Source organism: Peromyscus leucopus, chromosome 2 (assembly GCF_004664715.2).
Source record: "Peromyscus leucopus breed LL Stock chromosome 2, UCI_PerLeu_2.1, whole genome shotgun sequence".
In the NCBI taxonomy this organism is placed as follows: domain Eukaryota; kingdom Metazoa; phylum Chordata; class Mammalia; order Rodentia; family Cricetidae; genus Peromyscus; species Peromyscus leucopus.
This window is the reverse complement of record NC_051064.1, coordinates 134,282,468-134,351,801: the sequence shown is the minus strand read 5'-3', so window position 1 is coordinate 134,351,801 and position 69,334 is coordinate 134,282,468. Positions and strand designations below refer to the sequence as shown.

The following is a 69,334-nucleotide window of genomic DNA, read 5'->3' as shown; positions in this document are numbered from 1 at the left end:
TGTGCTGACCTTTGGATGCTCAGCTGTCACCAATTCCCACTGCACATATCTTGTGTTCCAGGCATATCAATGATTTTTTAAAATTATGATTTGCTTGCTTAGTGTGTGTAAGTGTGTGTGTGTGTGTGTGAGTGTGAGTATGTCTGTGTGTACACAGTGTACCTACGGGGGCCAGAAGATAACTTGCTGGAGTTGGTTCTCTCCTTCCACCATGTGGGTCCTGGAGATCCAACTCAGGTCTTCAGATCTGGCCATATTGGTGGCCCAGGATTGTTTTGAGAATTCAATAAGGAAACGATGGACTGGTTAGGTATGGTGGTACACACAATCCCAGCACTTGAGAAGCAGGGACAGGAGGGTCAGGAGCTCAAGGTTATTTCTTTTCTTTCTTTATTTTTGAGACAGGCCCTGTCTGGCCTGAAGCTCGCTATGTAGACCAGAGTGGCCTTGAACTCTTGAGAGCTGCTTGCCTTTCCTGGGATTAAAGCATGCACTACCATGTGTCCTTCTAACACATAGAGTTTGAGGTCAGCATAGACTACATGAGACAGGGACACACAGAGAAGCAACTCATTGCTCCCATGAAGTACACCTTGATAAGACATTGCTCCTAAAGACTTTGTCAAAACCGTAATACACACACACACACACACACACACACACACACACACACACACCCTCTGAAGACATTTGCTCAGCAACTGTTTGTTCACCCTTGAACTGACACCGTTTTGTTTGTTTGTTTGTTTTGTTTTGTTTTGTTGAGATAGGGTCTGAGCTACATAATCTTGGCTGGCCTGGAACTCACTTTCTAGACCAAGCTGACCTCGAACTTATGAAGTTACAGAGATCCACTTACCTCTGCTTCCCAAGTGCTAGGACTAAAGGTGTTCGACACCGAATTTGTGAATGATTCTTGTAGTCAAGGCTAAACTGTTTCAAAATCGTTTGTATAAACTTCTCCATCTGGCATTTTAAAACCCTTGGCTTCCTTTTCCCTGATGGACACACTTGTGCCCCGCCCCCTTCTGCAGCCCAACAGCGAGCTCCCGTGCTCTCTAGAGTGAATTCTTTCCTCTGCAGAGCCGTTCTTCAGTCGCTTATGTTAGGTTAGAAGAAACCAAATTTCCTGTTTGTTTGGAGACAGGTTTCTCTGCGGAGCCCGGGCTGTTGTGGGACTCGCTTTGTAGCCCAGGCTGGCCTCATACTCAAAGATTCACCTGCCTCTGCCTCTTTAGTGCTGGGATTAAAGGCGTGTGCCACCACTGCCTGGCTCCAAATTTCTTTCCGAAAATTCCTATCGGTAGAACAAAATCAACTCTTCAGAGAAATGGTCCTAATTAGGGATAAACTGGAAACTCATCTACATAGGTCTCTGTTTTGGTTTTTTGTCTTTTAAGTCCCTGAATGAAACTAACGTGCAAGTTGAGGCTGAAAACGCGCATTGTCCAGAACTGACTTAGAACTCCTAAACGGAGGTAAGCAGAGGTCTGACCTATCTCCACTACCCAGGAAATGGGCCTCCGTTCCAAGGCCTGGAAGTCCAGTGCATTCTCTCTCCCTCTTACCTGAAGCCTCAGTGGGCAGCCTAAGCCTGCGGATGAGACAACGACCGGGGAGCCAGGTCCCCTGAGAGTCCAGCCACCGGCGGCCCGAGTACATGCGAAGCAGCCGCTGAGCTTGGGCCACTCCCCGCACCGAGACGATGCAGCAGCAGGTGCGGGTCGGCACGGGAGCCGAGTCCCGGGAGGGGACAGCGCGGGCTTCGGGGTCTGTGTTCTGGGCGAGAAGCGGATGCTCAGCAGCAGGGTCGGGGGCAGCTCGGGCCGCGTCGGGAGCCGCCGCCGCCGCCGCCTGCGGAGGGCCCCTCTCCGGCCGATGTCGGTAGTGGAAACACAGGAAGCCGCCGCCGCGCTGCTCCCGGAACTGGCTAAAGTAGCTCCGTAGCTGGGCCGAGCGTAACTCAGGGGGGATACCACTCACCACCAGGTACACGGGCGACTCTTCGTCCGCCTCCCTGGGCATCGCCATCTTGGACTGTCACATGATTGCTTGGTGTCAACTCTCGCGGGAACACCGCGTCTAGGACTCCGGCGTCCGTTTCTGGAGTGCGAACTCTGGGACCGACCGGTCGGTCCCTCCAGCTATGGTCAGCCGCTCTTGGGCCGAAACCATTTGTTCAGATCCACCGATGGCGGGACACTCTTCTGATGGGCTGGGCTGTGGCTCAGTGACAGCTGACCCGGCACGGGGGACACCCAGTGTGGAGCACCCCGGAGGCTGAGCCAGGAGAGCTGGCGGGAGTTTGACGTAGGAGTGGACGATATAATACCAACCCAACCAGCGCTACCTAGCAAGATTGACTCTAAAGTAAACGCTGAAAAAGCCGGGCGTGGTGGCGCACGCCTTTAATCCCAGCACTTGAGAGGTAGGAGGATCTCCATGAGTTCAAGACCAGCCAGGGCTACATCGAGGTAGCCCTGTCTAGGGGGTGGGGGTGTAGAGATGGCTCAGCAATTAAGAGCGTTTGCTGCTCGTACAGAGTGCCTGGGGTGGATTCCCAGCACCTACATGCTACACGGAGGCTCATACATCCGTAACTCCGGTTTCGGGGCACACACGTGGTGGGCCTACATACATGTAGGCAAAACCCTCACACATAAAGCTTTAACAGAAATTTAAAAAATTAAAGAACAAAATAAAAACAAGTAAATGTAGGAAACGATTCCCAGAAGCCATGGGTTATTAAATGAAAATCCTAGTGCCATCAGTGGGCTACCTCCCTACAAGGTGGTGTCCCTTATACACGAACAGCATGGATACTCCATAGAGCAACTCCTGTGTGCAGTGCTCCGGAAAGCCAGAAGAGGGCGACGGATCCTCCGGAACTGGAGCAGACAGTTGTGAGCCGCCAGGTGGGTTCTGGAACCCCAACCCAGATCCTCTTCAAAAGCAGAGAATGCGGTTATCCCTGACCCATCCCCCTAGCCTCCTGGTTGCATTCTTGAACTCATAAAAACTGCAGATCTGGCCCAAATTAGGCCCTGCAACTCCTACAATGGAGGATGATGGAAAGGCTTCACGAGTCTGGACCCCTCCCTAAGAATTTATATGCTGTTGAAAGTTGATGGTAATGTTGTGGCCGAGAAACGAGACACCCGAGCAAGACTATCACAGAGCTGATATCCATGCAAAACACAAAGGAGTTTATTGATAACAAGCAAGCCTGGGCTTGGTCTGTGTCCAACACTTGTCACTGCGGGTGGAGGAGAATGGCCCTGAGCTCTCAGGGTGAGGTTTTTTTAAGGGAAAAATCGCAAGCAGGGTGGTACAAGCCTTTGCATCATAAGATTGGGTGAGGGTGTGTAACCTTTGAATTTACTGGTTGGGGGTTACAGTTATTATTTTGGGGCAGGCCTGGACAAGTCCCAGGCTTTGTCCTTGAGCTGCCCTGGAGGCTGGCTGGCCTTTCACGTTCACAACGTTCTCATTGACCCATGCACATAGCTCTAACTTGGTAAGGAGTCCCAGACAATAAACAACTGGCAGAACCTTGAGCGGTCAGAGTACGTGCAGAAAGGGAGCTACTGCAAGGACTATGTCTTTTGTTCACGGCCCTCCCAGAGACTGCTTGCTCAAGTCTCAGGAAACTGAAATTGGGGCCTGATCTCTGAGAGAAGACTGAGCAGCCTGTTATGGGGTCTGTCTGGTCCTTTCAGTAGGAAGGGTTATTCTGTAGCAATTTTCTCTGAATTGAAACATTCTATCCTGGGTGGAAAGTCCTTTAAGACTCTCCAAGTAAACAATGGGAGCTAGAGAGATAACAGTGGTTAAGAGCTTTGGCTCAGGTTCAATTTCTACCACCCACTTGGCAGTTTACAACTGTCTGTGACTCCAGTTCCAAGGGATATTATGCCTTTTTCTGTCCTCTGAGGGCACCAGGCATGCACATGATACACAGATATACTTGCAAGCAAAACAATCATACATATAAAATACAATTTAGAAAAGTATACAACTCCCAAGTCTCAGTTCCTAAAGCGTACAAGATTCAAGCAGCTATAAGCAGTAAGGACGGCCGGAGAAGAGACTTTCTAACCTGTCTGACTGCCTGCAAGTGTAAGAATTATGTCCTTAATTACGTCACCAGCCTGTGACTGCATCCCATCCTGAAAAATGGGTGTGTCCTCTCTGTGTGCTCTCTTTCCTCACTCTCTCCTTCCGTATTCTCTCCCTTCTGAGTGCTCTCTCCCCCCCCTCCCAATAACGCTCTAGAAAGGTAACCATGGCTCATGACTCTTCCGCCACCGCAACATCCAGTGCTCTCTTTTGTTGGCATGGCTGCCGTGAGCGCAGCTGCTTAACCAATATTGGTGCCATTCAGACTCGGATAGATCAAAGAGGACCTGCTACTGCTTGCCACCTCCTGCCCCATCCAGCGAGACGGCAAGCGCGCGTCCCTCGCCTCCGCTGGACCCACACACAGCTACTGCCATGATTCTTCCCCACAGTGAGTCCACTGTTCTTGCGGCTGTAGTCTGGGCTATGTTCTTTGCGACAGACACCCTGGGGGTTGTCCTTGGGCTGTGCTGGCAATGGCAGGTGCATTTTTGATCCTGATGAGGGGGTTAATGCCGTCTCGGGTCCACCGTGGACCAACTGCAGCACAACCTCAGCCCTTCCCATCCCTTGACGAAGAGGATGGGTAACTTGAGCTGATTCTTAGATCTCTCTCTACTCTTTGGGGACACCTGAGATTGGAGTCTGATCCTGGTTTGTTATTTTAATTTTTTATTTTTCTCTTGACTACAGCCATGGGACAAAGGGGCAGATACATTTACCACTTACATTGGCTGATAGGGGCGGATACTGGTAAATCTGGCCGCATAACAGCTTCTTGGAAACTTCTGTCAGCGGACGGGCAAATAAAAGAGTTACTTTATGAGGTTGAGGATTTAGCATAGTGGTAGAGCACTTGCCTGGCAAGCACAAGGACCTGGGTTCGGTCCTCAGCTCCAGAAAAAAAAAAAAAAAAAAAACAAAGAAAGAAACCGCTGTGCAGTGGTGGCGCACACCTTTAATCCCAGCACTCGGGAGGCAGAGCCAGGCGGATCTCTGTGAGTTCGAGGCCAGCCTGGGCTACCAAGTGAGTTCCAGGAAAGGCAGAAAGCTACACAGAGAAACCCTGTCTCAAAAACAAACAAACAAAAAAGTTACTTTACCCCCAAGCTTTCTGCTAAAGCTCTAAACCCTTCTCCCTCCCCATTTCTGCGTCTGCCACCTGCAACCTTTTCTGTCTGACTTCTGCTGGCAGTGGGCGGGCTTGGGCGGCTTCTACTGACTCTAGCCCTAACTCACCTTAACTCCACCCACTCATTCTCTAACTGCCTTGGGAGACACAGATGGATCTGGAAGCAGCTAAGATCCATACAAATAAGTTTACATAGTCAAGATGCTCTTAAGCCAAAAATCAGCTTATAGCCTCAGACAATTCTTCCAAAAGGATCGGTTTATAGTCTGCCTACCGACAGATCTTCCAAAAGCTGTCCGTAAGCCATCAATCATCAGGAAAAAAAAAATTCAGGACACAGAGTAAAATCCGTCTCTTGTTCCCCAGAACTCCCCGACTAAAACTTAGACATCTAGAGAGCAAGGCTTCTAACCCCACAGGCAAAAGAGTCATCTGTGGCATTTAAGGTGTGCCAGGGAGGAGATAAAAGCCCGAAAACAAAATTGCCAAGTGCTGGCACTCGCTGACTCCCAAAAGCTGTTGGGTCCCTGTTTTAAGTGAGGAAAAAGGCCACAGGCTAGTGAATGCCCTGCCAGGCCATCAACAGACTTGTTAAAAGTGCCACCTATAAAAACAACCAGTGAGCTGACTGCCCCCAGGCGCCAAGATGCATGAGTACACCAAGCTAAGACCTCCAGCAGGCCTAGACTTGGCTACAGACATGGCAGGGAACCCAGAACGCAGCAGGGAAGCGATCCATTTCTTTCCTTCTGGACACCAAAACTACTGACTCAGTCCTGGGAGTTTTGGGATGTCACCTCTCCTTTCTCTATCGTAGGGTACAGAGGACAGCCTTACCAGATTTTTTTTTTAAATCTATTTATTTATTATGTATACAGTGTTCTGTCTTGCACATATCCCTGCAAGCCAGAAGAGGGCACCAGATCTCATTACAGATGGTTGTGAGCCACCATGTGGTTGCTGGGAATTGATCTCAGGACCTTTGGAAGAACAAGCAGTGCTCTTAACCTCTGAGCCATCTCTCCAACCCCAAGCCTTACCAGATTTAATTGCACTTTCAGAGTTACTTAATGGAAAAAGATTTCCACCTAAGATAAGAGCTCATTGTCTCACTCCAGATCTACTGCCTGTGTTTCTCAAGTGCATACAGACAAGGCCCTGATCTTTGCCTTGTCCCTAATTCCAAAAAAATAAATTCTCATACACCACAAGCTTTTTTCTTCCCAGTTCCCTGTTCTAACTCACTGTTCAGCTAATGATACAGGACCACCACAGAACCAGAGTCCAGAGATCATCAAGTAAGAAACTGTAACAGGAAGTAGGGTGGTGGTGGTGTATGCCTTTAATCCCAGCACTCAGGAGGCAAAGCCAGGTAGATCTCTGTAAGTTGGAGGCCAGCCTGAGAAAAACCATCTCAAAAAAAAAAAAAAGAAAGAAAGAAAAGAAAAGAAACTGTAACAGCTAAAAGGTATTTACACCCCCAGACCCAAAAGCATCTGGGCACTACAAAAAGACTTTAATGTAAACATCTATTACTGTGAGATGCTTTTAACAATGATCACCTGTCTCCTGGATGCGGAACTAGTAAAGGAAGCAGGTGCTTTAAAATAATCTGTCTCTGATAAAGCTTAACATGTTTCAAAATCCATCTGGACAGGCCTGATCTACCAACATAAAATAATAATGATTCTTTTCTCTCTAAGCTTTTTTCTATGTCATCAGCATCTTGTCAGATAGAAGGTTCCCAGCCACAGCCAAGAGGGATACATGTCTCCAGAACAATGGATGGCAGACAGCATCCCACAACGCCTGTCTACCTCGGAAGACTCCCCTTCCCCATTCCCCCAAGAGCCAACCGACGTCCAAGAGTCAGCTGGAAGCAGCTTTTGAGAGAAACGATGCCTCTATTCCCATCTACCTGCTTTTTTTTTTATAATAAGCGAAAGTCTGGGATGTAAGGATTAGGTCCTTAATTATGTCACCAGCCTGCAATAGCGTCCCAGCCTAAAAAGCGGGCGGGCGGGCCCTCTCTGTGTTCTTTCCGCACTCTCTCCTTCCGTATTCTCTCCCCTCCATGTTGTGGTGGTATTGTGTTCCCCAAAATATTGTGCACCCTAGTAAACTTATCTGGGGTCAGAGACAGAACAGCCACTAGACACAGAGGCTAGAAAATGGTGGCACTCACACCTTTAAGCCTAGCATTCCAGAGGTAGAAATCCCTCTGGATCTCTGTGAGTTCAAGACCACATTGGAAACGGCCAGGCATGGTGACTCAGGCCTTTAATCCCAGAAGCAAGCCTTTAATCCCAGGGAGTGGTGGTAGAAAGGAAAGGTATATAAGGCGTGAAGACCAGGAACAAGCAGCATTTGGCTGGTTAAGCTTTCAGGCTTTCGAGCAGCAGTTCAGATGAGGGCCATTGGGATGAGGACACAAATCTTCCAGTCTGAGGAATCAAGATCAGCTGAGGATCCGGCGAGGTGAGGTAGCTGTGGCTTGTTCTGCTTCTCTGATCTTCCAGTTCACCCTAATACCTGCCTCCAGGTTTGATTTTATTAATAAGAACTTTTAAGATTCCTGCTACACCGTGCGCTCTCTCTCTCTCTCTCTCTCTCTCTCTCTCTCTCTCTCTCTCGCTCTCGCTCTCGCTCTCGCTCTCGCTCTCGCTCTCGCTCTCGCTCTCTCGCTCTCTCGCTCTCTCGCTCTCTCTCTCTCTCTCTCCCCTCTCCCTATCCTATAAAGCTCAGCTCTGGAAAGGTAACCATGGCCTGTGATTCTTCCACTACCGCAACATCCAGTGCTCTCTTTCGTCCACATGGAACAGGTGGGTCTCTGTGAGTTCAAGGCCAGCCTGATCTACAGCCAGAGCTACACAGAGAAATCCTGTCTCAAAAAACAAACAAGCAAACAAACAGAAAGAAAGGAGAGAGAGAGTAGAAAGGACAGTAACAGGAAAAGAAGTCAATGGGCGACAGAAGGAGCAAGAATGATAAAAATACATTATGTACATGTGTAACAATTTCAGACCAAGGCCATTAACGTATGATAATAAGACACAGCAGCAAACAGACGAGGCTGGGACATGGCTGCGTTGACAGAGTGCTTGCCTAGCATGCACGAAGCCCTGAGGTGTAGGTCTGATCACAGCAGGAGGTAGAGGCAGGAGGATCAAAAGTTCAGTGTGCCCCTTGGCTGTTTAACAAGTTTAAGGCCAGCCTGTGCTACATGAGAGCCTGCCTCAAAAAATAAAAAGAGGTCTTGTATGCATTTGTCAGGAGCTGGGTTTCTTGTTGTTTTGTTTTGTTTTTTTGGTTTTTCCAGACAGGGTTTCTCTGTGTAGTTTTGGTGCCTGTCCTGGATCTCACTCTGTAGACCAAGCTAGCCTCGAACTCACAGAGATCCGCCTACCTCTGCCTCCCAAGTGCTGGGACTAAAGGCAGATGCCACCACCTCCCGGCTCGTCATGAGCTGTTTTGACAGTGTGAATCTTGAGACCACAGCCCAGCAATGAGGGTTAAGGACCTCAGACCATTCTTGTGTATCCTGAACACAGTTCACTGCAGAGAAGCAGCTTTACTCATCTGACTTACGTAAGTCAGGAGTGAGCCTTGTTTACCTTCCGTGAGACCAGACAGATTCCAAATTCCAGTTCTTTGCCTCATAAAAGCTTAGTCGACCTTCTTGTCCCTGCCAATCAAGCTTTGGATTAACTTCATTCTCCCTGGATCTCTGAACTTTGGCCCCTTCTCAGCTTAAACCAGTTCTCCGCCCCCCCCCTTCCTCAAAAGTCCTTCACAGATTGGGCCGGGCTTTCGAGCCAATTATTTCCCATTTACTGCCGTGTGTCTGTGGCTCATCCCACTTCCTCCCCCACAGCTCTTGTTTACTCCCACCTGAGAAAGAAAAGCCCTATTGGCCCTTGAGACCCTTGAAGATCTCATAGTCGGGTCAGGGCGCTCCTCAGTGCGATGGTTCCTGCCCTCATAATTGCGATAGATAGTTCCTTTTTACTAATCCTTACAAGCCCGCTGCTGAGTCTAGTGTTGTTGGTATCTTGTTCTCCGCTTGACAGTCTATGCCAATATTCATGTGTTCATGAGATTTAGTAAAACATTAGCATTTTGTACCAATAATCTCAGGTCTAGGCGGAGAAAGGAAGTCAGAAGCCAGAATCGTCTCACTTATATAAAGGTCAAACTTGCAAACTAAAAACAAAATTTAGGAATGTATTTAAATCAGAAAAAGTCCTGGGTACTCAAGTAGTCTCAGCACCTTAGACGGAGAGGCAGGAGGTTTACTACAAGTCCAGGAGCAGGCTCTGTTACAGAGCATAAACCTGTCTCGAACATGGAGATGGGGGAAGGAGAGAAAGAAAGCAAAAGTCAAAGAAGTCGTTAACTGAAAACCAGGGTCGTCGTTAGCGCTGGGGGATGACGGATTGAGAAGGAGCCTTCAGTGTTGGTGGAGATGACTGATGCAGTGATGGTGAGGTCCACCATGCTGTTACTCTTTGTGTTTCGTAGATACAGTTTACAAACTGTTTGTTTTCATGATTTCTTTGTGTATTTTATTCTATTTATTTATTTTATATATTGGGGGGTTTGTTGAGACAGGGTTTCTCGTGTGGTCCTGGCTGTCCTGGAATTCACTCTATAGACCAGGCTGGTCTAGAACTCACAGAGATCCTCCTGCCTCTGCATCTCGAGTTATTATGGGCTGGAGAGATGGCTCAGCAGTTAAGAGCACTGACTGCTCTTCCACGGGACCTGGGTTCAATTCCCAGCACCCACATGGCAGCTGACAACTGTCTGTAAGTCCAGTTCCAGGGCGTCTAACATCTTCACACAAGACACATGTATAGGCCAAACACCAGTGCACATTAAAAAAAAAAAAAAAAAGACACGTCATTACACCTGGCTCCCAATATCATTCTTATTTTAACTCAAAATTCATCTTAAAAGTCTTGCCAGTAAGCCAGGTGTGGTGGCGCACGCCTTTAATCCTGGCACTGGAGAGGCAGAGGCAGGTGGATCTCTGAGTTTGAGGCCAGCTTGGTCTACAAGTCAATTCTAGGACTATATAGAGAAACCCTGTCTCAGAAAAATGAAGTAAACAAACAAACAAAAAACCCCAAAACTATCTTGCCAGTAAAATTCATTTAAAGTTAAAAAACAAAAATAAGTATGGGGACCCATGCTAATCGCATGGAATTACATAGTGGGTGAAAAATAATTCCTTTTTTTTTTTTTTTTTTTTTTTTTTGAGATAGGGTTGAGCTGTGTAGCCCCAGCTGTCCTGGAACTCACTCTGAGACCAGGCTGACCTCAAACTCAGAGATCCACTTACTTCTGGAGTGCTGGGATTAGGAACTCACTTTGTAGACCAAGCTGGCCTCAAACTCGGAGATCCACCTGCCTCTGCCTCCCAAATGCTGGGATTACAGGCATGTGCTACCACAGCCCTGCTTTAAAAAAAAAAAAATTCTTAAGACAAAGTTTTGCTATGTAGTACAGGCTGGTGGGAACTTATGGCAATCCTCCTGCCTCAGCTTCCTAAGTGCTGGGATTATAGATGTGTACCATCATTTCCAACCTTAAAAAAAAAAAAAAAGCTGTAAACCGGGCGATGGTGGCACACACCTCTAATCCCAGCATTTGAGAGGCTGAGGGAGGCAGATCTCTGTGAGTCCAAGGCCAATTTAAGTGAGTTCCAGGACATGCTCCAAAGCTACACAGAAAAATCCTGTCTCAAAAAACCAATAATAATAATAATAATGCCGGGCAGTGGTGACACACGCCTTTAATCCCAGCACTCGGGAGGCAGAGCCAGGTGGATCTCTGTGAGTTCGAGGCCAGCCTGGGCTACCAAGTGAGTCCCAGGAAAGTCGCAAAGCTACACAGAGAAACCCTGTCTCGAAAAACCAAAATAAATAAATAAATAAATAAATAAATAATAATGCATAGTCAGGCGGTGGTGATACATGCTCTTTTGTTTTGTCTTATTTTTTTGAGACAGGGTTTCTCTGTGAAACAGTCCTGGCTGTCCTGGAACTCTCTCTGTAGACCAGTCTGGCCTTGAACTCACAGAGATCTTGCCTACCTCTTCATCCTGAGTGCCAGGTGTGTGCTACCACTGCCCAGCTGTGATGCATACTTTTAATCCCAAAATTTGGGAGGCAGAGGTAAGTGGATCTCTTTGAGTTTGAGGCCAGCTTGTTCTACAGAGAGAGTTCCAGGACAGCCAGGGCTACACAGAGAAACTCTGAGACTCTGAGGCAAAAAAAAAAAAAAAAAAGTTGAAGACGGGCCTGGAGAGATGGCTCAGCACTCAGCAGTTAGGAGCACTGGCTGCTCTTCCAGAGGTCCTGAGTTCAATTCCCAGCTCCCACATGACAGCTCATTACTGCCTGTAAACTCCAGCTCCAGGGGCTATGACACCCTCCCATAGACATACATGCAGGCAAAATACCAATGCACATAAAATAAAAATAAACAAATTCATTAATAGTTCATCTAATAATGTAGAAGAGTCAGAGGAGAAAGTCTGATCTCTGGCCTCCACACCCCTGCACTGTTCAGTGCACCCGCATACACGTGTAGACATTACACAACACACACACACACAAATAAATAAGTAAGCAACAGTCACTCAAGCAAGGTCATTTGTAATATTCATAAAATGTGGAGCAAACCATATGTTCATCAACATAATAGGTAAATGAATTGCGGCATAACGAGACACATTACAACAATGACAGTTAATTGTTCCTGCCACACAGAACAGCTGGATGACATGGAAGACAGTACTAAGTGAAAAAAGATAAACAGAGCGCTGGAGAGATGGCTCAGAGGTTAAGAGCACTGGCGCTCTTCCAGAGGACCTGGGTGCAGTTCCAAGCACCCACATCACAGGTCACAGTCCTCTGTAAGGAATCTGAAGTCCGTCTGGCCTCACAGGGTACCATGGACTCAAGTAGTACAAACGCAGAATACCCGCACACACATAAATAATGAAATAAAGTAAAGTGATAAACAGGAAATATCTCATAGAATCACACAGGAACATATAAGATAAGCAATTCCTTTTTCTTTTTCTTTCTTTTTTTCTTTCTTTCTTTTTTTTTTTTTTGCTTTCTTTTTCTTCTGTTTCTTGAGACGGTCTCACCTGACTCAGGCTGGTGTCAAACTCATTCTGTAACTGGGGAGGATCTTGGACTTTACTATTTTGGGGGTTGGAGAGATGGCTCAGTTGTTAAGAGCACTAGCTGCACTGGCGGTGGTGGCGCACGCCTTTAATCCCAGTACTCGGGAGGCAGAGGCAGGAGGATCTCTGTGAGTTCGAGGCCAGCCTGGTCTAAATAGTGAGTTCCAGGACAGGCATCAAAACTACACAGAGAAACCCTGTCTCGAACAAAACAAAACAAAACAAAAGAGCACTAGCTGCTTTTGTACTGGGCCTGGGTTTGAGTCCCTACATGGCAGCTCAAGACCTGTAACTCTAGTCCAGGGGATCTGACACCCTCTCCTGGCCTCCATGGATGCTGCACAAATTTACAGACAGAAAAGATCCATACAATAAAAATAAATAAAATCTGGCCGGGTATGGTAGCACACACCTAAAAAACAACAAGTAAACCTTTGGGTCTGTGTGTGTGGATGTGTCTGTGTGTGTGGATGCCAGTGAAGGCCAGAAGAGGGTGCCAGAATCCTTGGAGAAGGAATTATAGGCAGTTGTGAACTACCAGACCTAAGTGTTAGGGGTTGAACTCGGGTCCTCAGGAAGAGCAGGATACTCTCTTAACTTTGGAGCCATTTTGTTGTTTTTGTTTTTCGAGACAGAGTTTTTCTGTGTCACTTTGAGCCTTTCCTGGAACTTGCTTTGGAGATCAGGCTGGCCTCGAACTCACAGAGATTCGCCTGCCTCTGCCTCGAGAGTGCTGGGATTAAAGAAGTGCGCCACCACCGCCCGACTGGAGCCATTTTTCAAGCCCTGTATTTTTTTTTTGTTTGTTTGTTTGTTTGTTTTTTCTCGAGACGGGATTTCTCTGTTTAACAGCCCTGGCTGTCCTGCAACTCACTTCATAGACCAGGCTGGCTTCGAACTCACAGAGATCCACCAGTCTCTGCCTCCTGAGTGCTGGGATTAAAGGTGTGTACCACCACCGCCTGGCTCTTTTTTTTTTCCCTAAAATTTTTCTTTTCTTTTTCTTTCATTTTTTTTTTTTAAAAGATTTATTTATTTATGTATACAGTGTTCTGCCTGCATGTATGCCTGCATGCCAGGAGAGGGCACCAGACACCATATAGATGGCTGTGAGCCACCCTGTGGTTGCTGGGAATTGAACTCAGGACCTCTGGAAGAACAGCCAGTGCTCTTAACCGCTGAGCCTTCTCTTCAGTCCCAAAATTCTTTATTTTCTTTTATGATTTCCTATATGCATAGTGTTCCTTGAGCAAAATCCACCTTTTTGTTGTTGTTTTCTGAGTCCATTTTCCTACTATCCTTACCCCTCCCACCAAATGCCTTCTCCTGTCCAAGCCTCTCTGTGAGTTTTCATGTATGTATGTATACATGTACGTATGTATGAATTTGTGACCCATTGCATTTATTAAGGTTGTCTGCATGAGCACCGATATGTGGGTGGGAGAGTAAACTTAAATTTTAATTTATTGTCATTATGTGTGTGGGGAAGTGTGGGAACGCACGTGCTACAGTGAGGGTACGGAGGTCAAAAACCTTGTGACTTGATTTTGTCCTTCCACCCCGAGGTTCCAGAGACTGAACCTCGGTTATCAAGTCTGCACAGTCAGCACTTTTACCCAGTGAAGCATCTTGAACTTCTGATGCTCCTGCCTCCACACCTCCTGAGTGCTAGGTCTAAAGGCATGCACCATCACACCGGCTAAGCGCTGGGGTTATTGATGTGTACCACCTCCTAGTTCCTTTGTGTTCTAGAAATCAGTATGGTAGAAAACTCTGAGGAAAACTCTGAAGTTTTCTGGGGTATTGTATTTTTGTTAGGTTTGTTGTTGTTTGTTTGAGACAGGGTCTCTCTATTATGTGTCCCTGGCTTTCCTAGAACTCACTATGCAGACCAGGCTGGCCTTGAACTCACAAAGATCCACCTGCCTCTGCCTCTGCCTCCCTGGTGCTGGAATTACAGATGTGTGCCACCAAGTCCTGGGATGTTATTAGATTTTTTTTCTCCTGTGCTGAGGATTTGCCTCAGGGCCTCATGTACAGTGAGCTGCCACTCTACTTCTGACTACACCCCTAGCCTGACTGTGTGTGTCCCATTGCACAGGCATTTGGAGGGGCTATTTTAGACAGGGCCTCCTCATGCATCCCTGTCTGTCCTGAACTTTGTCATGATTGCAGAGACTAACTTCAGATTCCTGGTCCTCCTGCCTCCACTCCCCAGTTCTGGGACTCCACAACACCTGGTTTGCCCTGACTCAAAGATGGCGCAAGGTTGGCTTTCCTCTAGCCATGCCCTGCCATGAACAAATGTCAATTCCCCTGTGTTGACCGTGACTCCCTTCAGACTGTCATGGGTATCTTCCACCAGATTCTTTGGAATTTCCTTTCTCTATTGTTCCATTTTGTGATACAAACCCCGTTCACATCCCCAGGTCCATCTTCTGCTGCTCCCAGACCCACAGGTCCCAGGTCACATTCAGGAAACACCCCTTGCTCTCTGGCACCTCTGTGCCTTCGCATATTCCCTTCCCTCTGGAATGCCTCACCTCTGCAAACTCTCAAACATTTCTGAGTAATCAGCACTCCAGCGAAGCCCTTTCCCTGCCTCTGGGCACAATCAATCACCTCTGTAACTGCTGCTCCCAAGCGATTCAGATCACTGTAGCCTAATTACTTAGGTATCTTCATCTGCCAGGGGAAGAGTGTGGGTCTGATTCATTCTCTGTCCTTTCCCGACATCTACCCCAGAGTCTGGCCTGAGTAATTGTCAGGAGACACTGCGTGATACAATAGGTGAATGAATGGGTGGACAGATCATGGATGAGCACCTCATTTTTTGCAGCAGCGTCAAAGGTTCTAGGGTGCTCCAAGGCCCCGAGGGCAGGGTGGCTGCGGCTGCCTGACGCACAGCCAGTGATTTGGCTAATGAAGATAGAGCTAATGATGGCCATAAACCAGTACCCTAAGCTGCCCTGAAGCCACAGTCCTGCTCCAGCTCTCCAGTGAGTCATCCCTGGCTGAGCCTGAGGACAGAGATCCTGCCTTAGAAGTAGATGGTCAGTAAGCAGTGGCTGACTGCCTGATTCCACTCACTGCAGCCGGAGTTCCTCCTCTAGCATCAGAGGGGCCCGGGCTCAAGTCTCCACACAGACAGTGATTAGCTTTAGACAGCCAGGAAGCTCCATACCCCAGCTGGGCCTGCTTCTTCCTCCTCCCCCAGAAGAGAGGCCCGAACCCAAGACACAGGCCCAATCCGAGATGCTGATAACAGAGACAGTCTCCCAGCTCTGGAAAACCCACATGGAAGGAGTGTCACTCTCCTGGTTCAGAGAGAACCAGCTCCTGAAAGTTGTCCTTGGATGGCTCTCCACAGGGGTGAGCGAGCAGACATGAACACATTTGCACTCACACACATAGAATAAATAAAAAGGAAGTGGGGGGGGGGAGAGAGAGCTAGAGCTAATGATTAGAAAGAGTAATTTTTTGAAAAGGACCAAGACAGAGTTAATAAGAAAAGCTATATGGATGATGGAAAGATTAAGTAAGTTGAGGGGGAAACTGGTGTGGGGTGTTGAGGAGAATGACCCTAATACTTGGTGGCCTTGGAAGAGGAAAGGGAGAGACAGGAAGACTTGAGGATTTGAGGTGGTGTTAGTAACTAACAGAGGCCTTGATGAAAAGGCATTAAAGAGGATGGCCCCAAGTGCCTGAATCCCTTTGGTCAGGTCACCTGGAGGAAAGACCTGCTTTGTCAGCACGGTGGGAGGGGCTGGGATGTGCCAGGAGGAGGCCAGGCAGGCAGAGGTCAGCGGCTCAGGCCAGGTCTGAAGGTCTGGTGGGAGGTGGGGGGGTGTAGAATGAGGGGCTTTTTCAGCTCTAAAGGATTTCTCTAGGGAATGGCTGAGAAAGTGAATGCTCGGGTCACCTTAAAGATCACTATAAGTGATTATCTAGTTAAAGTCCTGAGTGCTGGCTGGGTAGAGCAATTTGGCCTGGGTTGTAGATTCTGAGAACTACCTGAAAATGTATAGACATAGGTCTATCACTTCACTCACTCATTCATCTCTTGAGACGTGGTCTCCATTAGCCCAGGATGGACTTGAACTCTTTATGTAGCCTAGGATGATCTTGACCTTCTGGTTATCTTGTGTCCACTGTCAGGTGCTAGGATTAGAGATGAGCCTCACTCACAGGGTTGGAGGTCAACTCAGGACTTTGCATATGCTGGGCAAATATTCTACCAATTGAGCTACATTCTCCAGCCCTAATTTAACTTATTTTTTTGTTATGTTTTGGTTTTTTGAGACAGGGTTTCTCTGTGTAGCTCTGGCTGTCCTGGAACTTGCTTTGTAGACCAGGCTGGACTCGAATTCAGGATTCAACCTGTTTCTGCCTCCCAAGTTCTGGGAGTAAAGGTGTGTGCTGCCACACCTGGCTCCCTAAATTCTTTTTTTTTTTTTTTCCCAGACATGATCTCACTATATAAAGCAAGTTGTCCTTGAACTCACCAAGTAGCTCCAAATTCATAGCAATCCTTCTGCCTCTGCCTCCTTGAGTGCTGGGGTGATTGGCATGAGCCTCCGTGTTTAGTGAGGTCTGCCTACATCTCTCTTTACTGTGACATAGGAAGGATGAGCAACACATCCCACAGCCAGGTGTAACAGTGCAGACCTGTGATCCCAGCACATGGCAGGCTGGAGGATCACAAAGCCAGCCTGGACTAAGTAATAAGATTCTGTCTCATTTTTTAAAAAAAGGGAGGGGGCATAGGCAGGGGGCTGGTGGGGGGCACTGGAGAGATAGCTCAGAGGTTAAGAGCACTGCCTGCTCTTCCAGAAGTCCTGAGTTCAATTCCCAGCAACCACACAGTGGTTCACAATCATTTATAATGAGATCTGGTGCCCTCTTCTGGTGTGTAAGTATTCATGCAGGCAGAACACTGTATACATAATAGATAAATCTATAAAAATAAAAAGGGCGGTAGTGGTGCACGCCTTTAATCCCAGCACTCGGGGAGGCAGAACCAGGCGGATCTCTGTGAGTTTGAGGCCAGCCTGGACTACAGAGGGAGATCCAGGACAGGCACCAAAACTACACAGAGAAACCCTGTCTCGGAAAAAAAGAAGAAGAAGAAGAAGAAGAAGAAGAAGAAGAAGAAGAAGAAGAAGAAGAAGAAGAAGAAGAAGAAGGGCATAGGGCTGGAGAAATGGTGTCTTAGCTACTTTTCTACTGTGATAAAACACTGTGACCAAGACAACATATAATAGAAGGAATTTAATTGTTCTATGGCTCCAGAAGTTTGACATTTATGACCGAGACAGAGGTTGGCAGCTGGAGCAGCAACGGAGAGTTCACATCTTGATCTGCAAGCAGCAGGCACAGAGCTATCTGGGAATGGGGTGCGTCTTTTGAAACCTCAAATCCCACTCTCAGTGACACACCTCCTCCACCAAGGCCACACTTCCTAATCCTCCCCAAACAGCCCCACCAACCGGGGACCATATAATCAAACAGGAGCTTATGGAGGCCAGTCTCATTCAAACCATCACAGATGGTCCAGCAGTTAAAAGCACTGGCTGCTCTTCCAGAAGACTCAGGTTCAATTCCAAGAACCTATATGGTGGATCGCAGTCATCTGTAACTCCAGTACCAGGGGGATCCTATGCCCTCTTCTGGCTTCTGAGGGCATTGGGCATGGACATATACACAGACACATATGCAGGCAAAATATCCACACACATTAAAAAGATAAAGTAAAATAAACAGAAGAACATATGCAGATTGAAGGTGTCTCCAAGCAGTATGTCCATTCTTGGGTGCATGGGTGCACGGTATTGTGACTGTGTGGCTTGGGTACATAGGTATGGTTTTGGGGGAATCTGCTGCAACGTGCTTTACAGTACTATGTGGGGGTCAGTTGAGGGTCTGTTGTGTGTGTGTGTGTGTGTGTGTGTGTGTGTGTGTGTGTGATAGAGGGAGAGAGTTTCTGTGAGGGTGACCCTGAGCTATACATCTGAGTTCTGTGAATCCTTGTTGTGGCATCTGAGCTGTGTGGTTCTATAATAAGGGGCTGGGGGGAAGGCACAGGGGTGTTCTTGGTGCTGGCACTCGGTGTCTATAATGGGGAGGAGGCGTGGTCCTGAGCTAGGAGCTTTAGAGCCAGGCCTGAGTGGTGACTCCTCGGCTGTTGCCCCTGAAAGAATGACCTCTCTCTGAGCAATGATTAACTCGGCCCCGTGAGAAGGATCCAGACTGTGGAGGTGAAAGGGGTGGAGCCTGATCAGCACAGGAGGAGGGCTGAAAGCCCTATGGGCAACTGTGTTGTTATCATTTCCTCCTGCCCACCCTTCAGGTCAGTCACCCTGACCCAGGGTAACCGGGTCAAAATATTTAACAAACGCGGAGGCACAGACATTAGCCAATCAAAACAGACGCTAGCCAGGCTCTGAATGGAGCCGGGCTGGAGGCTGTGGCCCAACCAAGCACAGCTTAGGTGGCCAGGACGATGGGAATGACCCCCTGAGGGGGCTGTGGCAAGGCAGAGGGAAGACAGAAGTGAGCTCAGGGACTCAGGCCACAGTGGTTTCAGACTTTAATAACTAGGGTAACCATGCCATAGTCAACCCTCTGCCTGGCTCTGCCTCTAAGCCGCTTCCAGGCCAGCTCTGGATGCTGCTTTGTCCCGGTGCTGGGAAAGCATTGGACCAGTGTCTTCTGTCAATTGCAGGAGGCGGGGAAACGCCGAGGGTCAAAAATCCTTGAAAGTGAAGTGGCCTTGTCTATTTTGAGAATGGGGCATTTCTGTGATTAGCTGCAATCCCAATTCCTCTGAGGGAGAGGCAGCCTCTAGAGGACAGTAACCTGAGAGCGGATAATAAAGGCTCTGGAGGCAAGGACAGAAAGTCCCTCTGCTCAGGGAGAAGGGTATAAAGGTGGCAGGAAGTGAGATGATGCTTTCTGGTGGCTTCTCATTCACTTGTAAAATAAATCTTATCCTCAGCATTGATGTTGCCATTCCTCTCTAGAACATCAAGGAGCTGGTCTCGGGTTCTCTTCCAGGAGTCTCCTCTGGCAAGAGTAGGGTGTACCCTGGAGATTGGCGGGTCCCTTCCACAGGCAACTATGGTATCAGCAAGTCATACCTTTTATTACAAAAACCAATAACTTAATTTAGTTTTATACAAAGTCAGGAGGAATTCTGGTCTGATATACAGCCTCATTCATGCTCCCTCCCTGGCCCTGGCCCAGAGGCTTTGGGGGCCACCAAGGGCCTATTAGGCAGTTAGTAGCACACTGTGTTCAAACCAAGGAAGTCCAAGCTGGGGGTGTGGCTGAGGTGAGGGCTGCTCCTGGGGCGTTGAGTGGGGCCTTTCAGGCTCCCCTTTGGAAGCACTGGACCTCATTCTGCAGGTCACCTCAGCAAAAGCATGTCTTCGAGCAGTTCAGCGATGTCAACATCTCCGATGATAGGGCGGAAGAAGAGGTCTACCAGAAGGCTACATGGAATGTTCTTGAGGGTGGAGGCCATGAGGAGGATTCGGGCCAGGCGGCCTTGGCTAGCCGGGTACCAGGGCTCCAGGACCTCACACAAGGCCCAGTGAGCCTCCTGCTGCAGATGTGCGATGTGGCAGGTGGCATGGAGGCCCGGCACATCTGTGGCAGAGAGAGTGCAGAGGGCTGGTGAGCGGCTACTCCGTGGAGGCTAGCCCAGGATGTGGGGATGTTAGCAGTTCCCGCCCCTCGCATGCTGGGGTGTAACTGCAGGGCCTTGTACATGCTAGAGCCTGCTTGGCAGGATTTCTACAACTGGACTATATATTGATGGCTCCGTTAACATGCTAGGTAAGAATGGTACCACTGAACGACATTCCCAGCCTTTAAAGATAGAGAAGAGCCTAATTGGTGGTGCTGGGAATCAAACCCAGGACCTGTAGCTCGGGAGGCAGCACTTTACTAATGAGTTACAGGCCTTGGGCTACTCTGCTACCTTGGAGGTTTCAACCACCATCTCCTTCATTTTATTGATCCATCTACTTATAGACAGGAAGTACATAATGTGGATTAAAAAGACATACGGGCTAGAGAGATGGCTCAGTGGTTAAGAGCACTCGCTGCTGCTGCAGAGGACCTGGATCCTGTTCCCACCTACACTGTGGCTCACAACTGCTTATAACTCCAATGCCTGACACCCTCTTCTGGCTTCTGTGAGCTCCCACCCAGATGACACACATACATACAGGTAGAAACTCATACACATAAAATAATATACATACATACATACATACATATATATATATATATACACGCCCATATATACATATATATGTATATATATACATATACTTTTTTTTTTTGAGATAGGGTTTCTCTGTGCAGCCCTTCATGTCCTGAAGCAGTGTTGGGATTAAAGGCATGGGCCACCAGTGCCTGACTAAATGAATTTTTTAAAAAATACAAAACAAAGCCGGGCGGTGGTGGCGCACGCCTTTAATCCCAGCACTTGGGAGGCAGAGGCAGGCGGATCTCTGTGAGTTGGAGGCCAGCCTGGTCTACAGAAAGAGTTCTAGGACAACCAAGGCTACATAGAGAAACCCTGTCTTGAAAAAAAAAAAAAATACAAAACCAGAAGCAGGTTGTTCTCTGGATGTGAACCCCAGCACTGCCACTGACTAGCTGAGTGACCTTGGACAAGTAGTTTAATCTTTCTGAGTGACTGTAGATGAGTAGTTTAATTTCGTGCCTCAGTTTCTTCATCTGTCAAGTGGGAATGACAGTACCTGTCGTCCATGATTGTTATGAGGTTTAACCAAAGCAGCATTTGTAAAACCCTTAGACTAAGTCCTGACATATGGTGAATGCATGTGGCTGTTTGGTACTGTTACTGCTGTTTGGCATTATACTTTAACTTTCAAGGCTTGTTGTCTCTTCCTCAAAGCTACAAAGAATATTTTCCCATGCCAGGCATGGTCTTAGTTTGAAGTCAACTTGCTCTACACAATGAGTTCTAGGCCAGCCAGAGTTACATGGTGAAACTCTGCCTCAATTCTCTGCATGGCCTCCCGCACCCCCACGCTCCATCACTGTTCTCCGGGCTAGATTTCCCAAGGAGTGCCCACGCTCACGCTTTCATTCTTTTTCTTCGTGTGGCCTCTCTGAACCCACGGAGGACTTTAACCTTCAGAACCTCACTGTACTGCCTGCCCTTGAAGATGTGGCTGCCACACGGCTGTGTCTACCCCACCCCCTCCACCCTCCCACAGTCCCTGAGAGTCAGGGCGAATTTCTCAGGCCCAGCGGCAGGAGCAACCTCTGCATTAGCTTGACCAGCATGCCCAGCCCTGCTCTGCCTCTGCCTCTGCCTGCTGTGTGGTTTCAGGTAGTTGCTTGATCTCTCTATGCCTCTCCTGTGAGATATCTATTTGCGTCTAACAAGGATACAAAGGGACAGTCGATGTCAAGCTCCAAGAAGGCCTGTTCCCGGGATGGGTCCCCTCCCAGCTTGGCCCCTATCCAGGAGAGTCTGGGAGCTCACCTGGGTTGAAGAGGATGGTTCCTTTCAAGTAGGCATACTCCTTGGGACCCAGCTCCAGGCTCCAGAAAGACTCCAGACAGCGCTGGAGCCACCGTACAGCAGCCAGCGAGGGTTGTGGCCGGTCTGGTGGCTGGGCATCCCGGGTACCACTGCTGGGCTTCTCCAGTAAGATTTTTTTAAGTATACTGGGCACCGGAGCCTCGGCCACCTCGAAGGTCACAGTATCTTGGGCCAACCCGAGCAGGAAGAGAGGGCTCCAGCAGACCCCCAGCAGCCGCCGCTGGTCCTCATGGGGCAGGCGGCAGAAGGATGGCAGGTTCCTGAGGAATGCTACCGTCTTGGCTAAGACGTCCAAGGCCTCGCGGCAGGTGCGATGTGGCGCACACAGACGCACGGGTCGGTGCTGCTGGCAGAGGCAGTGACTTCGGGACGCGGATGCCATGGGCCTGGCCCTGAGGCTGGGGTTCAGAAGTGCGTACAGAATAGCTGGGCGGCCTGCAGAGCCCTCGCAGGGGCAGTCCCCAGACTGGCTGGAGTTCATGGTTGGTGTCTTGTTCCTGTTTCTTCCCAGCTATCTGGCTCTCTGTATTGTGGGTGCTATTTATATCCTCGATGGGCGGGAGGGGGAACGGCCAAGCAACCTTGACTCCAGAAGTCATGTTCATTGAAAAAAAAAAAAAAACCACATACACACACAATGCACACACGCACTGACCCTGGCAGGACTGCGGAGGAAACGGTGGGGGAGGGGCGCTGGAGCTCCACGTGGCGTTGCTATCGCTTTAGTCAATGAAGTGGCCATTGCAGGGCACAGGGCCACCTGCCCGCTGCCTGGATGCCCTTTATCGGATGACTCAAGTGTATAAACAAGGTCATTAACCTAGGCTGTACCAGGGCACCAAGGTCTCAGGCGCTCAACCAGCCAGTGGCTGTGACTGCTGTTTCTATTGGCGCCCACTTTCATGCATGCAAGACCAGGGTTCTCACTGAGCCAAAGAGCCAGCCGGAGAGAGCCGGCCAAAGCCTTGAATGCATGACCCAGTCTGGAAGTCCCTTATCTCTGCCGTGTTTGCCTAACCTTGGGGCTCTGCTCCTGCTGTCGGTAAGGAACAGGCTGCAGGGAAGGGAGCCAGGTCCCTGGGAGACTTTGATCATCGTGCAGTCTAGGAGCCCCCCCCCCCCCCCCCCCCCCCCCCCCCCCCCCCCCCCCCCCCCCCCCCGCCAATGACTCCAGTGCAGGGGCCCCTTTGGAGGAAGACCATTCAGAGCCCCCTGCTCCCAGTCTGCATTCCTATAGCTCCAGAGAGGCTGGCCTGCTGGCCCTTGCAGAACTGGGAAACTGCAAGGCTGCCGTTTACTGAGGACCGGCTAGATGGGGGTCACTTTCCTTTGTAATGGTGAGGACTTCCCGGCGAGACTAGAAGAGGTGAAGCGACCTGCTCAGAGTCACTCCGATAGGAAAAGAAAGATATGTCTGACCTCCAAGTCATCCTTGTTTGCCCCCTGAATCAATTGCGCAGCTGCAGTGTGAGTTTCTCAGCACTGGTGGCTAGCAGCTACTGCCACCCCCTCCTCCCCCAAGCATCCCCTGCCACCTGCAGGGTCTGCAGGCTTGGCCCACCTATGGTGTGAGTGGAAACACATCTCTGCTAGCACATAGCTTCTCTGTCCTGGATATCTGTCTCAAGTGGTGGGAGGTGGGGGACGAGGGAAATGGGAGGTCCCCAATTGTATCAGGTTCCTGACCTTGGCTCGCCTTGCCCAGTGGGCTTGCTGTTACCACACTCTTGAGGAGAGAGACTCTGGCGTCCTCTGCCCTTGCATCTGGTCTTGGCTCCATGCTTCCCAGGCACAGTGTGACTGCCTGCTGGTCTCCAGGGTTCTGTGAGTCTCGCTGTCTTAACTGAGACAATAAGGTCTCCCTGTGTTGTGGACTTGAAGACAGAGCACCCCCTCTATCCCTGCAGCCAGCCAGGCATGCTGCTTTCACTGTAGTGGTTGGTGTGGATCTCGGCCCAGGCCTCCCTTCGAAAAAGAACAGACCATCGGGTACGGCAAGGCGGAGTCAGTGGGAGACCAACACGATGCAGATGGACTGAAAGAGCTGGGTGAGGTGGTCCTCTCGTGGTCCTCGAAGTTGCATTCAGGCCCCATCTCTTTCCTAGGAATGACATGGGAAGGATGATGCTCCGTTCTTCTATTGTTATTTATTTTGTGCCGATTGCTCTCTCTGTAGCAGGTAGCCTTGAACTGGCACTGTGTTGCCTCAGCCCCCCCCCCCTCCACCCCCCACCCCCCCACCCCCGCTAGAATTACAAGTCTGAGCTACCACACCTGCCGCCAGATGCTGCTGCTTTTAAATATTTGTTGGATATGATGACTGCTGACAAAAATAAGAAAAAAATTAAAAATACATTATTTTTGTGTGTATGAACTGGAGTTAGTTCTACCTTCCACTTTATGTGGGTTCCAGGGATCAAATTCAGCCAGGATTCTCCAGGGGAACTGCCCTGATCTGCTAACCCATCTTGTTCAATCATTTTTAACAATTTTATTTATTTTGTTTTTTGGAGACAGGGTTTCATGTACTCCAGCCTGTCCTTGAACTCACTATGTAGCCAAGATTAACCTTTAACTCTTGGATTCTCCTGCCTCCTCCTCCCAGGTGCTGGGAAAACAGGAATGCACCACCACACTCCATCCTGAATCCTTCCCCTCCTCTTCCTCTTTTTTTTTCTTTTTCTCTCTTCCTCCTCCTGCTCCACTGCCTCCAGCTCCTTCTCTTCCTCCTTTTGCAGAACGAGGGCTTTGCTCATGCTAGACAGCCCTCCAGTGCACCCGCTTCAATTTGTTTTTGTTTTTGTTTTTTTTTAAGATTTATGTGTTTTGCCTGAATATATGTATGCGCACTGTGTGCATGCCTGGTGTCCAAGGAGGTCAGAAGAAGGGTTCAGAGGTAATGGGACTGGAGCCACACACGATTGTAAGCTGCTGTGTGGGTTCTGGGACCCAAACCTGGAACCTCTGCAAGAGCAAGTACAGTTATGCAGGCTGGCTTTACTCTCACTCTGTTAGCCTAGGCTAGGCAGGCTTTGAAGTCGGGACCCTCCTCCCTTAACCTCAAAGCTGCATCAGTTGCAGGCTTGTGTCCCCTAGCTGCTTTGGTGGTAGGTTTTTTTTTTTTCTTCCGAGACAAGCTTTCACTATGTACCCTTGTGTGCTAGCTCGCTCTGTATCAATTTGACACAAGCTAAAATCACTTGAGAGGAAGGAACCTCAATTAAGAAATTGAGACTGCATAAAGATCATAAAATCAGACTCCAGAAAAGTCAGACTGCAAGCAAACCTGTAGGTCATTTTCTTAATTAGGGGTTAATGGGGGAGGGTCCAGCCCCTTGTGGGTGGGGCTATCTCTGGGCTAGTGGTCCTGGGTCCTATAAGAAAGTCTGAGCAAGCCATGAGGAGTAAGCCAGGAAACAGCTCCCCTCCATGGCCTCTGCATCAGCTCCTGCCTCCAGGATCCTGCCCTGACTGCCTTTGATGATGAACAGTGATCTGCGAGTGTAAGTCAAATAACCCTTTCCTTCCCAGGTTGCTTTTGGTCATGGTGTTTCATCACAGCAATAGTTGCCCTACGTAAGCCACCTTGTCTGTCCTAGAATTCTGTTGATCAAGACAGCCTTGAACTCGTAGAACTCACCCACCTCTGCCTCCTAAGTGTTGGGATGAAAGGCGTATGCCATTGTGCCTGATTAAAAGACTTAGTGGTGTGCATATGGACATCAGAGCAGAACTTCTAGGAGCTGATTGTCTTCTTCCACCGTGTGGATCCTGGGGATCGAAGTCACATCATTGGGCTTCGCAACAAGTGTCTTTACTTGCTGAGTAAATCTCACTGGCCCAATTTATGTGGGTTTGAATTCATGGCCCTCTATCTAGTAGCTTATAAAGTGTTACTATCATTATTTATACTCGTGAGCGGCTGATAATGTCACCAGTTTGGCAACTAGAAGCCTGGTCTGTGTGTCTATGTCCTGGTTGTAGAGTAAAATCGACAGCCAAAGAAACCCACCCTGGCCCTGGAACCAGAGCCAGCCAGAGAAACCCACCCTGGCCCTGGAACCAGAGCCAGTGAAAGAAACTCAACCTGGCCCTGAAACCAGAGTCAAAGAAACATACTTTGGCCCTGGAACCAGAGCATGTAAAAAACAAACAAACAAACAAACAAACAAAACACCCTGGCCCTAAAACTAGAACCAAAAGGCTAAAAAGGGCCAGTGAAACAGTGAAAGAAACACACTTTGGTCCTAAAACCAGAGCCAAATGGGCCCCTGAGCAATGGAGCACAAAACCAACTAATCCCTGAGCAGGAAAACCAACCAACCCCTGAACATGAAATCTAGCCTATCTGAGTTTGTCCAAGCTCAAGGGGATTGAAACCCAACCAATTCCCACTCTGAAAATCTTCTCCCTGGAGAAACTCCACCCCTAAGAAGCCCTATCTAAACCCTGTGCCTGTTCAGATTGCTGCTGCCTTTTTTTTTTTTTTTTAATTAAGAGATTTTTCTATTCGTTTTACATATTAGCCACGGATTCTCCTGTCCTTCCCTTGGGGAGTCAGCAGAGCCTGGTACATTCAGTTGAGGCAGGTCCAGTCCCCTCCTTCCTGCACCAAAGCTCAAAGACACCAAAGTATCTCAGCATAGACACTAGGTTCCAAAAGGCCGGCTCATACACCAAGGACAGGTTCCAGTTCCACTGCCTGGGGGCCTCCTAAACAGTTCAAGCTAATCAACTGTCTCAGTTATCCAAACGGCCTAGTCCAGTTCCATGGGGGCTCCTCAGCTATTGGTTCACAGTTTATGTGTTTCCACTAGTTTGGCTAGTTGTCTCTGTACTTTTACCAATCATGGTCTTGATATCTCTTGTTCATAGAATCCCTCCTCTCTCTCGTCGATTGGACTCATAGCTCTGCTTGGGGCCTGGCCGTGATTTTTGCATCTGCTTCCATCAGTCACTGGATGAGAGAGTTCTATCATGGCAGCTAAGGTGTTCAGCCATCCAGATCACCAGAGTAGGTCAGCTCAGACACCCTCTCGACCATTGCCAGTAGTCTATAGTGGAGTCATCTTTGTGGATTTCTGGGGACCTCTCTAGCACTCTGCTTCTTTCTATTCCCATGGAGTCTTCATTTATCATGGTCTCTCTTTCCTTGTTCTCCCACTCTGTTCCTGATCCAGCAAGGGCCTCCTGCTCCTGCTCCTGCCTTTTAACACCATGGCAGAGGCAGCCACCCTCCTGGATTATTCCCTCCCAATATCTCTTGAACAAGGCTTGGGTGAGACCTTCTTTCACTGGAATGGAGTAGAACAGAGAAGTAACAACTATTCACAGGAGCCAGGGTGGAGAAGAGTGGAGCAGAACTTAACACTTTTGCTGGGGAAACCTTCCACTAGCAGAGCAGAGTGGTTACATTGGGGGAGCCTTTCCCTGGAGCAGGGCTGTAAGCTGCTAAGCTTAAGTTGACTTTGGTATTCTTTGGCTCCCGACTGCTGGGATCCCTTTCCACCCAGGCTGTAATGCTTACACTTGGTGTCTATGTTCTTTTGATCTGTCACATTGTTCTGTACATATGCTTTTGTTTTCTGCTGTAACAAGACACCAATCTTCCCAGTTCCTGGAATCAGCCACTACTCCAGTCTGATTCTGGCATGAGAATGTAGTTAAAGGAGAGAGATTGCCTACCACGTGCAAGGTCCTGGCTTCTATGCTCAACTCGAGGAAGGGGGGTTAGGACAATGGGAACCACTTTTTGAGTGGGAGATGGAAGGTGTCAATGCAGAAGGGACAAACCCTATTATATTGGATGGGAATTGGTGATAATCACCCTCATGTCTCTTTGTGTGTGTGTGTGTGTGTGTGTGTGTGTGTGTGTATGTGTAGGAAATGAATGTAGGGGGCTGAAGAGATGGCTCATCAGTTACAGTACTTGATGATACTCTTGCAGAGCACCAGGATGCCGTTCTTGGCACCCACGTGGCAGCTCACAACCTAACATCAGTAACTCCAGTTCCAGGAGATCCAACACCCTCACTGGCCTCTGCAGGCACTGGACATACATGGTGCACAGGCGTCCATGCAAGCAAAACACTTATATACATAAAAGAAATCTAAAAATTGAATCAAATTTTTTCTTATATATTTTTTAAGCTTCACACACTCTGCTTCAACAGTGCCTCCCTTGTCTGTGGGCTCAGAGTGGATGTAAAGCGCACTCGGGCACTTCCTGAAGGCTGGCCTTCGTCCCTGTTGCTGCTGCCATGCCCATTTTTTGGAAGAGAAAGCTGAGGAGGTAGAACCTCTCTGCCAGACTGGAAGCTAGGTCCCTCTCACTGTGGGGAGCTTAAGGCCAGGTATCGTTTCTGGAATCCCTGGAGGGGGAGAGAAGGCTGTGGTCAGGATCGCTATAGGCCAGAGCCTGGCTGGAGCCATTTGCTCAGAGAAGTCCAGGGCTTCTGTCTTAGGGTTTCTATTGCTGTGATGAAACGCCATGACCAAAAGCAAGGGAGGAAAGGGATTGGCTTACACTTCCACATTACGGAAGTCAGGACAGGAACTCACACGGAGCAGGAACCTGGAGGCAGGAGCTGATGCAGAGGCCATGGAGGAATGCTGCTTACTGGCTTGCTCCTCATGGCTTGCTCAGCCTGCTTTCTTATAAAATTCAGGACCACTGGCCCAGGGGTGGCTCCACCCACAACGGGCTGAGCTCTCTCCCATCAATCACTAATTAAGAAAATGTCATACAGGTTTACCTCTGTGGGATCTTACGGAGGCGTTTTCTCAGATGAGGCTCCTCTTCTGTGATGACTCCAGCTTGTGTCAAGGTGACATAAAACTAAAGAGCACCGCTTCTAACTGCCAGATGACACAGATCAGCCCTCAGAGACCTGAGTCTGATAGGGGAGAGGAGTCCTGCTCTTTGGGGGTGTTCATCTGAGGTTTAATCCTCATGAGTCCCTATTCCACGGAGGGCGATACGGCCTGACTCTCAGGAAATGTTTGGTAATAAACAGTATAGCACTTTCAGGTTTACAAAGTAAAAAAACTAAATGCATACACGCGGGTGGGGGGCTCTTCAGGTGATACACACAGGCCATCTCAGTACTTGGTGATGAAGGCAGGTGGACCAGGAGTTCAAGTTCGTCCTGCCCCCATACATGGTCCCTGTCACAGCAAAACAAAGCAAGTCATCACCACCACTCCCACCACCAAAATAAAACAAAAGACCAGAAAAGTTAAGAATTTCCAGACAGTAAGGGAAGAGCATTCATCCAGCTGCAAATAGTTTCTAAGCCTGGGGTTCTATGCAAACTACAGTTTTGTGCACTTTTCCAAAAGCTTGGCCCAGTATGATGGAGTAGGTTGTCCCTTTGGTGAGTACTTTCTTCCTGGGTCTCAACTGCCGCTCGTAGGAAAAGACGGTTGAAGTCACTGCTTGATCAAAACTTCTCTTAACTACCAGCCCTGTCAAGGATGTGAGCTCGGAGCTTTCTAGAAGGCTCCCAGGTATCTGGTGACCATAGCAACTCAAACCAAACTCTGCGGCCGCAAGCCCCTCCCACCCCTTTCGGGTCGCGCCTGTTGATTTGCTCCTCCCGTTAGCCAATGACCGGTGAAGCGGGCTGTGTTCCGGGAGCTCAATGGGCACCGATGGGCGGGGAGGCGGGAAGAGAGCAGGGAAGGGCGGGCCCGGGCGGCCGGGACCGTGCGTGTTTCCGGCTCCGCTGCGGAAGGCCGGCGAGGGGAACCGTTGGGCCCGACGCGAACCGTGCGGAGCGCGGGCATCGCAGAGCGCGAGTGCGGAGCTCGGAGCGCAGCGCGATGGGCGGGGAGCAGGAGGAGGAGCGCTTCGACGGCATGCTGCTGGCCATGGCGCAGCAGCACGAGGGCGGCGTGCAGGAGGTAAGCGCCGTGGCCCGCGCCCCAGCCCTTCTCCGCCGTGGATCGCCGAGACCTCCCCCACCCCGGCCGCGCGCGGGTCCCCGCGCCCCAGCTTCCGGCCCGTCCACCCCGCGGGCGAAGTCTCAGTCCCACGCCATCGGTGCCCGGCACTTTGCCCCCAAGAGCAATTCTGTTGTCTCAGAGAGGCCCCAGAGCTTCCGCATCCGTTCTGTGTTCCACGCGTCCTTTCTCTTGCCTTTTAATGATGACTTCCTAGAGCATCCCTGGACCGACTCTCCCAGCCGTGATTTCCATCTTAACCAGAGTGGGGCCTCCTTATCACATACTGCGTGGGCTAGTGAGAACCAGGGTGAGGTCAGCACGTGGCATCTTTAAACACCAGTCGAGGAAGTGAACTGGAGACCTGTAGACTTCTCAGTAGCCTCCTACTAGGTTAAGCGTCCCGCATGGTCTAGCTTCAGTTGCCTAGTCTGTGAGGTGAAATTTAGGAATACCAGTTCTTGGTTTTTGCTTTTGTTTTTTTTGAGTCAGGGTCTTGCTGTATATCCCCTGCTTGCCCAACTTGTTATATAGACCAAGGTGACTTCCAATTCAGGGTCATCCTCCTGCCTCTGCCTTCAGAGTGCTGGGATTTAAGGCACAACTGGTTCCAAATAATAATTTTAAAGCAAGAATTTCTCTTTGCACATAAGTAAGGTACATTTTTTGGACACCTTGCACATAAGGGCAAGGTGGATCTTTTGAGTTTGAGGTCAGTCCAGTCTACAGAACTAGTTCAGGACAGCCAGGGCTACACAAGAGAAACCCCCTCTTGAAAAAAACAAAAACAAAGAAATGTATTGTTATTATTCTTGTGTGTATGTTTGTGTCAGGACAACTTCGTGGGGCCAGTTCTCTCCCGCCACCTGTACGGGTTCATGACCTTGGGTTGCCAGGCCCTTGGAGCAGTCACTGTTGCCAGTGAGCCGTCTTGCTGCCATACGATGAGCATTTCAGAAGTATAACTCGGGGTCCGATATGATGGTGCATGACTGTAATTCTGGCACTGGGAAGGAAGGAAGAGGCAGAATTGCAACAAGTTAGAGGCTAGCCTGCTTTGTCTATATAAGCAAGGTCTCAGCCAGTCAGGGGTACATAGAGAGACCCCAATATAATAACCCATAGGTGATGTTGACTGACCAGACCTAGTTAGCACTGTGGGCGTGGCTTATGAACCACAAAGATCAGCTGGTGCATATGCTGTTAATTGCCGCCCCACCCCCCCCAAATGAAATACTGGTAGAGGTGGAAAAGCCCATGGTAGTCCTGACAACTTAACATTCTCTAAGCACCCGAGGGTCATAGAGGGACAGTTTACCCAAAGTCAGCCTACCTGACCTAGGTAGGCTCCGGGGATGGGTTTTCATTTAACTTCCCATTAGGTCTTAGCATCACTCTTACTGTGATGAAATACCGTGGCCAAAAGCAAACTGGGGAGGAAAGGGTTGATTTCACTCACAGTTCTATGTAACAGTTCATCAGAAGCGGTGAGTGCGGGAACCTGGAGGCCGTGGCGGGGTGCTGCTTACTGGCTTGCTCCTCATGGCTTACTCGGCCTGCTTTGTAGAGAACTTAGGACCGCTGGCCGGTGGTGGCGCACACCTTTAGTCCCAGTACTCGAGAGGCAGAGCCAGGCAGATATCTGAGTTCCAGGCTAGCCTGGTCTACAGAGCGAGATCCAGGACAGGCACCAAAACTACACAGAAAAACCCTGGTGGTGGGGGGGTGGAGAACTTGGGACCACCACCCTGGGGGTGGTGCCATCCCACAATGGGCTGGGCCCTCCTGCATCAGTCACTAATTAAGAAACTGCTCTGTAGGCTTGCCTATAGCCCAATCTTAGGGAGGCATTTTATCAACTCAGGCTCCCTCCTCTCAGATGACTTTAGCTTGTGTCAAGTTGACATAAAACCAGTCCACTACACATTCCAAGTCTTTCCTGTAGGTGATTGTGTTGACCAAGGACTTCTAGATCCCTTGAAGGGAGAGAGTGTGTCAAATCTGCAAATGTGAACAGCCTCCTTGTCTCCAAATAGATTCTAAACTGACACACAAATAGATTCGGGAGTGAGTTTACTTTCTGTTTGGATGAATTGAAAGTGCCTAGAAGTAGGGGTTGCACACATTGGGGTAAGTTCTCGTGTCAAATTTAGAACCATAGATGAACCTTGAAGACATTTATGGTAAGTGAGATAAGTCATGTAGGAGAGGACAAACGGTGCCGGGCATGGTGGTGCAGGCCTTTTAATCCCAGCTTTCAGGAGGTAGAGGCAGCCTGGTCTACAGAGTGAGATCCAGGACAGCCAGGGCTACACAGAGAAACCCTGTCTCAAAACAACAACAGAAAGCTGTAAACGTAAGTGGAAAGTCCGATGCTAACAGTGGACCATCAGAACATCACAGCTTAGCAATACAGTGCAGTGTGGAGTGTTAGCAGTTTGCTTTTGTGGTGGAGTATCATTCGGGCTGGGAGCTGACTCTGGCTGCTCAGGATGGCAAGGCAACATCATCTGTACATATAGCCCAGGAAAGACCAAATAGATTCCATTTCTACTCAGTGCATACTGCTGTTGTACCAAAGTGAAGTCTAAACCCTAAGGTGCCTGCCATCTTCAGCTGGCGACCGACCGTCTGTCCTCTGAGCCATGGCTCCTGTAGGGAGAGTCTGTCGTCCACGAGCCCATCTCCCTCTGTGCCAGATGCTCCTAAGAGTTTAGTGAGTACCAGCATTCATTGCTCTCAGCTTTCTGAGGACACGATGTGACCATCTGCCGCAAGCTTCTTCTTCGATGGACCGAACCCCAGACTTTAAGCTAGAATAAACGCTTTCTCCCTTGAGTTGGTTTTCTCAGGTGTTCTCTCTCTCTCTCTCTCTCTCTCTCTCTCTCTCTCTCTCTCTCTCTCTCTCTCTCTCTCTCGCGCTCTCGCGCTCGCGCTCTCGCTCTCTCGCTCTTTTTTTTTTTTTTGGTTTTTCGAGACAGGGTTTCTCGGTGTAGCTTTGCGCCTTTCCTGGAACTCGCTTTGGAGACCAGGCTGGCCTCGAACTCACAGAGATCCGCCTGCCTGAGCCTCCCGAGTGCTGGGATTAAAGGTGTGCGCCACCACCTCCCAGCTTGTGAATCGAGTTTGAGGCCAGCCACTGCTATGTAGTAAGACCTTGTCTCAAAAACAACAGGAGCCAGGCAGTGGTGGCGCACGCCTTTAATCCCAGCACTCGGAGGCAGAGGCAGGCAGATCTCCGTCTGTCTCAAAAAACAAACAAACAAACAAACAACAACAACAAAAAAAAAACAGGGATCGGAGAGATGGCTGAGTTAAGAGCACATACTGCTCTTCCAGAGGACCCGAGTTTGATTCCCGGCAGCTCACAACTGCCTGTAACTTCAGTTTCAGGGGATTCCTACTCTGGCCTTTGTGTTCCAGACACTCCTAAGAGCTTGCTTTTTAAAAAAGATTTACTTGTTTTTACCTTATGTGTGTGAGGGTTTGCCTGCATGTGTGTATGTGCAGTGTGTGTGTGTGTGTGTGTGTGTGTGTGTGTGTGTGTGTGTGTGTGTGTTTCTGGTGCCATGGATATCTAGTGAAGAGGATATCAGATCTCCTGGAGTTACAGATGATTAGGAAGGACCAGCTCAGGGCTGGGAACGGAATCCAGGTTCTCTGCGAGAGCAGGGAGTGCTCTTCGTGGCTCAGTCTTCTGTCCAGCCCTGTGCTTCTTAATCCTGAGTGCTGAGATCAAAGGTGTCTGACACGGCCGGGTGCGTGTGTGTTTATGTGTGTGGGGGGTGCGCCACAGCATGTGTGTGTTTATATGGGGGGGGTGTGCACCACAGCATGTGTGTGTTTATATGGGGGGGGGGTGTGTGAGTGCCACAGCATTCGTGTGGCGCTTAGATGAGAACTTTCAGGAGTTGTTTCTTCTAGTGTGGGTTCTGGGCAACAGCCCAGGTGGTCAGGGTTGCACAACAGGGGCTCTTACCACTGAGCTATCTTAGACATTTAGATGGGCTTTCCTGTCTAGTGGTGAAGGCTTTGTTCGGGCATTCAAGTCCCGGGAGTGGAGGAAGAGTGGCCGGCTGGGGCCGGCACCACTGTGAAGGTGGATGTGCGTACACACACACACACACACACACACCGGCACCACTGTGAAGGTGGATGTGCGTGTACACACACACACACACACACACACACAAGAAATGAGTTTGTGTTTCAGGTTGAAGGTCCTGGCAGAAAGGACTCAGATACTTGGTAGGGAGGCTGGCTGTTCAGGTGGGAGGTTCAGAGGGAATGCTCAAGTTCAAGTTCTCCCCTAAACTAGGACCTTGCTGCAGTTGAGGGCCCCCATCCTAGCCCCAGCCCTCAGCCTCCCCCTCTGTCTTTCAGCTTGTGAACACCTTCTTCAGCTTCCTTCGACGCAAAACAGACTTTTTCGTTGGAGGAGAAGAGGGGATGGCAGAGAAGGTGAGTGCTGGCGATCCTTCTCCGTGGGTGGGTTTGGTGCTGGGAAGGAAGGTCGCCTGGCTTGTGTAAGCCGAATGCACGGATGCACGCAGGCTGGGGGCCGGGGAAGGGAATGAGCTGTCCCTGAGGCCCTGCCCCTGGCTGGGTCCTGAGAGCTTCCTGTGGTCCCTGAGCGGGTTCATTGTATGGATGAGGAAGTTGGCTCGGGTGGTTTACACTCTGCAGAGTCCCTGCTGGGTTGTAGAAGAACACCATGGAGACCATCTGTGTAGGCTTGGCGTCCATCCCTGAGTCATCCTCCACCCACCAGGTTTTTACCGATTATCTGGCTGGGGGATGAGTGGCTAGACATTACAATTGGAAGCTTAAAACCAGGCATGGTGGTACATGCCTGTAATCCTAGCACTGAATTTGAGGATAGCCTGTGCTACATAGTGAATTCAGATCTAACCCCATCTCAAAAGAGAAAGCAAAAATTAAAAAAAAACAACTACAGACACAGCAGCTCAGGCCTGTAGTTTCAGCACTTAGGAGGTGGTGGCACAAGGATTAGGAGCTTAGGGCCATCCTTGGCTACATCACTAGATCCTGTGTCAGATAGCTCTGCTACCCCTTTCCTCCACATTACAATGAGCTCCTACCTCAGACTCACAACAGGAAGGCTGTGTGTGGTGCTACACAAGGTCACTGTGGAGGCCGAGGCGGGGGTGGCTAGGCCTGCAAGTGTGACACCAGCCTGGCACACTTGAAAAGAGAGGGTAACCACCGCAACAAAGTGTTGACGGAGGTGTGCGGAAGTTAGAACCTCGGGGCACAGCCGGCGGGGATGTCGGGTGGCCCCTCTGCCGTGGCAAAGAGCCTGGTGGTCCTGGAGTATGAAAATAGCATCACCGTGCCCAGCAGTTCCTTTTCTGGGCGAGATCGGGAAGATTTGCTTGCACGTGCTTATGTTCCTGATAACAGACATTATTCAGAATAAGCAAAAGGGGGGAGGGGCCTGGAGCGAAGGCTCTGTGTAAGAGGGAGGGCCGCAGTTGCTGAGGACTGAGGTTTCCCGGAACCCACATCAGGTAGCTCACAAATGTCTGTAACCAGCGTCATGGGATGTGATGCCCTCTCTTAGCCTTCCTGTGCACTTGAACTCAGATGTGTATACCACCAGCTCAGAGAGATACACATACACGTTTTTTTGTTTTTTGAGACAGGGTTTCTCTGTGTAGCCTTGGCTGTCCTGGAACTCTCTCTGTAGACTAGGCTGGCCTTAAACTCAGAGATCCCCCTGCTTCTGCCTCCTGAGTGCTGGGATTAAAGGCCTGTGTCACCATGCCCAGCATGAGATCTTAAACAAAAAGCCCAATCCTTTGACATACCGCTCAAGTCTAATACTCAAATTCAGGTTTGCTAAGAGCTCATTAGACTGAGAGCTTGGGGCAGCGCTTCAGGTACTCTTCTTACTACTATTATGAGAGATACTGGGAGGCGCTCGGGAGGCAGAGGCAGGAGGATCTCTGAGTTTGAGAGTAGGGGTAGTGAGTTCTGGGCCAATTCACACACACCACACACACGCATGCACACGCACACACATGCACACGCACGCACACACAAACACACACAGACACACAAACACACACAGACACACAAACACACACAGACACACACATGCACACACACACAAACACGCACAGACACACACACAAACACACACAGACACACAAACACACACAGACACACAGACACACAAACACACACAGACACACACATGCACACACACACAAACACGCACAGACACACACAAACACACACACAACACACACACATGCATGCACACAACACACGCACACACACAACACACACACATACACACACAAACACACATACACAGACACACACACAGACACACACACATGCACACACACACACAGACACACACACACAGGAAGAGGCATATACCACATGACCATGTGACAGGGTGTGAGGGTGTGGCGCACGCGCATACATACACACACACACACGCACGCGCACACACACGCACGCATGCACACACAGAGGAAGAGCCGTAGTCCACATGACAGGGTGTGAGGGTGTGGCGCACGTGCGTGCATACACACACACACACACACACACACACAGAGGAAGAGCCGTAGTCCACATGACAGGGTGTGAGGGTGTGGCGCACACGCATACATACACACACACAGAGGAAGAGGCGTACACCACACGACCACATGACAGGGTGTGAGGGTGTGGCCCTGCCATGTCCTCTCTGGTTTTGCTTTCTTCCCAGGATCTTCATGTTCAGCAGCTGGGAATGGTTCAGGCTTCATTGTTCCGGGATTTCATGTGTGAGCATGGTTGATAACTCCATCATTGGCTGTTGTTGATCCCGTCAGTCTGCAGGTCTCCCCACTGCCTTCCTCCACTGGGGACTGGGTTAGAAGGTCCAGCCTCAGCGCTTGCTGAGTCTTCTTAGCAACCGGCAGGCCCTGAGCTCTGAGACAGTACTTTTTTTTTCTCCAAGACAGGGTTTCTCTGTAGCTTTGGAGCCTGTCCTGGATCTTGCGCTGTAGATCAGGCTGGCCTCGAACTCTGAGAGATCTGCCTGCCTCTGCCTACTGAGTGCTGGGATTAAAGGCGTGCGCCCTCACCGCCTGGCCCCAGACAGGATTCTAACAGACATGGTTTCAGTCTAACAGAAGATGCCAAGGACTTAGGAGCTTTGTGTCAGGAACCTGGGACAGAGACTTGGTTTCTTACTGTAGCTCTCATCCACCTTGTGGGTTGCAGCTGAAGTTTTTGCTCTATAGGATCATTGGATGCTGTCAGGTGGACTTCAGGCTTGATTTCTTCCCAGCACTCTATTGTAGACAGACAGGAAGTACAGAGCAGTCAGTGGTCTCTCTGACGCTGTCAGCTGTGGTCATGTCTGGACCTGTCACTTCAGGATAGTCTACCATCTTTCTTTGTAGAAGCTTTCTTGGGGAGTTTTATTTAATGGGTTACATTCGTTTATGTTGTGGAATATTTGTCTAATGATGCAAAGATGTGTTGCATTCCTTCATGTTGCATTTGTTTAACTCTGAAGCTGTGCTACTTTGCCTGCCTAAAACACCTGATTGGTTTAATAAAGAGCTGAACAGCCAATAGCTAGGCAGGAGAGAGGATAGGCGGAGCTGGCGGGCAGAGAGAATAAATAGTAGGACTCTGGGGAAGGGGGATCAAGGAGCAAGAAAAGGAGGAGCCAGCCCCCCAGCTACACAGCCAGATGAGGAATAAGAAGGAAAGAAAAGAGATACAGAAAAAGAGAAAGGTAAAAGCCCAGAGGCAAAAGGTAGACTGGATAAGTTAGAAAAGCTGGCTAGAAATAATCCAAGCTAAGGCCAGGCATTCATAAGAAAGAATAAGACTGTGTGATTTATTTGGGAGCTGGGTGGCAGGCCTCCAAAGAGTAAAAAAAAACAACAAAAAACCCACAAAGCTTTCCATCACTCTTTGCTTTCATGTAGGAAGCGTCCATACTACCGCTTTCAGAATAGTTACTCGTGTGTTTCCAAGGTGACCCATGAGGTGGGTGTTTTTCTCTACTGTTAAAACTGTGGACTTGAGTAAACATGTTCCAGGGTTGTTACCAAGTCAATCAAGAGGGAAATCTGTGTCAAAGGACACAGGCCAGTTTGGCTTTGATACTAGCGTGAGTGAGACTCCCTGTCAGCCCCCATGCCAGGTCCCATGCAAACTGCTGTCTCTTCCATCTTGGGGTGTACCGTGGTATTGTCACCTGCTTCCCCGATTCCCTCAACCTAGCTTAGGTCAGCCTTTCTCCTCCTTTTTGTTTGTCTTTGGCTGTCAGTAAAGGATACTCAGTTCTTTGTCATTTAATAATTTTGTGTGTGGTCCTGGGCACTAACCCTTAGGCTTGGCACCACTGACGTGTGTCCGTGCCCCCGCCCCCAGTCAAAGTCTGGATGTGGAGAGCACAGTGGCCTTACACTTGATCTTTCCCCTTCTGCCTCGGGGTGCTGGGATTACAGGAGTGGAATCACCATGCCTGGCTGTGTCGTTGATTCTGTCTTTATTCTGTGAACGTTGGAACAGATACACTTCCCAGTCAGCAGCTTAATGAGAGGTGTTTTGTAAAAATATTCTACGTTCAGAAAAATGGTTGAGGTATTTGAGATGCTACGGAGAGAGGTCAGGCAGGATCCGGCTTCAGAGGGCATGAGACACAGCCCTCATGATTCCACTCAAGTGAGGGAGGTGCCGACCACATGGTGGGGTGCAGTTAAGAGCCTTGTTCTTGGATTGAAGAAGGCTGTTCTTGGATTGAACAAGGCTGTCCCAGGTAAAGGGAGCAACAGATAGCAAATGCAGAGCTGTGGAAGTTACTCAAAGAAAAAGTTGCATGCACGCATGCTTGCGCTTTGCAGGCCAGATAGAAGGCCCTGGCAGAGGCTGAGTCAGAGGCCGCATGTGGAGGTAGTGGGCCATTCTGTGTAAGGCTGCTTCTGGAGGCCCGGACCTTGTGGAGGGGAGACAGCTCAGCCTGAAGCAGCCATGGCCTTAAGGCTGGTACCAGGTGGGTCTTCCTAAATGACTCTTCACTGGCCTTGGTCACTTGGATAATTGTTGCTATCACTGAAAATGAGGAACTTCCAAGGAGAAAGATGCTGGGGTACTGGTTTGTGGGGTAGGTGAGTGTAGCAAGCTTTCTTGTCATATTAATTATGAAAGCTTGGCCTTAGCTTAGACTTTTCCCCAACTAGCTCTTGTAACTTACATTAGTCTGTCTCTATTAATCTACATTCTGTCACGTGGCTCGGTTACCTCTTCTGGACAGACTTCTTCAGGGTCTCTCTGGCATCTCCCTGCCTCTCTTCTTCCCAGAGCTCTCTCCCTGGAAATCCCGCTTAGTCTCTCCTGCCTAGCTATTGGCCATTCAGCTCTTTATTAGACCAACCACAGTGACACATCTTCACACAGTGTACACATATCCACCACAGGTAAGGGTGGAAAGGAGCCAGGTTGGATCTGCCTGTTCCCTGGGTGAGGGCCAGCCGGCTCTGCACCTCCCGACCCCAGCTCTAGACATCTCCTCACTGAGACCTCTCAGTCTTCTGGGGCCTGTGGCGCATCTTGGAAGTTAAGAGAGGGCAGGGGCCAGGTATGCACTTCAAACCCAGTCTGGAAAAGGGAGAAAGATGGGGTTAGGCGGGGCCAAGAGACAGAATCAACAGAACCCCTCCCTGAGCAGCTGCGTGCCTCTAGTCCACTGCTTGAATGTGTTACTGACCCTGGGGGTGGTCGGGGTCAGGCTCTGGTGCCTTTGGGTTGGGTGTGGGTAACTGCAGTTCCCCCTGCCAGACTAGGAACCGTTCTTGTCCCTGTCAGCTCTGACGAGAAAACACCTGTGTTCAACCACCAGGCCCAGAATGCCTCACTCTCTCACCCGCCAGCCTGTGGCTCCCAGCCACATGTCAGGGACCCTCACGGCCCCTGCACAGACCACCGTTAGCGTGCCCTTTGGTGGGAGGGGACTGGGAAGAAGGGTCAGCTGCTGCTCTGCTTGGCCCTGTCTTTGCTGGTGGCTCATCCGCCCTCTTTTAACCTCCAGCGGCGAGGAAGTCATAGGACAAGTGGATTGTGACATGATTTATGGGCTGGAAGAGGCGAGGGCCTTGTCCCTGCCCCTCCTTGGCCAGTGATCGTCAGATGGCTTGAGTTCAAGGTCCCCGTGATTAGAAACTGGGGACAAGGCCCTGTGTTGGAACGGCCTCTGCTGCAGTTGATTCCTGACCTGCTGTCCCTCTCCACGGCAGCATGGCCTCTGAGCGCCTCCTCTCTCTCACACCCAGCATAGCTCTTGAACCTGCTGGCGCTCTGCAGAGTCTGAAGCTGCCCAGCATGGCATGGGGCTGGGAGTTGGGAGGGAGAGTCACAGATGATGAGAGTCAGGGAGCATTTGGCAGACCCTTGGGTGTGGGAGGCCATGGGTGACTTCTGTGACTGCCTCCTCCCTCCAGCTTAGGGTCAGGGATGCTTGGAAGGTGGCTTATTGAGCACTGATCCCAGGGTAGGTGGGGTGGCTGCCCTGGGAGACCTCAGGTGTGCACTGTGTATGAGTGTGGGTGGCCAGACTTGCATTTTCCAAGGGTCTGTTCAGAGTCCACTAGGTAAAATTAAAACTCAAGAGACATTTGAGCTGGTCCTGGAGACTGGCCAGTAAGACGAAGACCTCATTCTAGGTGAGAACAGCATATGCCGAGGCTGCGTTTAGAGAGAGATGGGGTGACTCAGGGTCAGGTGCCATGGGGTTAGCCTGAGGGGGTGGGGGGATGGGGGCGGGAGGGGCATCTAGCAGGTACTGGGGTTGAAGCATCATGGGAGGCTCACTCAGTGGACATGAAAGGACTTGAAATCAGAAGCTCTCTGTTTAGGAAGGAAAATGGCCTATTCCCTTGGGAGGGGTCTACTTGCTAATTCTGGGTGGGACTTTTTGAGTGCCGCCATCTGGGGCTGTGTGCCCAAGATGGACATAGGCAAAAAGAGAGAAAGTCAGGGAATAGGCAGTGTAGACCTGGGTGCTAGGGAGGCTTCCTAAAAGGGCTGAGCTTGCGTTCTGCTTGTAACAGAAGCAGCTACCGGCCCCGTCCTCACCGTCCTCACGGGGCACAGCCACACACCTGACGGCATTTGCAAGGCAGGGGCGGGCAGGGCTTTGTCTCTAGGCCTTAAGACACTGTCCCTGCTCTGACGGTTCACTGCCCTCCCTAGCTCATCACACAGACTTTTAAGCACCACAACCAGCTGGCACAGAAGGCCCGGAGAGAGAAGCGAGCGCGGCAGGAGACTGAGAGGCAGGAGAAGGCAGAGCGGGCAGCCCGGCTGGCCAAGGAGGCCAAGGCAGAGACCCCTGGGCCTCAGATCAAGGAGCTGACCGACGAGGAGGCAGAGAGACTGCAGCTGGAGATTGACCAGGTCAGGCTGCGCTTCCCTCCTCTGCCCCCATCCCTGACCGCATTGGCCCTGGGAAGTAGGGCTCTGTTCCAACTGTGTGCCTTTTGCTTCAGAAAAAGGATGCAGAGAATCATGAGGTCCAGCTCAAGAATGGCAGCCTCGACTCACCAGGGAAGCAGGTAAGATAGACTAGCAGGAGGCGTGGGCATCAGCTTCCTCCCTTCAACAGAATTCCCTCGTCACCCTCCCCTGCCCCTAGCCTTGGGGACTCTTCCATACTTCAAGGTCCCACTCCAAAGATATGGAAAACAGAACAGAGTCAGTGTGGTGGCCCACATCTGTAATTTCAGCACCTGCGGGGCTGAGGCAGAAAAATTGATGTATATATGGGCTATCTAGTGAGAACCTATCTCAAAGCAATGTATTTTTTCCAACCCAGGCATAGTGGCACACGCCTTTAATGCCAGCACTCAGGAGGCAGGGGCATGTGAATCTCTGAGTTCTAGGTCAGCCAGGTTATGTAGTAAGACACTGTTTAGGATAATGGTGATACTTTTTTGGTAACTGGCCTTAAGCCTGGGACAAGAACACCCACAGGTGGGCTGAAAAGAGGGCCCGTGGTTAGGAGTACTTGATGCTTTTGCAAAGGTCCCAGGTTTGGTTCTCAGCACCCACATGGTGGTTCACAGCCATCTCTAACTTCGGTTAGATGCCCTCTTCTGTACTCTGTGGGTATCAAGCATGCACATGGTGCACATACATACACATGCAAGCAAAATACTCAGAGACTTAAAATATTTCTTAAAATGCTCACAAGTCCCACCGGGCGGTGGCAGCGGCGCACGCCTTTAATCCCAGCACTTGGGAGGCAGAGGCAGGTGGATATCTGAGTTCAAGGCCAGCCTGGTCTACCAAGTGAGTTCCAGGACAGCCAGGGTTGTTATATAGAGAAACCCTGTCTCAAAAAACCAAAAACCAAACAAACAAACAAAATGCATACAACTCAGAGGGCACCCTGAAGGGTGGGCTGAGGGGCCGTGGGCTCCGCCATATATCCTTTATCACGATACATTCTGAGCCCCTCTGGCAGAGATCAGGACCTGTTTTATCTTGATTCCCAGTGGTCCGGGGTGTGTAGGTCTGCCATGCTTAGGTCTGCTCTTGTGACTGTTAAGTCCAGTGGCAGTTCCGGGCCTGGCCTGGTGGAAGTCTGGTCTGTCAGGTAAGTCACTGAGCACCCCTGACTGTGAGCAGGATGCTGAGGAGGAGGAAGAGGAGGAAGATGAGAAGGACAGAGGAAAGCTGAAGCCCAACCTAGGCAACGGGGCTGACCTGCCCAACTACCGCTGGACGCAGACCCTGTCGGAGCTAGATCTGGCGGTGCCCTTCCGAGTCAGCTTCCGGCTGAAGGGGAAGGACGTGGTGGTGGACATCCAGCGGCGGCACCTCCGGGTGGGCCTCAAAGGGCAGCCCCCGCTGATTGACGGCGAGCTGTACAACGAGGTCAAGGTGGAGGAGAGCTCGTGGCTCATCGAGGACGGCAAGGTGGTGACCGTGCATCTGGAGAAGGTGAGGAGGCCGGGGAGGCCCGGCCCGCCCGGGTGCCGACGGGGCGGGGTGGGGGGTGTGTGTGTGTGTCCCCTCGTCCCCGCTGGCTGTGGGGCAGGCCTTGGGGACTTACTCCTCTCTGCCCTTACCGTGTGGTCAGGAAACAGCTTCCATTCAGCTGTGTGCCTCGCTAGGCGCCGGGTGGGTAGAGGCAGGCTGAGCACTCGTGTACGCCACGCCTCTTCCTTCCCATCATGCTTGAACACCTGCTGTGTGCCAGGCACTGTTCTAAGGACTGGAGAGCAGTGAACAGAATGTAGTTTGCTCTCATGACGTCCACGTTGTCTCCTACACTGCCTTCCTAGAGGTAGGACGTTTACTGGGGAAAATAAAGGCATGTCTGGAAAGGGTCAGAGCCCAAAGACAGCTTCCCCGGCACAGACGGTGGCTCGGCTGCCTCTACTTGGTTTTCCTCCCAGCCAGAATCTCCTTTCTCGTTCTTTGCTTTTTTTCTAAATTTTCAAAAGATTTATTTATCATACCTTGGGGTTTTGCCTGCATCTGTGTTTGTGTGAGGGTGTCAGAGCCCCTGGGACTGGAGTTACAGGCAGTTGTGAACCGCCACGTGTTACTCCAGCCTCTCTCCTCCACGCTGAGTGGCCACCGCACACTTCTTGCTGTGGTGCATTGATTTGTAACTGTTGGCCTCTGTGTGGACAGAAGTCTGGTTCTTCTATACCCCTGGTCCCAGCACAGGCCTGCATGGGGCTTGGATGCAGATGTGGATGGGAGAGAGTTCAGTTCTAAAAGGGTTGAGGTGTCATCCCTGGGTCAGAGCTTTCCTTCCCAGGATGTCTCCCTCTGCCTCCTCTCAGATCAATAAGATGGAATGGTGGAACCGCTTGGTTACCAGTGACCCTGAAATCAATACCAAGAAGATTAACCCTGAAAACTCCAAGGTGAGTCCTACTTGGCTCGGAAGCTTTTTTGTGGAGCTTGGGGGATAGGTAGGCCAGTGCATCCTTCATTCTTCTCTCTGCCTCTCCCTAGCTGTCAGACCTGGACAGTGAGACTCGCAGCATGGTGGAGAAGATGATGTATGACCAAAGACAGAAGTCCATGGGCTTGCCCACCTCTGATGAGCAGAAGAAGCAGGAGATCCTGAAGAAGTAAGCAACCTGGGGATAGGAGGATTGCCCTGGGGACTTAGGCCTGGGTGGTGACAGCGTGCCACTGTATGGGACTCTAGACTGCCCTGCCCCCTTCCTGCATGAACCAGCCAAGTTCATGGTTCTGTGGCCTTGGCTTGCCTACCCTGACTGCTTGCCAGGGTCACCTCCAGGACAAGGCCACCTTAAGAGTAGGAAGCAATAGGTAAGAGTAGGTCATCGCCACCTACTGGAAACTGGAGCCACGGCTGATACTCCCACTTCAGCCTTGAGGGTTCAAATGGGCTTCAGCTCTCAGGCCCCACGAAGCTTGGCCCTGGGTTCTTCAGGGTTCTGAGGAGGTTAGGCCCAGTGTCAGGACTGGAAATAGGCTAGCTTGGGGTGGACAGCTTGCTTTACTCTTACACTTCTGTTTCCCAGGTTCATGGATCAGCACCCAGAGATGGATTTCTCCAAAGCTAAATTCAACTAACTCCTGTGCTTGCCTTCCTGAACTCTTGAGATTGGCCCCTAAATTTCCTCTCCCACCTTTTCCTGGGACCTGGGAACCTTAGGGCTGGGGCAGGCATGGGACTTCCCGGGCATGTGAGCTCCGGGGCTTCACCGGAGAAGGGCTGGGTCCTGGGGGTCCTCCCCTCCCCGTTTGGCCTGTTACACATTAAAACTATTTACCCTGCTCCTCCCGTGTCCTCCCTTTAGCCCTCTCTAGCTGCTGCTGGGGTTTTGGCTTCTTGCCCAGATTCTGCTGTGTAGAATTCTACCTACTAGGACAGGTTCTTGATTCTGGATCTCCGCTCCCTTTATGACTTAGGAGGACTGTAACACAGGTTTTAGGTATTTATTTATTTAGAGACAGGGTTTCTCTGTAGCCTTTGCAATCCTGGAACGAACTTTGTAGACCAGACTGGCATCAAACTCAGATCCCCCCCTGCCTCTGCTTCCTGCGTGCTGGGATTAAAGGCATGCGCCACTACCACTGGGCCCTGTTTCAGTTTTTATTGTGTGTGCACATGTGCTACAGCACATGTATGAAGTTCAGAGGACAGCTTTGTGGCTCAGTTCTCTCCATGTTTCCATGAACTTCAGGGATGGAACTCAGACTGCCAGATCTGTGAGTGCTTTTCCACTCTGAGTCACCTCACCTGCCACATGTGGTTCTGAGCAAAGGGGAGTCTTTCTGGCTACGGACTCCCAAAGGGACCCGTGAGCCAACAAGATCTAACAGCAGCTGTCCTGAGTACCAGGAGCCGAGTCCAGAAGGAAGTATTCAGACTGGACTGTCTGCGAAGCCGGGTGACAGTGCATAGGGAAGGGAGCTGGGAAGGCGGGGACAGTCCAGTGGAGCCCACTGTTTGTCTTTGACCTGTCCTATGCAGAAAGGCCGAGGAGGTACTTGTGCTCACACCTGGCCCTTGGAGCCTCTGCTCCCACCAGAGGGTAGGGCCGCTGCATGCAGGGCCATGCAGGTTAAAGTGAGCACCAAGCTGTTTTGATAAACTTTTCCTGGGAATGTAAATAGTACTTCACAGAGCTGTTGGGAAATTGGTTTCTGGGCCGCAGCTGGCGTTTAGGACTGTTAACGCTTACTCTGGTTTCCCTGTCCTGTAATCTTTTCCTTTAAAAAGTTATAGATTTAAGTGAGCGAGTGTTTTCCTGTATTTATGTATATGGACCATGTGTGTGCCTGGTGCCCACAGCAGTCAGCAGAGGGCATCAGAGTGCCTGGAACTGGAGTTAGGGATGACTGTGAGCTGCCGTGTGGGTGCTGTACCTCTTTACCCCTTTTTGAGGAGTCTTGGTATGTATCCCTGATTAGTCTTGAACTCAGTAATCCTCTTGGCAGTTTCCTAGGTGAGATCACAGGTGAACACATTTTTCCCCCTTACAGTGCAAGGGTCAAAGCCAGGACCCCACACATGCAAGGCAACACCAAGCCACACCCCTACCTGGTCATTCTTTTCATGCCTAGATCTGGATAACAACAGCTCCCAAGGGCCAGTTGGATTGCTATAGCTCCACCTGGTCCTGTGGTCACAGCCCCAGGGGGCCATCTGTCCCTTAGGAAACCAGATAAATGATAGTTAACCCCTTTTCAAAGGGTGCCTGAACATACAATAAACAAGGTCTATAAAGGAAGAAGCTGAGAAAGAATAGCCCCCTTTGCTAGCCTGTGGTCACTGGGCTAGCCTGTGGTCACTGGGCTAGCTGAAACGTAAGCTGGGCCTTCTTTGTTTGTGGTAATGGGTTGAAGAACTGCCCTGGCTAACTTCAAGCCCACTAACCCAGTGGGCCCTGTACTGGGAACCTTCTGCCTCACCCTCTCAAGTAGCTGTGGTCTACCAAGATCCAGCCCCTGTAAGAGCAGCTAAGGCCCTGGATGGAGCTAGCCGAGGTGCCCATAAAAGGGGAGTCTGCTTTTGCCTCTGTGAGCTCAGGCCCCAGGTTTGGTGCCAGGTGCTAGCAAGAGAGCAAGAGAAGGTGAGAACCAGAGTGCTGTCTCAGCACCAGGGAGAGGTGAGGGGTCACTGACAAGTGATAGGTACTTAAGACTGGGGGACTGGCAGTCCAGACAAAGTCACCATAGGTGGTTCTTTATCTTTTGGAAGGGAAGCCACAGTCTGCCTGGCTCCACCTTGTCCTACTCCACAATGCTGAACAGGAAGACCATGTAACTCTGACGACAGGCAGGTGTATATATACTTGCAACAATGGTCATGTTAACAATACAGAACATCCAAGATCCGATCCAAACTGCTCAGCAACGTAACAAGTGGGCGCTGCCCAGAGAATCACATATAGAGGCCATGCTACTACCTACATAGTTTCCATAATTGCTTGGGGGTGACATGGGAATGGAACTGGGAAGCTACTTCCCAAGGCTGTGCTTTCAGGCCACAGGAAGAAACAGGCCCAGGCAGCAGTCAGTTCAGCTGAAGAGGCAGAGGACAAGGGGCACCATGGCCCTGTGAAATGTACATGGTCTAAATCATTCAGCAGAAGCAGAAGCCAGAGGTCACTGCTAGGCTCAGGGTCTGGCCTCCACACAAAGGGGTCCTGGTTCTTCCACTCCGCTGGCTACCCTTCTTCCAAGAGGGGCCGTGAGTGCCGGGCCACTGGGGGTTAGCAGTAGACCTGCAGCAGGGGTGCCCCTGAAGAGTCTGTGTCCGTGCCCTGGAAGGACGAGTCTTGGCTGGCTGGGTACCCTAGTTGGAGGAGGAAGCAGAGGCTCAGAGAGGGGAAGGAGCTCAGCCAGGGCCCACAGCCAGGGAGAAACCTGCTGGGTGGAACAGAGCAGGCCTGAGCCTGGGCAGCCATCACAGCCTGGGCAGACCACTCCCGATGCTCAAACCCAGCAGCTGTCTGGTGAAGGCCCGGAGGATGGCAGGAGAAATCAAGGGAGCTTCGTAGCTGCAGGCAGGACGGCCTTCTGTCCACCTCACTCCCTGATCACTAAGAGTTCTATTCGGGAACCTCGCTTCAAGCCAGCTCCAAGGTTGCAGTGGGTGTGTGGTTGCTCAGGCTTTTTTCCATTTCTGATCCCATCCTCACCCACCCCAAAGGAAGCTGGAAGGTCATCTGAAGGGCCCCTGGTATAGTTTCCCACCCTCTGCTCAGGTCAGGACCACACCTGGGGTTCCATATGGCCTCAGCTTCCTGGCGATGGCATCTGCTGTTGTCTCCTGGGAGATCTGCACTGTCAGTTCTAGGGAGGAAATATGAATAAGCAGTGGTCATTATATTTTATAAAGCTCAGTTCCTACTGCAGCTCAGTGAAGAAGGGTGCTTACTATACACAGGCTAGAGAAATAAGCTTAAAAGTTGTGTGTGTGTGTGTGTGTGTGTGGTGGGCAGGTGGGACTTCGGCTAGGCCAGGTCAGTGGCTCAAATTCTTGGGTTTTTGTTTTTCGAAACAAGGTCACTGTAGCCCAGGCTGGCCTAGAATGTTTGGCAGACCTTTTTCTTGAGCCTCTAGAGTTCTGGGAATACAAGCGTGAACTCCCATCATTAGCCTTTCTTGCTTAATGCACAGGTCCAAATTCTTGAGCATTAGGCCCTTATTTAGGCCAGGCTTGGGAGCTGCTTTGCCAAGAAGTAATAGGGGAAGAAGGAGCCTGACAGACGCAACAACAAACAAACAAATGCTGGGGACAGTGCAGTGGTCAACACGACAGACGCGATGCGTGGGTGGGTGGATGCTGGGGTCACTGGCCAAAGCTCTCGGAGTCTGCATGCTCCCCATAGTTTTCAGCTTCCCTGTGCCCAAGAGTTTAGAGATGTGTCGGCTGGCCAAGGGTAAACCCCACAAAGAACCCACCCCAGCCCTCCTATAGCCAGAGCTTTCCTACTTGGGCCCACTTACCATCCTGGCTGAGGCCAGAGCCCACCATGGTCTCATGGCCACTGTCGGGGGCAGCGGCAGGGGCAGTCGAGCGGGCTGAGCGCCCCTCCGAGGTCTGTGGGCGGGAGCGGCTTTTGCGGGTACTGATACGGATGATGCCGCGCACCAGGCGGCCCTCGGCATCTTGCTCGTCCAGGTGGTAATCCTGCGTGATGCTGCTGATCAGGTCTGAGATCTTGCTGGTCTTCTCCAGGAACACAGTGTCCGACGTGCACTTGGCCAGCTCGTCAATCTGGTGTACACTGAACAGCTCTGTCAGCTTCTTGAAAATAAGCACGTCGATCTCCCGGCTCGACATGGAGCCACTGCCCATCTCGGGCAGGTCCAGGTCCGACTCGTGGAAGGAGTAATACTCCTCGGAGCCGCGGGGGCTGCTGGGGAGGGTGCTTGGCAGGCTGTGCCGTGTGGGAAGAGGCTCAGGCAGGGGCTCCTTGCAGCAGGAGTCCGCATCAGGGACCGGGGAGGTGGCATGGCGGTAGGGGTAGACCGGAATGCCCTTGAGCTTAACGTCAGGGTAGCTGAAGCTGCTGCCCATGCTGGACTTGAGCCGCTGGCCATCCCGGCGGCTGGGAGGTGCACAGTCCGGGCTGGGTGGCACGCCATTCTCCTTGACCCAAGTGACTTCGGCAGACCCCTCCGTGGGATCCGCAGCAGATAAGCAGGGGCTGCAGCCCCGCACACAAGCCCCACAGCGCTGCAGGCAATCCCTGCAGCGGCGGAAGCAGAAGGCAGCCCTGCACCAGTCCCACCCCCAGGGGCGCCAGAGGAGGCAGCAGGTTGGGGGCTCAGTGGCCGGTTCTGCAGAGCCTGAAATGAAGGTGATACTCTCTGGCCCGTGGTGGCCAGGGTCCTTGGGGTCCGCCCTGCGGGTGCGGCGGCCTGGTGGGGGCTGGGAGCGCTCATCATTGGTTTCCAGGCATAGCTCTGTTGGCCTCTCCCAGGGACCCAAGCGAGGAGGCCCAGACGATGGGCGAGGCTGTCCCGGTCTGGGCATGGCTCAGAGCATGGCTTGCTGCAGCCAGGCACCTGCAGGGGAGAAGCCAGGAGGAGGTCAGAAGCAGAGGTCAGGGACAGGTTCCTGGGCTGACCTGAAGAGCTTTAGACTTCTGGGAAGCCTGTGATGAGGACGGACGAGCATCCCGAAAACCCTTGCAAACGTTGAGCTCTTCTTGCCCCAAAGAAAAAGTTCTCTTTGTGGTCTACCTTAGGCTTTAAAAATCTCCTGAACTTCTCAATGAATGGCTATTGTTGAAAACAAAACACAGACAATTACAAGTGTCAGTGGGGTGCAGAGAAATGGGGTCATTGGCACTTGGCTAGTGGGGATATGAAATGATATAGGCATTGTGGGAAAGAGACCAGTTCTTCACAACTTAAACACGCAGGAAGGGAATGTAGCATGGGTGGCCTACATAACATGAAGGAGGCCCTAAGTTCATCCCCAGTACAGCAAACAAAACACAAACGGGCTGGGTGGATGGCTCAGCAGTTAAGAATGCTACTGCTCCATAGTTCCTAACCACCTGGAACTTAGCTCTAGGCTGACACCTCACGTCTTCTGCCCTCACAGCACTCACAGTGGGGGCCTCTCTCCACTCCACACACAAATACAAATAAGTATTAAAAACTCTAAAATGTGTTTTATGTGTGTGTACCACATGTGTCTGGTGCCAAGGTCTGAAGAGGGTTGTAGGAGCTCTTGGAACTGGAGTTATGGAGGGTTGTGAGCCATGTTGTAGGTGCTGGGAATCGAATCTGGGTCCTCGGTAAAAACAACCTGTGATCTTAACCACCTAGCCATCTTTCCAGTCCTTATTTTTAAAAGTTGTGTGTATATGGGGGCTGGAGAGATGGCTCATGGTTAAGAGAACTGGCTGCTCTTCCTGAGCCTTGGGGTTCAAATCCCAGCACCCACATGGTGACTCACAACCTTCTTTAACTCCAGTCCTGGGGATCCCATGCCCTCTTCTGACCTCTGTAGGCACTACACATATGAGGTGTGTAGATGTATATCCAGACAAACACTCATATACATAAGAATAAATAAAATCTCTGCTGGGAATAGTGGTGTACAGAGGCAGGAGGATATCTGTGAGTTTGAGGCCAGCTTGGTCTCCATAGTGAGTTCCAGGACAGCCAGGGCTACACAGTGAGGCCCAGTCTCAAAACAAAAATAACAAATAAATCTTAAAAAAAAAAATATTTTAACCCCCCCCCAAAAAAAAACATCCCAAAATTACTATATGACCTGGCAAATTCACTCCTTGGTATATACTCAAAAGAACTGAAAATAGCAACTTTAAACAGGCATTTGTATGTCAATGTTCACAGGAGCATTATTTAAATTAACCATAAAGTGAGAACAACCCAAAAGTTCATCAGTGGGAGGCTGGAGAAATGGCCCAGCCACTGAAAGCACTGGCCGCCCTTCCATAGGACCCAGATTTGATTCCCAGCATCCACAGGGCCACTAACATCCTTATATAAGTGCAGTCCAAGGGGATCTGACATCCTCTTCTGGCTGCCACAAGTGCTGCATGCACATGGTGTGCAGATATATATGCAGGGAAAACATGCACATCAAATAAAAACAAAGGTTAAAAAATTAAAAAGTTCTCTGTGAGTTCGAGGCCAGCCTGGGCTACAGAGTGAGTTCCAGGAAAGGCACAAAGCTACACAAAGAAACCTGTCTCGAAAAACCAAAACAAAAAACAAACAAACAAAAGATTAAAAAGTATATCAATGGATGAATAGACTCATAAAAATGAAGCATTTTTGGGCTAGCATTTAGAGCTTAAAAAGAATGAAATTCTTTTGTGCTTTGACATGGATGAATTTTGAAGACATTCTAAATGAAATAAGCTACACAAAAAAGAACAAATACTCTATTGTCTAGCTAATATGAAATATCTACAACTACCGATTTAACAGACGTAGAAAAATGGTGTGGTGGATGCCAAGGGATGAAGCAGAGGAGCATGGGAGAGCTATGTTGAATGGGTACAGAATTTCAGCGGGGAAGGCGTCATAGCTCTGGAAAGTATGGATGTATTTAATGCCACAGGATGGTATGTTAAAAAATGGCATGTAGAAGATTAAAATGGCAATTTTGATGTAGACTTTACACAAAGAAGGAAGGCTCTCCAGGGACCACTTTCCTGCCATCATCAACAGACATTTTCTGTCTGCCTGGCCACAATCATCACTGCTATCCTTCCTTTGTGCCCTTCATTCCAGACACGGGCATGAACAGGCCTCTCATCGTATTCACATCTGCCCCCTAGAAACGTTTACCATCAAGTATGTTTCTCTTTTTCTTTTTGGTGAGGGAAGGACTGGTTTTGTTAAAACAAGAGGGTCTCATGTAGCCAGTCTGGCCTCACATTTACTCGGCAGCCAAAGCGGCTCTTAAACCCCTGGCCCTCCCACCTCCCTTCTCAAGTCCTGGGATTAGAGGAGTGTACTACCTTGCCGGGAACACCAGGCAGTTTGGGTTCCTTGCCACAATCATAATCCTCATGGACTAGGGAGGTGGCTCACTGGGTGAGAGTACTGACAACAAAAGAACCCATGTGGAAAGCTGGACACGTGATGAACATCTGGAATCCCAGCACTCTTACGGGGAGATGGGGGAGAGAGCGAGACAGAGCTGTCTGAAGTTCTCAGGCCAGCCAGCCTGGAGTACACAGCATAGCACAGCACAGCAGAACTGAGAACTCCTGCTTCTATAAGGCAGAACGTGAGAACCGACTCTTAAAAGCTGTCCTCTGACTTCCACACATGGACACCTTCAAGTGCAGACACAGACATAAAATAAAGTCAATAAAAAAGAAAACACTGTTGTCTTAAAATAGTAATACTGGCTGGGCAGTGGTGGCGCACGCCTTTAATCCCAGCACTTGGGAGGCAGATGCAGGTGAATCTCGGAGTTTGAGGCCAGCCTGGTCTACAAAGTGAGTTCCAGGACAGCCAGGGCTACACAGAGAAACTCTGTCTTGAAACAAAACCAAACCAAAACAAAACAAAACAAAAGCAATACTGAAATACTGATCTTCATTCCTCTTTGAGTTTACTTGCTAGCTATCTCAGAACTACAACTGTTTTACTGATGAACAGTGAGCCTGGCCATGTGTCAGGCAAGGCAAAACCAAAGATGAATGAACTATGCATGCTGTACTTGATGGTTCAGTTTCTAGAAAAGCTTCTGAGACAAGCAGAGTGCAATAAGACCTGTCTGAAAACCTAGCACTTGGGAGATGGAGGCAGGACTAGTAGTTCTGGGTCATCCTGTACTACAAAGTGAGTTCCAGGTTAGTCAGCCCAGTACATGAGATCCTGTCCAAAAAAAAAAAAAGCTAGCCAGGCATGGTGCTCAGTTTTTGTTTTTTTTCCAAGACAGGATTTCTCTGTGTAGTCCTGGCTGTCCTCGAACTCACAGAGATCTGCCTGCCTCTGCCTGGTGGGATTAAAGGCGTGTGCCACCAATTTTAATGCCAGCATGGGGTAGAGTCCAGTGGACTCTGTGAGTTTGAAGACAACCTGTTCTATGTAGAGGGTCCTAGTCCAGCCAAGGCTATATAGTGAGACTCGGTCTCAAAACAACAAACAAACAAACAAACAAAAACAAAAACCTCCTAGGATGAAGCATGTGGAATTGAGTAAATCAGCAAGGCACCCTGAGGGATGATGTAGTGCCATACTCAGGAGGCCTTAACCATAGTTAAAGCTTTGCTGGGCAGTGACTGTCCTTAGCCTGTATTTTGAGCCACCATGTGGGTGCTAGGTAGGAATGGAAATCAGGTCTTCCGGAAGAGCAACCTGTGCTCTTAATCACTGAGCCATCTCTCCAGCCTCCTAGCCTTCTTTGAGATGCTGACACTTTATCTTTGTATTCGACTGAATCACCACGGAGTCCTAAGAGTTAGCAATATGAAAGGAACAAAGCTGTAGACATCAGGATCTCTGTCTTCTAGTCCCCATTCTGGTCCTTATAAATTGTGCGCTTAGGACTGGGCACGGAGGCGCACGACTTTAGTCCCAGCACTTGGAGGCAGAGGCAGGTAGACCTCTGAGTTTGAGGCCAGCCTGGTCTATAGAGCAAGTTCCACGACACACAGAGAAACAAGTATCATTGTTTTTTGGTCTCAAAAAACCAAAACCAGACAAATATTGCATGCCTTGGGCAAAACAGTGCCCCCTCCCCAAACCACTGCCACCAACACTCCTGTCCTGGTCTCTTCTACATGCTGCAGCCAGGGACAGTTTCCACCCCCACAAGGCTGCAGAGACCTCCCAGGAGCGCTTTAACCAAAAGATCAAAAGCAATGTCACCAATAGTGAAATGAAATGACATCAAAGATAAGGACACATTGTTAAGTATTCCTGCCTCAAACGCATAACGGGGATGTGACCTTGAGGAAGGGGTTGACAGCCCAGCTGTCAGAGACACGTCAACTAAATCCAGTGTGGGCCAGGGGTCAGGAGGAAAAATAGAAACCTGGGTAATGTGAATAACTAGTGAAAGTAGAAAACATCATATATTTATATGTAATATATCTAATTATATATTTATTTATTTATTTTTATTATTATTTTTTTCTGGAGCTGAGGACCAAACCCAGGGCCTTGCGCTTGCTAGGCAAGCACTCTACCACTGAGCTAAATCCCCAACCCCTATTTTGTTTTTTTAAGACAGAGTTTCTCTGTGTAGCCTGGCTATCCTGGAACAAACTCACTCTGTAGACCAGGCTGGCCTTACAGATCCACTTGCCTCTACCTCCTGAGTGCTGGGATTTATGCCTCGTTAACTAACTAATAAATTAACTATATATTTTTTAATTCTTTATTTTGAGACAGGTCTCACTATGTAGCCCTAGCTGTCCTTGCTAAGTTGACCAGGCTGGCTTTGAACTTAAAGAGATCTGCCTGACTCTACCTCCTGAGTGCTGGAATTAAAGGTATGCCAGCTGAACCATCTATACAGCCCAGATCTACACATTTCTATGAGAAACAGAACAGCCTAGTATCTTTGCTTAGGAAGCAGACTAGAGCTCTTAGGGGTAAAGGAACACAGATCTGCAGTGTGATCAACGGTTTAAACCAGCCAACCAGCACATGCCTGGAGAGTTTGTGTGGAGACACACAGGGAGGCGAGGAATATTCCTTGTGCTGGATGAGGACACAGGAGTTCTCTTCCTGAAACTTTACAGTCTTCTCTGGGGCCTACTCAGCTCTTCTTCTCCAAGGATCTTGAGGACCCCTAGCCAAACGGGAGCCTCTTTCCATCCCCCTTCTGCTGAGGTCTCTTCACGGGGGTCAGCCTTGCACCCACTGTTTAGGATAAGCCTAATTCCCCAGGGACTTTGTCTCAATGCCTAGAATGGGGTCAGTTTGGGAAGGTGTTATCGTGGCACAGACACATCCTATGTGACTTTATGGTGGGACCAAGAGCACTGACTGGGTGGAAAGACAAAGGACTTAGGCTCCAGGCAGCCCAGAGCAGGAGGCAGCAGCACTCCTAGGCAATGGTGTGTGCCTATGTCAGACCCCATCTTTGGGAGTCTATAAACTGAAGGAGGCATTTCCCGCTTGGAACATCTCCTACCCTGCTGCTCTCTTAAAAAAAAAAGGGGGGGTGGGGGGGGATGGGCGGGAATACAAGCTGAAATTGTAATAAGTGACTTTTAAAAAAGTTTTTCACACCTGAATGTGGGGCACACACCTGTTAGCCTTGTACCATAAAGGCTGAGGCAGGAGGACCATGACTTTGAGGCCAACATGTACTAGATAGCAAGACCCCATCTCAACAAAACAAAATGTTCTTCACAAGCCAGAGGGAGAGAACTAAATGTCTGTCCTGATTTGATCAATGTGAGGCTGGGCACGGACTCGTTGAGTTATTTCACAAATACTGAGGATCTACTGTGCATCCTAAACTCTATGGACACAGTGGTAAGACAGACGAACTCCTTAGCCTCAGGAGCTTACATTCCAGTGAAAGCGATTAGTTCTTACAACCAAGTTGTAGTTCTTACAACTACCATGTGAACAGTTTACCTTCACTCCACAGCCTAGGAATCTGAAGCTCAGAAAGGGGAGGGGACAGAGCAAGACAGCGAGCTGGGAAGGGCAGGATTTGTTGGGGGGGGGGGGCTAGGCTCTTCAGCCCAGGCACCTCGCTCTGAGCCACACCTCCAGTCTGGGAAGAATGGAGAGAAAGGGAGGGAGCAAAGCCTAGCATAAGCCGGGGATGGTGGTCACTCAGGTCATCCCAGTGCTAGAGAGGCTGAGGCAGGCAGATCCCCTTGAGTTCAGCAAGATCAGCCTGGGCTACCAAGAGAGACCCTGTCTCTAAACCAACCAACCCGGCAGCCTCCCTACTTGTGGTATGGACAGTGTCTGGCCTCAGTGTCCCTTCAAAGAGCCAATTCATTCCAGGCTACATATTCCTTTCCCTACCACGGCCCTGCTCCTCCCCTCCTGCCAATCCAGTAACACTGGTCACTTAAGTGACCAATTCTCCCCTCGGCTTTGGCTTGGAACAAGACTCTTGGTTCTAGTTTCCTCATCTTTAAATAGTGAAGTTCACCTTATGATTAGGAGCCTGGGCCACATGAGACCCTGTTTCAAAAACCAAAAACCTAAATAACGTAACTTATTAATTAAACATAATTAAAAATGAATACATAAAAAATTAACCAAAGTGAAATGAAAATTGAAAACCTCATCTCCCAGAAGCGGAGAGAGTAGTGTCCTTACAGCGCTCCGCTGAGGACGGGGTGCTGGGTGTTTAGCGAGAGCCAGGGAAGACTGGCTGGGAAGACTGGGCATTCGAAAGCACCGCAAGGATGCTCCAGGGTCTAGTGACCCCAGGGGACTCTGACTTCCCGTTGCCTTTCCCCAAGTCCCTGCAAACAGTCACGCACTCCCGGGGCTCTCCACCCGCCCTCCTCCCGGCGTCCACGGGACAAGCCGGCTGCACCAGCCTCTGCCCGAGCGAGCGTCGGGTCACCCCGCCGTGGTGGGCTCAGCTCGGGCGCTGGGCACGGCGCACCCCCACCCCACCCCCGGCACAGCCTCAGCCGCCCTCCTCTGCAGGCGCCGAGCCCGGGCGGCAGGGCGCGCACTGCCGTCGGGGCGCGCACCGCCTCTCTGGCCGCCAGCGCCATTGCCTGCGAGTCCCGACGCCGTTCCACTTACGGTTCCTGCCGCGGCTCCGAGGTGCCCGGCCCCAGCCCCCAGGCCTCCCGGCCCGCCCAGCCCGGCTCCCATTCGGGCCGCTCCGGCCCGGGCCGCGCACCCCGGAAGTGGGCGTCGGATCCCGACGGAGCCAGGCCCGCGCCCCGCTGCCGTCCAGGCACGGCCTCCGGGATCACCCACTCGGGGCTGCACCGCTCCGCGCCCCCGCGGGTCCGCTCCGGACTTACCTGCCCCGCCAGGTGAGCCGCCTCCCGTCAGCCCTTCCCCCGCCCCCCTCTGCACTCACCTGGCTCGCAGGTGAGCGTCTCGCGGGAGCGCGGCACGGGTCGCCGCTGGGGACACACTTCCTGACTCCGCGAAGCGCCGCCGCGCACCTGGCCGAGGCCCCGCCCAGCCCAGGCCTAGGCCAGGAGAGTGAGGCCCGGAGAGGGGCCGCCAGGCAGCCGTGCTCAGGTCCCCTCCGCTCTGCAGTCCCGTGTCCTGGAAGTCTCTGAGAGGCCATGGAGCGCCTCCCGGGCCTCAAAACTCCTACTCAAAGAGTATGGCTCCTGGGACGTCGTCCCTGACCCCCGAGTCCCTAGCTCTGTTCTAGGGAACAGTTCTCTCTGCTCCTTATTATAGTCCCCAGCAGGCTGTTGCTTTCAGGTCTTCTGTCTCCCTTTTTAGTCTCTGACCTTGAGGGTAAGGTCTGGTCTTATTTCCCTAGTACAGGGCCTGGCGCATACCGGATACTCAGCAAACAGTCTTCACTGTTTAAATAGCTAAGCAATGATCTGTCGTCGATCTATCTGCCTGTCTACATATTCACTTATTTAGGTTTCTTTTTTACATTAATTTTTTTTATATGTGTAAGTTTCTCGCCTGTGTGTACGACTGTGCACCACTTTCATGCCTGGTGCATTCAGGGGTAAGGCGCAGAAGAAGGCATGGGGTCCCCTGGAAGTGGAGTTACAGTTATGAACTGTCATGTGAGTTCTTGAGAACCGCACTTGGGTCCTTGGAACTTGGAAGAGCAGTCAGTCAGTGCTCTCAGCGGGCCCAGCCACCTTTCCAGCCCCACCCTACCCTGCTTAGCTCCGAGATCAGACTGGACCAGGTGTGTTCACAAGCCTATGGCCACAGACTGTTTAGGTTTTCTGAGACGTTGTCTCATGCATCCCAGGCTAACCTCCAACTCAGTATGTAGCCAAGGCTGGCCCAAACAGTTGCTCCTCCTGCTGTCACACCTAGAGTGCTGGGATTCCAGGCATGCGCTTTCTTTCTTTGCCGTGGGATAGAGTTAGGTGGCTCCTGGTTGGCTGGTAAGTTCACCTTCTTATCAGTGTGTGCAAATGTGCACGAATCCTAAATGGTTTTATAATAAAAACCCAGAGCCAGATATTGGGGTAAATGCTGAAGATCAGAGGAAACAAGCCACAGCCACTTCTCACCTCGCCAACTCCACAGATCCTCTGACTGAATGCCTCTGAGTCCTCAGCTGTCTAGTTCCTGTCTCCTAACCTGACTACAAGTATGATTGTAATAGGTGACTAACTACTAACCTGCATTTCTTTATATCCTAATTAGTTGGTAATAATAACTTTCAAGGACTAGAAATTTGCATTAAATTGTTAAATGAACTGTATAGGTACCTTGAACAAGAGTAGAAATATATATACAGTATGTTCCAACAAAAATAATCTCAATTTTGTATCAGTATGCACAATTTGTATACAATATACAAAAATCCAATTCAATGTAAAATATTTATGGTGTGAATATGTGTGGGTCCCATTGGATAATAAATAAAGCTGTTTTGGCCTATGGCAAGAAAGCTTACAGCCAGGCAGGAAATCCAAGCAGAGATACAGAGAGAAGGCCGTAGTCGAGAGAGAGAGACAGAGAGAGAGAGAGAGAGAGAGAGAGACAGACAGACAGACAGACAGACAGACAGGAACCCGCTGCTGAAGGAGCAACAAGATGTCAGCAGATCAGTAATACCGTGGTCACATGGCAACATACAGATTTATAGAAATGGGTTAATTTAAGATGAAAGAGCTAGCTAGCAGGAAGCTGAAGCCATAGGCCATACAGTTTGTAATGAATATAAGCCTCTGAGTGATTATTTTATAAGCGGCTGTGGGACTGTGGGACCATGTGGGACTGGAGAAATTTCCAGCTACATTCTCTATTTTTTTTCCAGAGTAGATTCAATAATCTATCTTTTATCTTATCATATCTATATCCTCTTTTTCTTTTTCTTTTTTTTTCCCAAACAAGAACCCTAAATCTAATTTCCTTTGATTGGCTTTTTTCCTGACCATTACCAATAACAACTAGTAATCAACCACCAAAACAATGACAAATATCTATAACTCATTGAATAACAACAACAAAACACCCACCCCACCTCTTGGGAATGTGGCTGTCATGTTCTTAAATTTACTTCCTGCTGTCTGAGGGTAAAGGCATCTTTAGGGGATCCTGAAAAGAAAACTTTGGTTAACTGTCAAGTCCTGGGAAAGGTAGCTGCATTATTTGTTGTCTGGTCTCTGCATAATGAGAAAGTGCAGGGCTTGTCTCAAGCCCTGGCTATAGTAGTCTGTGAGGCTGGATCATCTCAGCTAGTTGTCTCAAAATTGTCCTGAGCAGCTTGTTGTTGTTGGAGGTTTTTGCTCTTTTGGGGGGGCCCACCACCCAGCTCCCAAATAAATCACACACAGAGGCTTATTCTTACTTATGAATGCCCAGCCTTAACTTGGCTTAGTTTCTAGCCAGCTTTCCTTAACTTATCCTGACTACCTTCTGCCTGTGGGATTTTCCCGTTCTCTAACTTCTGTAAATCTTACTTTTACTCCATGGCTTGCTGTGTAACTAGGTGGCTGGCTCTTGGAGTCCTCCTCCTTCTCTGGCTCCTAGATCATATCTCTCCTCCCAGATTTTTCCTTTTATATCTTGCCTGCAAGTCCCACTTATCCTTTCTCCTGCCTTGCTATTGACCAGACCACCCGGTGTGTTAGACAGGCACAGTAACACAGCTTCACAGAGTTAAACAAAACAACACAAACAAAAGTAACACACCTTAAAATATTCTACTACAGTTTGCAGTCCAAAGCTGATCTTTGGGTGGTGTTTGTCAGCTTAATGGTGTTATTATTGTCCTGATGGAATCGATGTTATGGGATCCCATCATCTTTTTGGAGACATCAGAGATCAAATTAAGTCAGATTATTCCTTTTCTTGGTAATTTTTTTCTGGGTAGTTCTCCCTTCTTTGGGTGCTTATTTGTCCAGATCTTTACATTCTTCAAGATAGTTGTTTTTATTTTCCTGAAAAGACAAAAACAAAACCCTTCCCCAACCCTAACTTTGGGGAGTTTCCAAATCTAATCTTTATCAATTTTGATTTATGATTCCCCTGAATTTTTTGTTCTCTCTTCTATAGCTGTTCTATCATCCAGAGCTGTATTTTTTGTTTGTTCATTTGTTTGTTTGTTTGTTTTACAATAGGCATTAGGTTCTTTAATTGCTCTGCAAATTAGTTTCTTCCACAATGACAGGAAAGGACTAAATGGAATTTGACATGGGGGCCTGTGAAAGGCCCTTCAGGGCATTTCCCAATGGCAAAGGCAAGGGATTACCTTGTCTGTCCCTTGTTGACCTACATTTGTCAGTCCAATGTCTGCCTTTGCCACACCTTCTGCAATAATTCAGAAGGGAGGGGCATTCTGTTAGGATTATTCCTTGAAAAAAAAAAAAACCCGCCCTGTTTACAGTCCCTTTTTAGGTGACCTTGTTTACCATAATTGAAATATTTGACATTACTATTTTTTTCAAACCTCTGGAAATCACCTCTCCTATCCAAAGCATCATCATGGTCATGAGATTCAATATTGATTATATCTTGGATCCATTCCTCCAAGAGTTCTGATCTTGTCTTTAATGTCCTAATTACTTTTGCATTGTGCATTAGCATTTTTAAAAGCCAGGCATTCAATTATTATTTGTCTAGCTTCTGAATTTGGTATCATTCTATTTACTGTTGAAGTCAGTCTTTGTAAGAAATCAGTGAAGATTTCTTTTAGACCCTGTATAACTTTAGTAAATGATTCGATTTTCTTTCCTACTTCTTTAATTCTGTCCCAAGCATTCAAGGCTGTTGTGTGGCATAATGCCAGGATATGGTCATCATATAAAGATTATATTTGTATATCAGCATAATTGCCCTCCCCAAGAAGTTGATCTTGGGAGATTTCAAGATCTCTAGCCCTACTTCATTGTTCTATGTCTTAGCCTCATCCTTCCACCAGGTCCTCCATTGTAATTGGGGACCAGCCTCTAAGACTGCTGTAACCAAATCTCTCCAGTCTTGAGGGATAATTCTATTACAAGTTGACCATGAGTTTAACATCTCCTTCACAAATGGGAATGCATACCATATGAGACTATCACTTCTTTGAATCTCCTCAAATCTAAAATTTGCATAGGAGTCCATTCAGCTCTTACACAGTCTTGGGGATGGATATCTGTCATTTGGCAGTTTCTATAAGGTTACTGGAGAAATTAAGGTTGGCTGTTTGAAAGCCTTAAGTGGTTTCTCTGTAACCTTATAATACAATGCTGAGATTGGTTCTCCCTTAAATTTCTCTGTCTGGGTCTGAATATCTCTATGATCTATTTTAATAAGTTTTTCTAAGACTTGTATCTTGGCACTCATATCAACCAACTTGGCACTTATATAAACCAACTTTTTTAGGGATAAAATAAGAATGATCAAACTGATAATGTTTATAATTGACATTACATCAATCCCACTCAAGTTAATTATCCTCTCATTTAATTGTTCCATTTTCAGACTGTCAATTGTATTATCAAACATAGACCAAACTCCCTCTATTATAAAACTGTTTCTTTTTCTTTTTCTTTTTTTTTTTTTTTTTTGGTTTTTCGAGACAGGGTTTCTCTGTATAGCTTTGTGCCTTTTCTGGATCTCGCTCTGTAGTCCAGGCTGGCCTTGAACTCACAGAGATCCACCTGCCTCTGCCTCCTGAGTGCTGGGATTAAAAAGGCATGCGCCACTGCTGCCTGGCTCCCTTTTTTTTTTTTTTTTTAATGTGGGAAAAAACTCTCTCTGTCTTTTTTTTTTCCTAACTAATTCCCCCTTTTAAGAAATCCCAATTGACCACCAAATCGGCTGACAATGATGATTCAGATGATGGTGAAGTGAGGCAGCTTCCTAGCGTGGCAGCAGCCCGAGGAGGGCTCCAGTGAAAGCCACACCCCGCAGGAGAGGGAAGAAGCCAAAGAGCCAGCCATCTGCACAGGTGAACATGGAAAGCAGCTAATTCCTGTGGCGTTTGGAGCCGGAGCCTGAGCCTGAGCCCGGGCTTGGGCTTGGGTTTGCACTTGTGGAGTCCTGCAGAGGGAAAATGTGCAAAAGCGCCCGTGGCTTTTTGAGCCCCAAACCTATGGAGTCCGCTGCAGAGAAGCTGCAACAAAACCTTAGCCGGCAGGATAGGAACTCTGACCCAGGTGCCTGAGCTGGTGGCTGCAAAGCCGCAGGCAAGCGGCTTTTTCGTGGATTTGTGCCTCACATTGGGCGCCAGATGTTGAAAGAATCTGAATGGTCTTGTAATTAAAAACCCGGAGCCAGATATTGGGGTAAATGCTGAAAGATCAGAGAGACAAATGAACACGCCACGGCCACTTCTCACCTCGACAACCCCACGAATCCTCTGACTGAATGCCTCTCAAAGGGTCTCTAGGTCCTGTCTCCTCACGCCTTACATGCCTTTCTCCACCCAGCCATTTCACTTCCTTCCTAGTGCTGGGATTCATGGCGTGTGTGCTTCTCAAATACTGGGGTTAAAGGTGTGTGCCGCCACTGCCTGGCCTCTACATTTAACTCTGTGATTGACTCTGTCCTCTGATCTTCAAGCAAATTTTATTAGAGTATAACAAAATATCACCACAGAAAATGGTACAGTTGCCCTGGGCCTTGAGTGGAGTAAAGAAGTTGGTCAGGCTGTGTGGCCCTGAGAGACACATGGGAGATGAGCAGAGACCAAAAAGCACTGCTTTCCCTAGGAAGGCCCCATAACTGGCGATAGTATTGGGTGTCAAGAAGTCAAGGCTTACTCTTTCCTGATTACCTGTTCTCCATAACTGGACAACAGCACTGATAGACAGGAGCATTAAGGAGGATCTTTAAGGTCCATGCTAAACCCCTCACTCGAATTGTATCATTCAACCTTCCACTAATCTACGAGATAGAAATCTTGTTCATGGTAGCCCCAAACTAGAACCACACAAATACCCCTGACAGGGGGAAAAGGAATGTGGGAAGTATTTGTGAGTGAGGGACTATCTCACACACACACACACACACACACACCGTTGCTGATGTAGAAACTTATGGGAAGGAGACATTGATCAGAGAGTTGACATGAACTATTTGACGTGGGAGCACTTTCTGTCTTGCAGTTTCCCTCTGTAGATGATGGAACTTGTCTAGCCAGATGTCGTGGTGCAGTCCTGTTATTCCAGCACTTGGGAAGCAGGAGGCAGAAGAGTCATGAATTTCCAGGTAACCTGGGATATATAACAGCAAGGCTTTGTCACAAAAACCAGACCAAAACCAAGACATAAGAAAGTACCCTGGCTGCCTCTGGGTGGGGCATGGTGGTGCATGCCTTTAACCCCGGCACTCCAGAGGCAGATCTCTGTGTCTTCCATGCCAGCCTGGTCCATGTAGTAAGTTCCAGAGCTATGTAGATAGAGAGACTTTGTCTCAGGTAGATAGATAGATAGATAGATAGATAGATAGATAGATAGATAGATAGATAAAGATTCTTCAAGGCAGTGGTGGCATATGCTTTTAATCCCAGCACTTGGGAGGCAGGGGCAGGTGGATCTCTGTGAGCTCCAGGCCACCCTGGTCTACAGAGTGAGTTCCAGGCTACACAAAGAAACCTGTCTCAAAAAAAAATAAAAATAAAATAAAAATAAAAATAAAAGAAAGAAAGAAAGAAAAAGAAAAAAAAGAAGATAACCTCTGTTGACCAGTGAGGTTGAGAAAAGATAACAGATATAAAAGGAGAAAAAAGATTCAGGAGGAGATCACTGGGGCAAATACACAGAGGTGTGCTGCTCCCACCAAAGACCCGATGGCAGGCCTTCCCACCACAGCTCCTCCACAGCTCCTTCTTGGGAAAGGGGCACACTGTGTTCCCATTTGTAGCTCAGCAAATGAGTCCCATGGTGTATAGTGGCGCTTCTGGGTACTCTAAGACCAGAAAGGCCAGTTCTGGGGCACATTCCCAAGATGTTCCTGCAGGGCTATGCCAGGTGGAAATGTGTACAGGGGGCTGGGAGAAACTATTCAGGTAGCCGAGTGCGGTGGTGCACATCTTTAATCCCAGCACTCGGGAGGCAGAAGCAGGCAGATGGGAGTTTGAGGCCAGTCTGGTCTCCAAAGCGAGTTCCAGGACAGTCAAGGCTACGCAGAGAAACCCTGTCTCAAAGAACCAGCCAAACAAGCAAACAAAACAAACAAGCAAACACAGTAACAAAACAAAGCAAAAAGAAAGGAAGAAAGAAGCCATTCAACTGCCACAGCCTGTTATCCTAGCAAGAAGATCAGTAGTTCAAAGCCACCCTGGGCTACAGGAGACTATCTCAAAACCCAAACCAACCAACCAACCAAACAAACAAAACCATTGTTCATGGTAGCCTCAAAGTGAAAATCCAAACACCATGGACAGGAGATAAGGAAATGCAGAAAATTCATGCAGCGAAGTTTTTTGTTGTTGTTTTTTGTTTGTTTGTTTTTTGTTTTGTTTTTCGAGACAGGGTTTCTCTGTGTAGCTCTGGCTGTCCTGAAACTCACTCTGTAGACCAGGCTGACCTCGAACTCACAGAGATCCACCTGGCTTTGCCTCCCGAGTGCTGGGATTAAAGGTGTGCATAGGAAACAAGTAGAGAGCAGAAGGATGTGCTAGAAGATTCCATATGAAATGAGTCCATTCCCTAGAGCCCACAACCAACCAGAATTGCTATGGTTAAGCATAATATTAGGCTGAATTGTAAGATGTTTCTGTTATTTGGGCTATTTTGACTTTAAAAATAGCAAATTCATATAGCCCAGCCTATTTTATAAATAAATAAAACAAACAGGAGCAGTGGGGCAGATGAGATGGTTCAGTGGGCAGTGGTGCTTGCAGCCAAGCCTGATGACCTGAATTTCAGTCATGGAACGAGAACCATGGAAGTATGTTGTCCTCTGACGGCTACATGTGCTTCATGGCATACCCCTTAAGTGACTAAATCAATAGGTAAGTGAATTTTGTTGATAGTGGTTTAAATTTTTTAAAGTTGTTTTTAACTGCGTGTGTGCGTGTGTGTAGGTATGCGCATGTGAATGCAGATGCCCACAGAGACCAGATGAGTTGGGATCCCCTGAAGCTGTAGTTACAGGCAGTTATGAGCTGCTGGCCTGGGTGATGCTCCTCTGGAAGAGCAGTACTTGCTCTTAATTCTGCTGTCTCTCCAAACCCTGTTGGTGTTGTTTTTGAGACAGGGTCTTACTGTGCAGTCCAGGCTGGCCTCAGACTCTCAGAGTTCCACCTGCCTTTGCCTTCCAAGTGTTTGGATTAAAAGCGTGTATTGCCATGCCCAGCTAAATAGATGAGAAAATAACAGAGTGTGGTAGCACACACCTATAACCCCAATACTCAGGGGGGTGAGGCAGGAGGATCATGAGTTCTGGTGAGCCTCAGCTATCTAGTGAGACCCTGTGTCAAAAGGACAGGGGGCAATTTTATTTCCCTCACAGGGTGTTGTTTTAATAATTTTTCCTGTTGCTGTGATTAAAAAAACAAAACAAAGCCGGGCGGTGGTTGCGCGTACCTTTTTAATCCCAGTACTCAGGAGGCAGAGGCAGGCATGGATCTCTGTGAGTTCAAGGCCAGCCTGGTCTACAAAGCCAGTTCCAGGATAGCTAGGGCTGTTACAGAGAAACCCTGTCTCGAACAAAACAAAGCAAAACAAAACAAAACATACCAAACCAGAAAAAAAAAAAAAAGGATAAACACTGTATGTTTCTACTAATATGAAATATTGAAGTCTGGGTATATATATAACTCAGTGGTAGTATTATGTTTGTCCAAAGTGCATCAGGCCCTATGTTCAATTTCCAGTGCTGCCTAAAAGAAAATAAAATGAGTATGTGAAATATTAAGAATAGTAATTTTTGTGAATGTGAATTTGTCACAGAGGCAGAAAGAGTAGATGTTATTCACTGCTGGGTTGGAGGTCACAGGCAGCTATTGCTTCACAGGTACAGAGTTCTTGTTTGAATGATGACAACATTTTTGAAATAGAGGTTGCATAATACTATAAATGTAATTATTGCGGTTAAATTGATGCTTCAAGGTGGCTTAAGGGGGCTGCGGGGATTGATGGCTCAGTGGGTAAGAGCACTGACTGCACAATCGTGAGGACCCGAGTTCAAATCTCCTCTGGCCTCTGCATACACACACACACACACACACACACACACACACACACACACACACGACAAAATGAATAAAAAATGGTTTAAGCCAGGTGTGCAGACAGCTGGAAATAGGAGAATTTCAAGCCTGAGGGCAGCATTTCAAGCCTAGCTGCATCTTGAGATCAAGGCCAGCCTGAGCTATACAACGAGACCCCCATCTCAAAAACTACAAAAAATGTGAATAAACAAACAAAAACTAAAAGAATATGTGCAATTTTACTTCTCATTAAAGTAAGCAAAACAAAATAGGATATCCCGAAAACAAAACAGAGTGTCTCATTGGCCTAGAATTCAGCAAGACAAAGATAAGAAGAGGCTTCTGGGGGAAGATCCTAGATTAACACCCTTTTTCCTTGAGTGTTTTTTTTTTAATGTTTTATTTATTTTTATTTCATGTGCGTTGGTGTTTTGCCAGCATATATCTCTGTGTGAGGCTGTCAGATCCCTTGGAACTGAAGTTACAGACAGTTGTGAGCGGCCATGTGGGTGCTGGGAATTGAACCCAGGTCCTCTGGAAGAGCAGTCCAGTCAATGCTCTTAACCACTGAGCCATCTCTCCAGCCCTAAATGTTTTATAATTTATAAAACAACAAACACCTTTTTTTTTTTTTAATAGACAGAATCTCAGGTAGCCTAAGCTGGCCTCAAACTCTCTCTTTGGTTAAGGATGACCTTGAACTTCTGATCACCTTGAGTGCCTGGATTAAATACCCACCTGTTGTATGCCGTACTGGAATGGATCCTAGTACTTCATGCAAGTGAGCATTCTACCAACTGAGCTACGTTCCTAACAAAAGCATCCTTTCTATTTTAACTAAAAGAATTTTTTTTTTCTAGTATTAGAGACAAAACCCAGGGCCTTGCACACGCTAGGTGAGCTTTCTACACCACAGCACTGAAATCACTTTGCTTTTTTGTTTTGTTTTGTTTTATTTTTTCAATGTCAGATACGGAATCCAGACCCTCCAGGTCACTCCTATACCATCCACCTAGGAGCATTGGCTTTGTAACCAGGGCCTCCTGACCTCATCTGGTCTGATGGCATTGTGCCGACTCTCTGTTGCTCTGCTATGCTTTTCTGGTCACCTCCTCTGGTCTCTAGTTCAGGCACCTGACTTTATGCACCTGGATGGACAGAGAGCTTCAGGTGTACCGATGCTAACTTAGGTTGGACCTGTTGGGTTTGAGGGCCATCGTGAGGCAGTCAAGCACATTACCACTGTACACGCGGATGACTGTTCTGAAGCTGACACACAGCGATTTGGGAGCTCAGGGGACTGTGGGTGATGTATGGGCTCCATGATCAGGCTCGGCAAGTTTCCCTTGAGGGCTGCCTGCTTCTGCTGTACTTCTCTCATAGGAGCACTAGGGGGCAGCACACAACGGTGGAAATGCCCAGACTTGGCCCACAGGCTCTGAGTTGGAATTCTAGGTGTGTGCCTATGTAGCTGCTGTGTGAAGACAGGCTTTGAACCTTGGCACTTCTCATAGCGGTCGAGTTCAGCTTCAGTTAAGACAGCACAATGTTTGCAGTGTGAACTCTGAGGACAGAGGGCCCTACACTGCCCAGCTCTATTACTTACTGGGTTTGTGAATTTGGTTAAATCACTGAACTTCTCCGTGCCTCTGACACATCTGTAAAGTGGTAACATGCTAGCCTTTCCCTGCTTGTGGCTCCATTTTCTACAATTTCAGCTCCCTGTGGTCAATTACGATATCACAGAGAAAATTCAGAAATAAAGCCCAGTATGGTGGCTTACACCTGTAATCTCAGGATACCTAAGAGGTGGAGACAGGCACATTGCTGCCAGTTTGAGCCCAGCCTGATCGGCATCATTCCAGATCAGCCAGGGTTAAATCATGAGACCGAGTCTCAAAAGAAACCAAACCAAACCAAAACAATGAATAACAAAAACAAAACCCAAAACACTCACACACCAAACAAACAACCAACCTCCCCCCCCAAAAAAAAAAAAAAAAAAAAACAGAACAAATTCTAGAAGTAAACATTCCATGAGTTTTTTAAAAAGATATTTAAAATGTTGGGACTGGAGAGGTGGTTCAATGGTTTAAAACACTGGTTACTCTTGCAGAGGACTCAGGTTCAGCTCCCAGCACCCATTCTTTTTTTTTTTTTTTTTTTTTTTTTTTCTTCCAGTATCAGAGCTTTATTAGGAGGAAAGGGGGGGACAGAAGAACCAGGCCTGGGGAAGAAGCACACCAGCACCCATTCTTACACCCATTCATAACTCCAGTTCCAGGGAATTTCATGCTTTCTTTTGACCCTCATGGGCACAATGCATGCACATGGAGCACATACGTACATATCTGTAGGCAAAACATGCATACGCATAAAATTAAATAAATATTTTTTAAGGGCTGGAGAGATGACTCAGCAGTTAAGAGCACTGGCTGCTCTTCTAGAGGACCTGGGTTCAATTCCCAGCACCCACATGGCAACTCACAACTGTCTGCAATTCCAAAGCTCTCTTCTGGCCTCTGCTGGGCACATGACACACAGATGCATACATGTAAGCAAATACAATGCACCTAAAGAAATTTTAAGAAATTTTTAAAAATTAAAATAATAAATTTTTTTTTTGTTGTTGTTTTTTGAGACAGGGTTTCTCTGTGTAGCTTTGGCGCCTTTTCTGGAATTCACTCTGTAGCCCAGGCTGGCCTTGAACTCACAGAGATCTTCCTGGCTCTGCCTCCCGAGTGCTGGAATTAAAGGCATGCGTCACCACGGCCTGGCTGGGTTAGGTGCTCTTCTGAGTAGCGTGTTTTGTCCTGGCCCTTTGACACCGTGTGTGCTGCTGCCCTCTCGTTAGTCACTCGGCAGCCTCTCTTATCTATCGTCTCTATAGTGCAGAGTCTGTGCAGGAATAGTTCTTCTTTTACTTAATTACAGCCCAAGGTACAAGAATAGCAATACTACCCATCCAGGCATGACAAGGGAAGCAGTAAAACCAAAAGGTGAGCGTTCTCGAGGAGAGGAAAAACAAAAACTGGGGATGGTGGAACACATCTGTAATCCCAGCACTCGGGAGGCTGAGGCAGGTGCATCTCTGTGAGTTCGAGACCAGCC

At 49.2% G+C, this 69,334-nt stretch overlaps 5 protein-coding genes across 6 annotated transcripts in view; 2 read left to right on the top strand and 3 right to left on the bottom strand.

Annotated features, from left to right (window-relative positions):
• Positions 1 to 2,398, bottom strand: part of Gpatch3 (G-patch domain containing 3) — a 9,916-nt gene extending 7,518 nt beyond the window's left edge. Inside the window, exon 1 of the mRNA XM_028888204.2 lies at positions 1,569 to 2,398. Within this exon, the coding sequence (XP_028744037.1) occupies positions 1,569 to 2,031 (463 nt within the window). The 5' untranslated portion in view covers positions 2,032 to 2,398. The remainder of the gene's footprint in view (positions 1 to 1,568) is intronic.
• A 17,177-nt stretch (positions 2,399 to 19,575) lies between these two features.
• On the bottom strand, positions 19,576 to 23,159 carry Nr0b2 (nuclear receptor subfamily 0 group B member 2). Its single transcript, XM_028888213.2, has 2 exons — positions 21,982 to 23,159; positions 19,576 to 20,102 (listed from the first exon to the last, which is right to left on the bottom strand). The coding sequence occupies exons 1-2, from the start codon at positions 22,520 to 22,522 to the stop codon at positions 19,861 to 19,863; spliced, it is 783 nt and encodes a 260-aa protein (XP_028744046.1). The 5' UTR covers positions 22,523 to 23,159; the 3' UTR covers positions 19,576 to 19,860.
• A 6,571-nt stretch (positions 23,160 to 29,730) lies between these two features.
• On the top strand, positions 29,731 to 44,793 carry Nudc (nuclear distribution C, dynein complex regulator). Its single transcript, XM_028888205.2, has 8 exons — positions 29,731 to 29,946; positions 34,369 to 34,446; positions 41,215 to 41,418; positions 41,511 to 41,576; positions 42,652 to 42,966; positions 43,821 to 43,904; positions 43,996 to 44,114; positions 44,535 to 44,793. The coding sequence occupies exons 1-8, from the start codon at positions 29,866 to 29,868 to the stop codon at positions 44,584 to 44,586; spliced, it is 999 nt and encodes a 332-aa protein (XP_028744038.1). The 5' UTR covers positions 29,731 to 29,865; the 3' UTR covers positions 44,587 to 44,793.
• A 1,201-nt stretch (positions 44,794 to 45,994) lies between these two features.
• On the bottom strand, positions 45,995 to 57,088 carry Kdf1 (keratinocyte differentiation factor 1). Of its 2 annotated transcripts, none has more exons than XM_028888198.2 (4): positions 56,940 to 57,088; positions 48,475 to 49,539; positions 47,743 to 47,817; positions 45,995 to 47,317 (listed from the first exon to the last, which is right to left on the bottom strand). In XM_028888198.2, exons 2-4 carry the CDS (start codon positions 49,505 to 49,507, stop codon positions 47,235 to 47,237), a joined length of 1,191 nt encoding a protein of 396 aa, XP_028744031.1. In that variant the 5' UTR covers positions 49,508 to 49,539; positions 56,940 to 57,088; the 3' UTR covers positions 45,995 to 47,234. The 2 variants fall into 2 exon arrangements, with proteins under 2 accessions (XP_028744031.1, XP_037058933.1); XM_037203038.1 differs by having other exon boundaries at positions 56,999 to 57,088.
• Positions 55,453 to 56,974, top strand: LOC119087503 (translation initiation factor IF-2-like). Its single transcript, XM_037203347.1, is given in 3 exon segments — positions 55,453 to 55,464; positions 56,307 to 56,837; positions 56,839 to 56,974. Coding segments are annotated over 3 exon segments (660 nt in total). The 3' UTR covers positions 56,956 to 56,974.
• Positions 57,089 to 69,334: the final 12,246 nt, after the last annotated feature.

What these genes read in the sequence shown, in the direction of transcription:
- Nr0b2 (XM_028888213.2), bottom strand. Translation starts at nt 22,522, where the DNA reads ATGAACTCCAGCCAGTCTGGGGACTGCCCCTGCGAGGGCTCTGCAGGC. An exon ending in AACCATCCTCTTCAACCCAG is followed by an intron (nt 20,103 to 21,981) that starts GTGAGCTCCCAG and finishes TCTCTGCCACAG; the next exon opens with ATGTGCCGGGCCTCCATGCC.
- Kdf1 (XM_028888198.2), bottom strand. Translation starts at nt 49,507, where the DNA reads ATGCCCAGACCGGGACAGCCTCGCCCATCGTCTGGGCCTCCTCGCTTG. An exon ending in CTCTGGCCTCAGCCAGGATG is followed by an intron (nt 47,818 to 48,474) that starts GTAAGTGGGCCC and finishes TTTCCTCCCTAG; the next exon opens with AACTGACAGTGCAGATCTCC. An exon ending in GAGGCCATATGGAACCCCAG is followed by an intron (nt 47,318 to 47,742) that starts GTGTGGTCCTGA and finishes TCCTCCAACTAG; the next exon opens with GGTACCCAGCCAGCCAAGAC.
- Nudc (XM_028888205.2), top strand. Translation starts at nt 29,866, where the DNA reads ATGGGCGGGGAGCAGGAGGAGGAGCGCTTCGACGGCATGCTGCTGGCC. An exon ending in AAGAGGGGATGGCAGAGAAG is followed by an intron (nt 34,447 to 41,214) that starts GTGAGTGCTGGC and finishes TGCCCTCCCTAG; the next exon opens with CTCATCACACAGACTTTTAA. An exon ending in TTAACCCTGAAAACTCCAAG is followed by an intron (nt 43,905 to 43,995) that starts GTGAGTCCTACT and finishes GCCTCTCCCTAG; the next exon opens with CTGTCAGACCTGGACAGTGA.